Below are 72,089 nucleotides of genomic sequence, written 5' to 3'. Positions count from 1 at the left end.
TTACAATTTGCAGAATTTTGACAGATGGAATGGAAAATGATGGGAGGACTACTTTAGTGTGGAACTCAGGAAAGGCCTCTCTGATGAGAAAATATTTAAGCTGAAACCAAAATAATAGTTGGTTTATGTATTAAACAGACACTTTGACCTTATGTTAGATCCTGTTTAATATGATTTACAAATATTAACAGTTAGTTTGCACTGGCTTTCTTTCACCAGCAATGGGAAGAGTTCAGATTAATACATATGTCAATTGTTCTCAAATACATTTCCAATCAAATTTCCAGTTTTGTCAAATTTAATTTCCAAAGTCTATAAAATATGTAATTACAATAAAAATTCCAAAGGAATTATTTATTTCACTTTATTTTTATTTTTTAAAAATTTGGGGTAACGTGAAATATAAAACCAGCCAAAAATATGGAAAATAACAAGTAATGGGGGGAAACTTGCCATGTAAAATATTAAAATACACTAGAAATATTATAATTAAAAATTATTGCATGGGGATGCCGTAAGAATAGATAAACTGATCAACATTAAAGTATAAATAACCTGGAAACGGGATCTTGGCATATATATATATATACAAACATATATAATATGATGAAGGTGGCATAACAGTCTAACTGGCAATGGGAGGAATTATGAAATCAATTAAGCTTGATAATTAGCTAAAAGTGATAAGCAGAACTCTAACATGACCCCCAAGATTTGTGGCCTCTGGTACAAACGCATACTCTCCTAGTTATTCAGTCAAGTACTAATGTAGGTACTTCTGTGAAGGGGTTTTGCAGATGTAATTAAGTTCCCAAATCATTTAGCCTTAAAAATAGGGAGAGGATCCTGATGGGCCTGACCTTATCAGATGAGGCCTTAAAAGGGATAAGCTCCTTCTGGAAGGAGATTTGAAGTGTGAGAAGGATTCCATGTGAGAAAGAGTCTCCCTTGCTGACTTTGAATATGTGGGAAGCCTCCAGGAGTTAAGCCCCCCTGACAGACAATATGGACCTCAGTCCTACAACCACAAGGGCTGCAATTCAGCCAATAATCTGAATGAGCTTGGAAGCAGATTCTTCACCATACTATCCAAAAAGAAAGACAGCTCAGCCAAAACCTTGATTTCAGCTCTGTGAGACCCTGAGCAGAGAACTCAGTCACATCGTGATTGGACTTCTGGCCTACAAGACTATGAGCTAATAGATTGATGTGGTTTTAGGCTGCTCAGTTTGTGGTAATGTGTTATACATCAATACAAAACTAATATATTAACTTTGGGGTGGGGGGAGTAAACATAGAGAATCACCCCTTTGTAATACATCACAATAAACCCCATAAGTATTAATGCTTTCAATGAAAGGAATGAAACCATAATACAAACCTATCTCGTCAAAAATGTGACATATTCCTTAATTTTTTATTATGTAATATTAGGTGCAAAAAAAGGATACATGCACTATATATGTAAGATTTGATGCATAATCCCAGAATGAACATCTTTGAGCTACCATTCAATTTAAAAATAGAATATTACCAATGTTGTTGAAGCTATCTGTATTCTTTTAGGATTCTTCCCTTCTTTTTCTGGGCCTCCCCTTCTCTATTCCAACCAGATAAACTCTATCTTGAAATTTATGTTTACCTTCCCTTTGCTTGTATTTGTATTAGCAATAAATTTAATATATGTATGTATCCTTAGATAGCATATTGTTCAGTTTCGCTTGTTTATGAGCTTTATAAAAAATTGTACTCAACATAGCCCTTTATGGTCTGCCTTTTTTCCACTCAAGGTTATGTTTTTAACATTTTATACCTTGTTGTATATAGTATTGGTTCATTTAATTTTACTGCTATATAATAACCCAATGTATCAACATATTATAATTTATCCAACCTCCTGTTATTGGACATTTTTGTTATATTCATTATTTTTGCTATTAGAAGCAACACTTCCATGACTATTCTTTAACATGCTTCCTGGTTTCTCTAAGATGTATACTTACAAGTTAAATTGTTGGATTTCAGGTATGGGCATTCTCAACTTTACAGGTTAATGCCAAATTCCTTTCTAAAGTAATTGTATCAAACTGTAATCTCACTAGCAGCAGTCTTGTCAATATTTATTATTGTTATATTTCCAAATTTCTGCCAATCTAGTGGCTATATCATGTGCTTCATTGTGTCTTAGTTTACAAATCTATGTTATTAATGGAATTGAGGGCATTTTTATGTTTATTGGGCTGTTAGCTTTCTTTTGTAATGCAATTATTGTCCACATCTTTTGGGCATTTTCCTACTGAGCTATCTGACTTCTTCTTATTGATTCACAGAAGTTTTTAGTGTATTCTGGAAACTAATTATCAGTTTTTTGTGTTGCAGTTTCTCTCAATAGTTTCTGGTTTGTCTTTTCATTTTCTTTGTGGTATCTTTTGATGAAAAGAAGTTCTTAATCTTATTATAATAGAATTTATAAGTCTTTTCCTTAATAGTTTGTATCTCATTTAAGAAATAATTTGCTATCCCAAGACAATAGTATACTCTCCTGGATTTTGTTCTGAAAATTTTAAAGTTACCATCACATTTTATTTATAATGCATTAGAATTTGATTTTTATATATGACATAAGGTATGGTTTCAATTTATTTTTTATTTTTTCCATGTGGATAATTAGTTGTTTCAGCATCATTAAAAAAACGTTGTTTTTCTTCTAATTACCTCTAGAGTTGTCTCTGCCAGATATCAAGATGCCATAAATACATAATTCTCTTTTTTGGCACTGCAATTCATCAATTTCTTTATCTCTGTGCTTATAAGACACTATCTTAATTAAAATAAATTCATAATAAATCTTTGATATTTGATAGGGCAATTTCCCATGTTTTATTTTATTTTCCAGGTTGTTTAGGTCTTTGTTTAGCCATATAAACTTTAGAATCAGCTTGTTAACTTCCTAGAAGAAATCTGTTGGGATTTAGAAAAAACTTTTTTCACAAAAAATTACAAGTGTACATAAAAATAAGGAGACTGGTATAATGATTACTTATTTTTGTAAGGGAGTATGGAAGTTTAATCCAGAAAGATGGTGTATTAGTTTGCTAGAGTTGCCAAAATAAAGTACCACAAACTTGAGTGGCTTAAACAATAGAAATATATTGCCTCAAAGTTCTGGAGGCTAGGTGTCTGAGATCAGGTGTTTGCAGGGTTGGTTCCTTCTGAAGGAAGTTGGTTCCATGCCTTTCTCCTAGCTTCTGTTTGCTGGCAATCTTTGGCATTCGTTGTAGATGGCATTGTCCCTGTGTCTACATATGGTTTGCCCTCTGTACATGTCTCTCTTCACATGAGGTTCTTTTTATAAGGACAATATTAGGTTAGGGGACTACCTTACTCCAGTATAACCTCATCTTAACTAGTTACATCACAATGACCCTATTTCCAAATAAGGTCACATTCTGAGGTACTGGGAGGTGGTTAGGACTTCAACATATAAATTTTCGGGAGGACACAATTCAACCCATAATGGATAGTTTGAGGTCACAATGTGGAAGGTCTTGGAGAGCATTTGAAAGGGTTTCATATTTGTCCTGTGGGAAACTTTTGAAAGTTTTTGAACAGAGTAGTGCTTTGATTAAAAGATATTTCTGAAAAAACTGATTTGACAGCAGTGTTTTATCAGAGTTATTGTTGAAACATAACATAAGCTCAAAAATCATTTTTGGCGGGGAGCAATATATGGGAATTCACAGATGGGAAACAGAGAATCAGACTTGGAAAAACATAGGACCAAGTACACACTAAGGGTCAAGTTAGAATGGTCAGATGGTTAGATCTGACCATTTTCAGTCTTTGTATTACATGTGGTCAATATTGCTATTCTAAGAGGCAGTATGTGATGATTTACCTTGGGTCATAGACCTGCTATTAGGATTTGTAGGTCAAGTCACCTTGATTAACAGTCCAGATGCAATGGAGGAGAGGTAGTTATCCAAAAGAAAATTGGAGCACTGTAAAGAGCAAATGTCCACAACAAATGTGTAAGGGAAGAACCTAGAGGCAGGGAGCCAGTGAAAAGATCATTTCAAAAGCACAATATAAGGTGATGAGATAATGGGCCAGGGTGAAGGAGGTACTATAAGGGAAATTTGATGGTACCCCAAAACTGATTGATAATGAGGTGGGGTTTGCACAGAGTGATTTGAGGGTGATGACAAAAGCAGTGTGGTCAGGAGGGCAAGCTGGTTTTACCGGAAGGTGTAGAAGCACTTCTACTTTTTGGTTGCGTAGCATCTAAACATTCTTCATATTTTGGAAAGATTCCAAAATAAGAAGGTAGAGTCCTACCTTCTACCATGGGAGACAAAAGTATGTGTGCAGGAGCAGATAATCTCCCTCCAATCTTCATACAGTAGCTGAAGTGTAGATGATGTCACCTAGGCTGGACACAACAGATACACCCATGTGGAGCTTTAGTTCTTGTGGGAGTGATGGAAGAGGGCAGTGGATGGTCAGAGGTTTTGTTTTTTTGTTTTTTTTTTGTGGCAGAGTTGTGAATCCAGTAGCATAAGAGTACTCGTTTAGTGGTGATGACATCCTCAGCAGCCTGTGACTGTGGTGGGGTGTGGCTCTGTCTTGGTTTCTGCTTATTTTTGCGGCTGGTTTTCCAGCCCTCCTATCAATCCTGTGAGCTAGCCTCTATAGACTTCCAAACAATTCATTTCTACTTAAGTGGAGAGTTTGTTCCTTTTGTTTGGAAAGATGGATGATGCTGTACAGAGGCCACTGCAGGGTCGACAGTGACTGGCATTTTAGTCATGATGAGTGAAAGCAAACGGCGTGACGGTCACACAGAAATGTTCCGAGTCAGCTGGATAAGGGCAAGGAGTGCATTCAAGGAGTCAGTAGTGGATGTAGTTTGTTGGTATCTACCTAAATGTGGTTAAGACAGTTATGACAGTGGATGAATTTGCTGGGGAGAGAGAGTATGAAGAGAGAGAAGAATGCCTAGGGCTAATCTTCGGACTATATCACAGTGAGAGAACAGAAGAAAAAAATAAACAACAGCAATCACAGAGGTGGGCAGAAAGACAATACAGTTCAATCACATACGTCAAGGAAGCAGAGAAGTTCAAGGAGAAGCTGAAGAGTCAAATGGACCATGAAGTGTTCAAAGAGAAGGGGCAATAAGTGTTCAAAGAGAATGAGAACTAAGTATAATTTATTCAGTTTGTCACGAGTAGCATTTAAAAAATTATGGATATCAAAGCAAAATATAACCTATGTAGTGCTAACACTCATTTGAACGTGGCAGGTCCTGTGATAAGCACTGTGTATTATTGTACGGGAAATAGATAATATTATTTTCTGCCTTATGTATGTAAAGAAACTGAAACTTAGTGAAATGAAGTAATATACCTGTGCTCACGGGGCCAATAAGTTGCAGATCTGGGATAGAAACAGGTTTGTAGGATTCCAGCGGCCATGCTCTTAACCACTCCACTGTAGTTAGTTCACAAGCATGGCCATACAAATGTATTTTAATATACAACTTAAAGCTAAGTTTGCCAGTCCTGTTAAACTTCTTGCTACAACCCAGCAATCTCTCATCCCCTTTCCTGTTGATTCATTTGCACCTTGCACCATTTTATAGTTTCATTCTATTGGATCTTTGCCACTTATATATGCAATCACCTATGGCCCAATTTTTTAAATGAACTGTGGTTATGTGTGTAATCTTTGGATTTGAATGATTCTTAGTACCAGAAAGTATACTGAATTTTTGTAAAACATGGAAGCCTCTCCTCTCATAATTTGGTTGTTTTGACTTAAGAAAAACAAATGTACATTATCTTCAATAGTTTCCTTAAAATTCACCAGAACATTGATAAAAATCATGTATGCAATGATTTACATGAATGTATATATATGTAAATATATCTAAAGTATATCTTTATCTTTAATACAACATTTTAATTTTAGCCTACAAAGAGGAAAACATTCCGAAGTCATCATTTCCCTTGCTTTTTTCCTCTCTCTCCCTTTCGTTTTCACATCATAATTTGTTATGGACCTAATAGGGCTTATCTCTTGGCTGTGTCACTTATTAAGTATTTGACCCTAGGCCAGATATTCAACCACTCCAAGTCTCCATTTTCTCACCTGGAAGTGAAGACTATAATGGTACCTACTTTTTTGGGTTCCTGTGAGGACTCAGATACATTGTATAGAGCTAAGAATAGTGCCAGACACAGGTTCTCTCAATCTCAATGCAGTGGGCAGGAAAACTTGCTTGCCGGTCTTAGCATGTAGTTGGTTTAGAGCATTCAAATGTCTGTTCGCATCTCTTCTTCCCACCAATTGCCTTCTCTGCTTCATCTTTCTATGTTTTCCATTTTTCATGAAAATATGATTTAAAAGTATTCTTATGTGGCCCTTCTGACTAACCTTACAAATATGATCATTTCATTCACTCAAGTGTTTCCTTAACTTGTAAGTCATTTGTTTCTCACCGTTGCATCAATTTACAGTTCCTTTGTATATCAAGTTATATGTATTTTCAAATTATTTTTCCCACTCCTGTTTTTTTGTGTGTGTTGTTGTTATGATGTTGTAGAGGATGTGTTGGGAGAATTAAGTTACAATTCATGCCCTGATACTAACTATCTGTGTTGCTTTGAACAAATCCTTTATGTTGTCTGGGTCTCATTTTTAACTTCTGGAAAATAGGGGATTGGGCTAAGAATCAAAGCTAACATTGAGTGTTTTCTGTGTGCTAGACACTTTTCCATAAGTTTTATAATAACCTATGAAGTAAGCTCTGTGGTTATGTCCATTTTACATGAGACAACTGGGGCTTACACTGCTAACTAATTTGTTTCACCTGAGCCAGGTCTGTTTAACATTTGAGTGCACTTTAATATCTATAATGATTCTAGAAGGTAATGAACTTCTTGGAATCTAGACTGACATTCTGTTCAGTTTTTTGTTTGTGTAATTTTTTTATATATAATTTTTGCACAAAGCAGGGCCAATAGTCTTGATTACCTATCCACTTGAAAACGAAAAGTGTTTAGGACTGCTTTGAGGAACTGTAGCTAACCAAACTTTGGGTAAGTTAAAAAAAAAAACCCTGATACATGCATTATCAACATTTTAGAAAGAATAAAACTCATTTAAAAAATATTTTGTTTCAGAAAGCATTTAAAAATATAAAACTCAGACTTTTGAATTCAAAATTCTTAGGGGATTCTTATTTCTTTCTATGGTTGTAGAACTAGGTCCCAGAGTAATGTATAAGATTTTTGTTGTTGTTGTTCTTAACCTTTAAGAATTTATGTTGACTGCAGAATAAATAGTTGTATTTTCATCTCAAAAATCTGATAAAGATGGTAAATTGGTGCTTACACAGTTTGAGGAAAATAGACCATTAGAGAATCCAGAGCTAGACCATCTCCTGAGCTGGTTAATTCTCCCATAATGTTAGGAAACTGAACAAATTTTAAAAGATTCTAAGTTCTCTACTTCCTGCTTGAATTCCTCTCTCTAATGGGAATTATTCAGACCTCTGGAAAAGAGTATGAGTCTTTTTAGGGCTAGTCAATATTCTAGAGAATTAAAACAAAATATTATCTAACCTTCAGAGCAAAACAGGTTTTCTTTTGTTTGATTTACCATACCCAACAACATTTCCTAGAATGTGATCCATAAAACATGATTTCTTTGAAAAAAGGATTCTGAGTTCAGATATATTTGGGTAACTCTGGGTGAAACAAAACTGAAAAAAAATGTTTTAAATTGTAGTTCTTCTTAGGGTATTTAGTATTGGAAATGCATTTAATTTTTTGACTGACAAATACTCGTTAAACATCTTCCAGGGCCAGACACTGTAGTAGCATTTGGGACATAGTAGACGCATTATTCCTGCCTTTAGTGAAGTAAGGGCTGGTGAGAATCTCTTGTCATTCTGCAAGCAAATGTAAGGTATGCAGTTTCTCTTACTTTTTAGACCACAGGAATCTTTTCATCCTTCCTTCTTTATAGTGGAGCACTTCTGGAGACTATCTTTCGGAGGAACATGCTGTGAGAAAGTGTAGGACTACATTTACTAATAGATTCCCTTTATATGACTTTTCTTAGTGTTTTCCCTGACAAGTCCAGATGCTAGAGAACAAGGCCAGGATGGAAGCAATGAAGTAGACCCAACTGATGACTTTACACACCTAGGTTACCTAAGTGCACCCAGCCACGATGAGGTCAGCACTGGGAACATAGGGACAAGATGGGACACAAGTACTTTGAAGTAGTGAAGTTTTTCAATGATTTATTATCAATAGAGATGCTGATGGACAGCATTTATATTTGGAACTTTTCAAAATATCAATTATCAGCTTGAATTCTAACCAGAGGGTGCATTATCTTTTTTTCTTCCTGGTGGTGGGGAGATGACACCAGGAGATTTCTTTGTGCTCAGAGGATTAAAGAACTCTGGGTATCTTTTCTTTGTGGAGAAGAACCAAGGAGGCAAAGGTTTGAGACGGTGAGAGCAAAGGTGGTGGGTGAGAGAAGAACATGAATCAGGAACACAAGTTGCGGACCTGAAGTTATTTTCAACCAGTACTATAAACTAGTCACTTTGCAGAAGTGTTGAGGGTTCTGTGGACAGCAGGTCTTACACTTACATGTACGATTTTACATATAAATATGTAAGACCTGCTGTCCATGGAATGCTCAACACTGTCTTACAAAATGACTAGTTTATAGTACTGAGATGGTATCAGGAAAGGACAAGGCTTTTGATGTTAGATAGATCTGGATTTGAAACTGAGCTTCTTCATTTCTTATTGGGTGCCTGTGACATAATTATTATGCTCTCAACTATGTGCAAAAGTTCTGTGAAGGTTACAAAGATGGAACAAACAGGAACTTTGTCCTCAAAGAGCTAATGATTTGAATAGGAGATAAGGCATGTACTTTTACCTAGGATATAAGGTAGAAAATGAATAAGGATCATAGAGATTATGCAGCGCTATTCAACCTTATATTTTCAGTTTACAATTTCATTCCTTTGAAATAATAAGGGCCTTTCATTTGCATCTGAAGACTGTATCATAGTGAATCTAATTTCTTAAGAAAGAATACTTTGTTGCCAAACACATCAAAATCACACATATTTTTATTATGCCTGTTTCTAGCAAGTTTTGCTTTTATTTGTTAAAATTAGGCATTAAACAGATAATGCTATTTCTACTCATAAAAAATTTGAATAATTTGTATAGTACTTTCTAAGTTTCAACCTGCTTTCACATCTATTTTCTTATTTGTTCCTTGTAATAATTAGATGTGGTAGGAAAGGTACTAGCACTTCTTTTCAACAGATGAAGAAACTGAGGCTCACGATCATTCAGTGATTTACCCATTTGTTGATGGACACTTAGGTTGCTTCCATGTCCTGGCTATTGTAAATAGAACTGCAATGAACATTTTGGTACATGTCTCTTTTTGAATTATGGTTTTCTCAGGGTATATGCCCAGTAGTGGGATTGCTGGGTCGTATGGTAGTTCTATTTTTAGTTTCTTGAGGAACCTCCATACTGTTCTCTATAGTGGCTCTATCAATTTACATTCCCACCAACAGTGCAAGAGGGTTCCCTGTTCTCCACACCCTCTCCAGCATTTACTGTTTGTGGATTTTTTGATGATGTCCATTCTGACCGGAGTGAGATGATATCTCATTGTAGTTTTGATTTGCATTTCTCTAATGATTAATGATGTTGAGCATTCTTTAAGGTGTTTGTTGGCAATCTGTATATCTTCTTTGGGGAAATGTCTATTTAGGTCTTCTGCCCGTTTTTGGATTGGGTTGTTTGTTTTCTTGATATTGAGCTGCATGAGCTGCTTGTAAATTTTGGAGATTAATCCTTTGTCAGTTGCTTCATTTGCAAATATTTTCTCCCATTCTGAGGGTTGTCTTTTCATCTTGTTTACGGTTTCCTTTGCTGTGCAAAAGCTTTTAAGTTTCATTAGGTCCCATTTGTTTATTTTTGTTTTTATTTCCATTTCTCTAGGAGGTGGGTCAAAAAGGATCTTGCTATGATTTATGTCATAGAGTGTTCTGCCTATGTTTTCCACTAAGAGTTTGATAGTGTCTGGCCTTACATTTAGGTCTTTAATCCATTTTGAGTTTATGTTGTGTATGATGTTAGGGAGTGTTCTAATTTCATACTTTTACCATTAACTGTCCAGTTTTCCCAGCATCACTTATTGAAGAGGCTGTCTTTTCTCCACTGTATATTCTTGCCTCCTTTATCAAAGATAAGGTGACCATATGTGTGTGGGCTTATCTCTGGGCTTTGTATCCTGTTCCATTGATCTACATTTCAGTTTTTGTGCCAGTACCATACTGTCTTGATAACTGTAGCTTTGTAATATAGTCTGAAGTCAGGGAGCCTGATTCCTCCAGCTTCATTTTTCTTTCTCAAGACTGCTTTGGTTATTCAGGGTCTTTTGTGTTTCCATACAAATTGTGAAATTTTTTGTTCTAGTTCTGTGAAAAATGCCAGTGGTAGTTTGATAGGGATTGCATGGAATCTGTAGATTGCTTTGGGTAGTAGAGTCATTTTCACAATGTTGATTCTTCCAATCCAAGAACATGGTATATCTCTCCAACTGTTTGTATCACCTTTAATTTCTTTCATCAGTGTCTTATAATTTTCTGCATACAGGTCTTTTGTCTCCTTAGGTAGGTTTATTCCTAGATATTTTATTCTTTTTGTTGCAATGGTAAATGGGAGTGTTTTCTTAATTTCACTTTCAGATTTTTCATCATTAGTGTATAGGAATGCAAGAGATTTCTGTGCATTAATTTTGTATCCTGCTACTTTACCCAATTCATTGATTCGCTCTAGGAGTTTTCTGGTAGCATCTTTAGGATTCTCTATGTATAGTATCATGTCATCTGCAAACAGTTACAGCTTTACTTCTTCTTTTCCGATTTGGATTCCTTTATTTCTTTTTCTTCTCTGATTGCTGTGGCTAAAACTTCCAAAACTATGTTGAATAATAGTGGTGAGAGTGGGCAACCTTGTCTTGTTCCTGATCTTAGTGGAAATGGTTTCAGTTTTTCACCATTGAGGACGATGTTGGCTGTGGGTTTGTCATATATGGCCTTTATTATGTTGAAGAAAGTTCCCTCTATGCCTACTTTATGGAGGGTTTTTATCATAAATGTGTGTTGAATTTTGTCGAAAGCTTTTTCTGCAACTATTGAGATGATCATATGGTTTTTCTCCTTCAATTTGTTAATATGGTGTATCACATTAACTGATTTGCATATATTGAAGAATCCTTGCATTCCTGGGATAAACCCCACTTGATCATGGTATATGATCCTTTTAATGTGCTGTTGGATTCTGTTTGCTAGTATTTTGTTGAGGATTTTTGCATCTATGTTCATCAGTGATATTGGCCTGTAATTTTCTTTTTTTAAGGTGATATCTTTGTCTGGTTTTGGTAGTAGGGTGATGGTTGCCTTGTAGAATGAGCTTGGGAGTGTTCCTTCTGCAAATTTTTGGAAGAGTTTCAGAAGGCTAGGTGTTAACTCTTCTCTCAATGTTTGATAGAATTCAACTGTGAAGCCATCTGGCCCTCAGCTTTTGTTTGTTGGAAGATTTTTAATCACAGTTTCAATTTCAGTGCTTGTGATTAGTCTGTTCATATTTTCTATTTCTTCCTGGTTCAGTCTTGGAAGGTTGTGCATTTCTAAGAATTTGTCTGTTTCTTCCAGGTTGTACATTTTATTGGCATAGAGTTTCTTGTAGTAATCTCTCATGATCCTTTGCATTTCTGCAGTGTCAGTTGTTACTTCTCCTTTTTCATTTCTAATTCTGTTGATTTGGGTCTTCTCCCTTTTTTTCTTGATGAGTCGGGCTAATGGTTTACCAATTTTGTTTATCTTCTCAAAGAACCAGCTTTTAGTTTTATTGATCTTTGCTATTGTTTCCTTCATTTATTTTTCATTTATTTCTGATCTGATCTTTATGATTTCTTTCCTTCTGCTAACTTTGGGTTTTTTTTGTTCTACTTTCTCTAATTGCTTTAGGTGTAAGGTTAGGTTGTTTATTTGAGATGTTTCTTGTTTCTTAAGGTAGGATTGTATTGGTGGAATCTTCCCTCTTAGAACTGCTTTTGCTGCAGCCCATAGGTTTTGGGTCATCATGTTTTCATTGTCATTTGTTTCTAGGTATTTTTTGATTTCCTCTTTGATATCTTCAGTGATATCTTGGTTATTAAGTAGTGTATTGTTTAGCCTGCATGCGTTTGTATGTTTTACAGATTTTTCCTGTAATTGATATCTAGTCTCATAGCGTTGTGGTCGGAAAAGATACTTGATATGATTTCAATTTTCTTGAATTTACCAAGGCTTGATTTGTGACCCAAGATATGATCTATCCTGGAGAATGTTCCATGAGCACTTGAGAAGAATGTGTATTCTGTCGTTTTTCGATGGAATGTCCTATAAATATCAATTAAGTCCACCTTGTTCAATGTATCATTTAAAGCTTGTGTTTCCTTATTTATTTTCATTTTGGATGATCTGTCCATTGGTGAAAGTGGAGTGTTAAAGTCCCCTACTATGATTGTGTTACTGTCAATTTCCCCTTTTATGGCTGTTAGTATTTGCCTTATGTATTGAGGTGCTCCTATGTTGGGTGCATAAATATTTACAATTGTTATATCTTCTTCTTGGATTGATCCCTTGATCATTATATAGTGTCCTTCTTTGTCTCTTGTAATAGTCTTTCTTTTAAAGTCTGTTTTGTCTGATATGAGAATTGCTACTCCAGCTTTCTTTTGATTTCCATTTGCATGGAATATATTTTTCCATCCCCTCACTTTCAGTCCATAAGTGTCTCTAGGTCTGAAGTGGGTCTCTTGTAGACAGCATATATACGGGTCTTGTTTTTGTGTCCATTCAGCCAGTCTATGTCTTTTGGCTGGAGCATTTAATCCATTTACATTTAAGGTAATTATCAATATGTATTTTCCTATTACCATTTTCTTAATTGTTTTGGGTTTGTTATTGTAGGTCTTTTCCTTCTCTTGTGTTTCCTGCCTAGAGAAGTTCCTTTAGCATTTGTTGTAAAGCTGGTTTGGTGGTGCTGAATTCTCTTAGCTTTTGCTTGTCTGTAAAGGTTTTAATTTCTCCATCAAATCTGAATGAGATCCTTGCTGGGTAGAGTAATCTTGGTTGTAGGTTTTTCTCCTTCATCACTTTAAATATGTCCTGCCACTCCCTTCTGGCTTGCAGAGTTTCTGCTGAAAGATCCACTGTTAACCTTATGGGGATTCCCTTGTGTGTTATTTGTTGTTTTTCCCTTGCTGCTTTTAATATTTTTTCTTTGTATTTAATTTTTGAACGTTTCATCAATATGTGTCTTGGCATGTTTCTCCTTGGATTTATCCTGTATGGGACTCTGTGCTTCCTGGACTTGATTAACTATTTCCTTTCCCATATTAGGGAAGTTTTCAACTATAATCTCTTCAAATATTTTCTCAGTCCTTTTCTTTTTCTCTTCTTCTGGGACCCCTATAATTTGAATGTTGGTGTGTTTAATGTTGTCCCAGATTTCTCTGAGACTGTCCTCAATTCTTTTCATTGTTTTTTCTTTATTCTTCTCTGCAGTAGTTATTTCCACTATTTTATCTTCCAGGTCACTTATCTGTTCTTCTGCCTCAGTTATTCTGCTATTGATCCCTTCTAGAGAAGTTTTAATTTCATTTATTGTGTTGTTCATCATTGTTTGTTTGCTCTTTAGTTCTTCTAGGTCCTTGTTAAATGTTTCTTGTATTTTCTCTCTTCTATTTCCAAGATTTTGGAACATCTTTACTATCATTATTCTGAATTCTTTTTCAGGTAACCTGCCTATTTCCCCTTCATTTGTTAGGTCTGGTGGGTTTTTGCCTTGCTCCTTCATCTGCTGTGTGTTTTTCTGTATTCTCATTTTGCTTAACTTACTGTGTTTGGGGTCTCCTTTTCGCAGGCTGCAGGTTTGTAGTTCTCATTGTTTTTGGTGTCTGTCCCCAGTGGCTAAGGTTGGTTCAGTGGGTTGTGTAGGCTTCCGGGTGGAGGGGACTAGTGCCTGTGTTCTGGTGGATGAGGCTGGATCTTGTCTTTCTGGTGGGCAGGTCCACGGCTGGTGGTGTGTTTTGGGGTGTCTTTGGCCTTATTATGATTTTAGGCAGTCTCTGTGCTAATGGATGGGATTGTGTTCCTGTGTTGCTAGTTGTTTGCCATAGGGTGTCCTGCACTGTAGCTTGCTGGTCGTTGAGTGAAGCTGTGTCTTGGCATTGAGATGGAGATCTCTGGGAGATTTTTGCCGTTTGATATTACGTGGAGCTGGGAGGTCTCTTGTGGACCTGTGTCCTGAAGTTGGCTCTCCCACCTCAGAGGCACAGCCCTGATGCCTGGCTGGAGCACCAAGAGCCTTTCATCCACACGGCTCAGAATAAAAGGGAGAAAAAATAGAAAGAAAGAAAGAAAGAAAGAAGATAAAATAAAATAAAATAAAGTTATTAAAATAAAAAATAATTATTAAGAAAAAACTTTTTAAAAGTTAAAAAAAAAAAAAAAATGGACAGACAGAACCCTAGGACAAATGGTAAAAGCAAAGCTATAAGGACAAAGTAATACACAGAAGCATACACATACACACTCACAAAAAGAGAAAAAGGGGAAAAAGTATATATATATATTTGCTCCTGAATTCCACCTCCTCAATTTGGGATGATTCGTTGTCTATTCAGGTATTCCACAGATGCAGGGTACATCAAGTTGATTGTGGAGATTTAATCTGCTGCTCCTGAGGCTGCTGGGAGAACTTTCCCTCTCTCTTCTTTGTTCACACAGCTCTCGGGGTTCAGCTTTGGATTTGGACCCGCCTCTGCGTGTAGGTCGCCTGAGGGCGTCTGTTCTCAGACAGGATGGGGTTAAAGGAGCAGCTGCTTTGGGGGCTCTGGCTCACTCAGCCTGGGGGGAGGGAGGGGTACGGATGACGGGTGAGCCTGCGGAGGCCGGCGGCTTGACGTTGCACCAGCCTGAGGCGCGCGGTGTGTTCTCCGGGGGAAGTTGTCCCTGGATCACGGGACCCTGGCAGTGGCAGGCTGCACAGGCTCCCAGGAGGGGAGGTGTGGATAGTGACCTGTGCTCGCACACAGGCTTCTTGGTGGCAGCAGCAGCAGCCTTAGCGTCTCATGCCCGTCTCTGGTGTCCACGCTGATAGCCGCGGCTCGCGCCCATCTCTGGAGCTCCTTTAAGCGGCGCTCTGAATCCCCTCTCCTCGCGCACCAGGAAACAAAGAGGCAAGAAAAAGTCTCTTGTCTCTTCAGCAGCTGCAGACTTTTCCCCGGACTCCCTCCCGGCCAGCTGTGGCGCACTAGCCCCTTCAGGCTGTGTTCACGCCGCCAACCCCAGTCCTCTCCCTGCGATCCGACCAAAGCCCGAACCTCAGCTCCCAGCCCCGCCCGCCCCGGCGGGTGAGCAGACAAGCCTCTCGGGCTGGTGAGTGCTGGTCGGCACCGCTCCTCCATGCGGGAATCTCTCCGCTTTGCCCTCCACACCCCTGTTGCTGTGCCCTCCTCCATGGCTCCGAAGCTCCCCACCTCCGCCGCCCTCAGTCTCCGCCCGCGCAGGGGCTTCCTAGTATGTGGAAACCTTTCCTCCTTCACAGCTCCCTCCCACTGGTGCAGGTCCCATCCCTATTCTTTTGTCTCTGTTTTTTCTTTTTCTTTTTTGCCCTACCCAGGTACGTGGGGAGTTTCTTGCCTTTTGGGAGGTCTGAGGTCTTCTGCAAGCGTTCAGTAGGTGTTCTGTAGGAGCTGTTCCACATGTAGATGTATTTCTGATGTATTTGTGGAGAGGAAGGTGATCTCCGCGTCTTACTCTTCCGCCATCTTGAAGCTCCTCCTCAGGTCACAACATTTTAATCAACTGATCAATATATAACCTTGTTTTTATAGGTGTTTCATTTAAAAAAATTTTTTATTGGAGTACAGTTGCTTTACAATGGTGTGTTAGTTTCTGCTGTACAGCAAAGTGAATCAGCTATACATATACATATATTCCCTCTTTTTTGGATTTCCTTCCCATTTAGGTCACCACTGAGCAATGAGTAGAGCTCCCTGTGCTCTACAGTAGGTTCTCGTTAGTTATCTATTTTATACATAGTAGTGCATATATGTCAATCCCAATCTCCCAATTCATCCCACCATCTCCTTCCCCCTTGGGATCCATATGCTTCTTCTCTACGTCTGTGTCTCTATTTCTGTGTTGCAAATAAGTTCATCTGTATCATTTTTCTAGATTCCAAATACAAGCAATATTATATGATGTTTGTTTTTCTCTTTCTGACTTACTTCACTCTGTATGACAGTCTCTAGGTCCATTCAAATTTCTGCAAATGGCACAATTTCATTCCTTTGTATGGCTGAGTAATATTCCATTGTACATATGTACCACATCTACTTTATCCATTCCCCTGCTGATGGACATTTAGGTGGCTTCCATGTCCTGGCTATTGTAAATAGTGCTTCAATGAACATCAGGGTGCAAGTATCTTTTTTTTTTTTTTTCTTTTTTAACGTTTTTATTGGAGTATAATTGCTTTACAATGGTGTGTTAGTTTCTGCTTTATAACAAAGTGAATCAGTTATACATATACATATATCCCCATATCTCTTGCCTCTTGCCTCTCGCTCCCTCCCACCCTCCCTACCCCACCCTTCTAGCTGGTCACAAAGCACCGAGCTGATCTCCCTGTGCTATGCAACTGCTTCCCACTAGCTATCTATTTTACATTTGGACATATATACACTACCACTCTCTCACTTTGTCCCAGCTTACTCTTCCCCCTCCCCATGTCCTCAAGTCCATTCTCCAGTAGGTCTGCGTCTTTATTCCCGTCTTGCCCCTAGGTTCTTCATGACCTTTTTTTTTTTTTTTTTTAGATTCCATATATATGTGTTAACATACGGTATTTGTTTTTCTCTTCCTGACTTACTTCTCTCTGTATGACAGACTCTAGGTCCATCCACCTCACTACAAATAACTCAATTTCGTTTCTTTTTATGGCTGAGTAATATTCCATTGTATATATGTGCCACATCTTCTTTATCCATTCATCTGCTGATGGACACTTAGGTTGCTTCCATGTCCTGGCTATTGTAAGTAGAGCTGCAATGAACATTGTGGTACATGACTCTTTTTGAATTATGGTTTTCTCAGGGTATATGCCCAGCAGTGGGATTGCTAGGTCACACTGTAGTTCTATTTTTAGTTTTTTGAGGAACCTCCATACTGTTTTCCATAGTGGCTGTATCAATTTACGTTCCCACCAACAGTGTAAGTGGGTTCTCTTTTCTCCACACACTATCCAGCATTTATTGTTTGTAGATTTTTTTTGATGATGGCCATTCTGACCGATGTGAGGTATACCTCATTGTAGTTTTGATTTGCATTTCTCTAATAATTAGTGATGTAGAGCATCTTTTCATGTGCCTCTTGGCCGTCTATATGTCTTCTTTGGAGAAATGTCTATTTAGGTCTTCTGTCCATTTTTTGATTGAGTTGTTTGATATTTTGATATTGAGCTGCACGAACTATTTGTATATTTTGGAGATTAATTCCTTGTCAGTTGCTTCATTTGTAAATATTTTCTCCCATTGTGAGGGTTGTCTTTTCATCTTGTTTATGGTTTCCTTAGTGCTTCTGTTTAAATACACGTTATTTAATATATGTTGTTGATTCATTAACACTGAACTCATGCCCAGTGGCACTATAACTCATGTCTGAACCAAGCTTATCTAACACACATATTTTCTCCACAAGGTATGTCATAGCCTTCTTGTGCTTAGGAACACTGGAAAGCACTACACCATTATGCCTGGGGACCACTTTAAACAGCAAAATTTCCTTCCTACTCCCAAAAAACGGCACAAATATGAGAAAAAAATGTGATACTAATTAGATCATGAAACACTGACAGTTGTTTACAATATGAAAGCTGATATAAAAAGGCAGAGTGTCTCCTTGTTTGACCTCAGTGGGAACGTGCACATAGGGAGACTCAATTTTTTCCAATCTCTGCAAGCTTACAAAAGTGCTATGAGTATGGGTTAGTGAGGAGACAAATGCAGGACACACAAATGATGAGAATGGACTGTATGCTGCTCACCTTTTTTTTTTTTTTTTTAAATTATTTTATTTATTTATTTATGGCTGTGTTGGGTCTTCGTTTCTGTGCGAGGGCTTTCTCTAGTTGTGGCAAGCAGGGGCCACTCTTCATCGCGGTGCGCGGGCCTGTCACTATCGCGGCCTCTCTTGTTGCGGAGCACAGGCTCCAGACGCGCAGGCTCAGTAGTTGTGGCTCACAGGCCCAGTTGCTCCGCAGCATGTGGGATCTTCCCAGACCAGGGCTCGAACCCGTGTCCCCTGCATTGGCAGGCAGATTCTCAACCACTGCACCACCAGGGAAGCCCGCTGCTCACCTTTGTGTCACGGGTAACTACAGTGTTGCCTGGCATGTAGTAGGGGCTCAGTACATACATTGAATAAGTGGAAATAGTGTCCCTTCATTTTTCCTTTTTTTTTTTTTTAATTTTTGAATTTTATTTTATTTATTTTTTTATACAGCAGGTTCTTATTAGTCATCCATTTTATAAAAATCAGTGTATACATGTCAATCCCGAGCTCCCAATTTGTCACACCACCACCCCCACCCCCCACTTTCCCCCCTTGGTGTCCATACGTTTGTTCTCTACATCTGTGTCTCTATTTCTGCCCTGCAAACTGGTTCACCTGTACCATTTTTCTAGGTTCCACATATATGCGTTAATATATGATATTTCTTTTTCTATTTCTGACTTATTTCACTTTGTATGACAGTCTCTAGGTCCATCTGCATCTCTACAAATGATCCAATTTCCTTCCTTTTTATGGCTGAGTAATATTCCATTGTATATATGTACCACAACTTCTTTATACATTCGTCGGTCAATGGGTATTTAGGTTGCTTCCATGACCTGGCTATTGTAAATAATGCTGCAATGAACGTTGGGGTACATGTGTCTTTTTGAACTATGGTTTTCTCTGGGTATATGCCCAATAGTGGGATTGCTGGATCATATGGTAATTCTATTTTTAGTTTTTTAAGGAACCTCCATACTGTTCTCCATAGTGACTGTATCAACTTACATTCCCACCAACAGTCCAAGAGGGTACCCTTTTCCCCACACTCTCTCCAGCATTTGTTGTTTGTAGATTTTCTGAGGATGCCCATTCTAACTAGTGTGAGGTGATACCTCATTGTAGTTTTGATTTGCATTTCTCTAATAATTAGTGATGCTGAGCAGCTTTTCACGTGCTTCTTGGCCATCTGTATGTCTTCTTTGGAGAAATGTCTGTTTAGGTCTTCTGCCCATTTTTGGATTGGGTTGTTTGTTGTTTTAATATTGAGCTGCATGAGCTGTTTATATACTTTGGAGATTAATCCTTTGTCCGTTGATTCATTTGCAAATATTTTCTCCCATTCTGAGGGTTGTCTTTTCATCTTGTTTATGGTTTCCTTTGCTGTGCAAAAACTTTTAAGTTTCATTAGGTCCCATTTGTTTATTTTTGTTTTTATTTCCATTACTCTAGGAGGTGGATCAAAAAAGATCTTGCTGTGATTTATGTCAAAGAGTGTTCTTCCTATGTTTTCCTCTAAGAGTTTTATAGTGTCTGGTCTTACATTTAGGTCTCTAATCTATTTTGAGTTTACTTGTGTGTATGGTGTTAGGGAGTGTTCTAATTTCATTCTTTCACATGTAGCTGTCCAGTTTTCCCACCACCACTTATGGAAGAGACTGTCTTTTCTCCATTGTATATCTTTGCCTCCTTTGTCATAGATAAGTTGACCATAGGTGTGTGGGTTTATCTCTAGGCTTTCTATCTTGTTCCATTGATCTATATTTCTGTTTTTGTGCCAGTACCATACTGTCTTGATTATTGTAGCTTTGTAGTATAGTCTGAAGTCAGAGAGTCTGATTCCTCCAGCTCTGCTTTTTTCCCTCAAGACTGCTTTGGCTATTCAGGGTCTTTTGTGTCTCCATACAAATTTTAAGATTTTTTGTTCTAGTTCTGTAAAAAAAGGCCATTGGTAATTTGATAGGGATTGCATTGAATCTATAGATTGCTTTGGGTAGTATAGTCATTTTCACAATATTGATTCTTCCAATCCAAGGACATGGTATATCTCTCCATCTGTTGGTATCATCTTTAATTTTTTCATCAGTGTCTTAGAGGTTTCTGCATACAGGTCTTTTGTCTCCCTAGGTAGGTTTATTCCGAGGTATCTTATTCTTTTCGTTGCAATGGTAAATGGGAGTGTTTCCTTAATTTCTCTGTCAGATTTTTCATCATTAGTGTATAGGAATGCAAGAGATTTCTGTGCATTAATTTTGTATCCTGCAACTTTACCAAATTCATTGGTTAGCTCCAGTAGTTTTCTGGTGGCATCTTTAGGATTCTCTATGTATAGTACCATGTCATCTGCAAACAGTGACAGTTTTACTTCTTCTTTTCCAATTTGGATTCCTTTTATTTCTTTTTCTTCTCTGATTGCCATGCTATGACTTCCAAAACTATGTTGAATAATAGTGGTTCAACACTATTGACAAGAGTGGATATCCTTGTCTTCTTCCTGATCTTAGAGGAAATGCTTTCAGTTTTTCACCATTGAGAATGATGTTTGCTGTGGGTTTGTCATATATGGCCTTTATTATGTTGAGGTAGGTTCCCTCTATGCCCACTTTCTGGAGAGTTTTTATCATAAATGGGTGTTGAGTTTTGTCAAAAGCTTTTTCTGCATCTATTGAGATGATCATATGGTTTTTATTCTTCAATTTGTTAATATGGTGTATCACATTGATTGATTTGCGTATATTGAAGAATCCTTGCATCCCTGGGATAAATCCCACTTGATCATAGTGTATGATCCTTTTAATGTGTTGTTGGATTCTGTTTGCTAGTATTTTGTTGAGGATTTTTGCATCTATATTCAACAGTGATATTGGTCTGTAATTTTCTTTTTTTGTAGTATCTTTGTCTGGTTTTGGTATCAGGGTGATGGTGGCCTCATAGAATGAGTTTGTGAGTGTTCCTTCCTCCGCAATTTTTTGGAAGAGTTTGACAAGGATGGGTGTTAGGTCTTCTCTAAATGTTTGATAGATTTCATCTGTGAAGCCATCTGGTCCTGGACTTTTGTTTGTTGGAAGATTTTCAGTCACAGTTTCAATTTCATTACTTGTGATTGGTCTGTTCATATTTTATATTTCTTCCTGGTTCAGTCTTGGAAGTTTATACCTTTCTAAGAATTTGTCCATTTCTTCCAGATTGTCCATTTTATTAGCATAGAGTTGCTTGTAGTAGTGTGTTAGGATGCTTTGTATTTCTGCAGTGTCTGTTGTAACTTCTCCTTTTTCATTTCTAATTTTATTGATTTGAGTCCTCTCCCTCTTTTTCTTGATGAGTCTGGCTAAAGGTTTATCAATTTTGTTTATCTTCTCAAAGAATCAGCTTTTAGTTTTATTGATCTTTGTTATTGTTTTCTTTGTTTCTATTTCAGTTATTTCTGCTCTGATCTTTATGATTTCTTTCCTTCTGCTAACTTTGGGTTTTGTTTGTTCTTCTTTCTCTAGTTCCTTTAGGTGTAAGGTTAGATTGTTTATTTGAGATTTTTCTTGTTTCTTGAGGTGGGCTTTTATAGCTATAAACTTCCCTCTTAAAAGTGCTTTTGCTGCAACCTATAGGTTTTGGATTGTTGTGTTTTCATTGTCATTTGTCTCTAGGTATTTTTTGATTTCCTCTTTGATTTCTTCAGTGACCTCTTGGTTATTTAGTAACGTATTGTTTAGTCTCCATGTGTTTGTGTTTTTTACGTTATTTTCCCCCGTATTTGATTTCTAATCTCATAACGTTGTGGTCAGAAAAGATGCTTGATATGATTTCAATTTTCTTAAATTTACTGAGGCTTGATTTGTGACCATGATGTGATCTATCCTGCAGAAGGTTCTGTGCACACCTGAGAAGAAAGTGTAATCTGTTGTTTTTGGATGGAATGTCCTGTAAATATCAATTAAATCTATCCGGTCTATTGTGTCATTTAAAGCTTGTGTTTCCTCATTAATTTTCTATTTGGATGATCTGTCCATTTGTGTAAGTGAGATGTTAAAGTCCCCCAGTATTACTGTGTTACTGTCGATTTCCTCTTTTATAGCTGTTAGCAGTTGCCTTATGTATTGAGGTGCTCCTATGTTGGGTGCATATATATTTATAATTGTTATATCTTCTTCTTGGATTGATCCCGTGATCATTATGTAGTGTCCTTCCTTGTCTCTTGTAACATTCTTTATTTTAAAGTCTATTTTATCTGATATGAGTATTGCTACTCCAGCTTTCTTTTGATTTCCATTTGCATGGAATATCTTTTTCCTTCCCCTCACTTTCAGTCTGTATGTGTCCCTAGGTTTGAAGTGGGTCTCTTGTAGGCAACGTATATATGGGTCTTGTTTTTGTATCCATTCAGCAAGCCTGTATCTTTTGGTTGGAGCATTTAATCCATTCACGTTTAAGGTAATTATCGATATGTATGTTCCTATTACCATTTTCTTAATTGTTTTAGGGGTTTTTTTTGGTGGGTCTTTTTCTTCTCCTGTGTTTCCCACTTAAAGAAGTTCCTTTAGCATTTGTTTTAGAGCTGGTTTGGGGGTCGTTAATTCTCTTAGCTTTTGCTTGTCTCTAAAGCTTTTGACTTCTCCATGAAATCTGCATGAGATCCTTGCCGGGTAGAGTAATCTTGGTTGTAGGTTCTTCCCTTTCATCACTTTAAGTATATCATGCCACTCCCTTCTGGCTTGCAGAATTTCTGCTGAGAAATCAGCTGTTAACCTTATGTTATTTGTCATTTTTCCCTTGCTGCTTTCAATAATTTTTCTTTGTCTTTAATTTTTGCCAAGTTGATTATTATGTGTCTTGGCGTGTTTTTCCTTGTGTTTTTCCTGTATGGGAGTCTCTGCACTTCCTGGACTTGGGTGGCTATTTCCTTTCCCATGTTAGGGAAGTTTTTCACTATAATCTCTTCAAATATTTTCTCCGGTCCTTTCTCTCTCTCTCCTCCTTCTGGGACCCCTATAATGTGAATGTTGTTGCATTTAATATTGTCCCAGAGGTCTCTTAGGCTGTCTTCATTTCTTTTTGTTCTTTTTTCTTTATTCTGTTTCACAGCAGTGAATTCCACCATTCTGTCTTCCAGGTCACTTATCTGTTCTTCTGCTTCAGTTATTCTGCTATTGATTCCTTTTATTGTATTTTTCATTTCAGTTATTCTATTATTCATCCCTGTTTGTTTGTTCTTTAATTCTTCTAGATATTTTTTAAACATTTCTTGCATCTTCTCGATCTTTGCCTCCATTCTTTTTCCGAGGTCCTGGATCATCTTCACTATCATTATTCTGAGTTCTTTTTCTGGAAGGTTGCCTATCTCCACTTCATTTAGTTGTTTTTCTGTGGTTTTGTCTTGTTCCTTCATCTGGTACATAGTCCTCTGCCTTTTCATCTTGTCTATCTTTCTGTGAATGTGGTTTTTGTTCCACAGGCTGCAGGACTGTAGTTCTTCTTCCTTCTGCTGTCTGCCCTCTTGTGGATGAGGCTATCTAAGAGGCTTGTGCAAGTTTCCTGATGTGAGGGGCTGGTGGTGGGTAGAGCTGACTGTTGCTCTGGTGGGCAGAGCTCAGTAAAACTTTAATCTGCTTGTCTGCTGATGGGTGGGTGGGGCTGGGGTCCCTCCCTGTTGGTTGTTTGGCCTGAGGCGACTCAACACTGGACCCTACCCAGGCTCTTTGGTTGGGCTAATGGCGGACTCACGCCAAAGAGTACTTCCCAGAACTTCTGCTGCCAGTGTCCTTTTCCCCACGGTGAGACAGAGCCAACCCCCGCCTCTGCAGGAGACCCTCCAGCAGTAGCAGGTAGTTCTGGTTCAGTCTCCTATGGGGTCACTGCTCCTTCCCCTGGCTTCCGATACACACATTACTTTGTGTGTGCCCTCCAAGAGTTCAGTCTCTGTTTCCCCCAGTCCTGTCGAAGTTCTGCAATCAAATCCCACTAACCTTCAAAGTCTGATTCTCTAGGAATTCTTCCTCCCATTGCTGGACCCTAGATTTGGAAGCCTGATGTGGGGCTCAGAACCTTCACTCCAGTGGGTGGACTTCTGTGGTATAAGTGTTCTCCAGTTTGTGAGTCACCCACCCAGCAGTTATGGGATTTGATTTTATCGTGATTGTGCCCCTCCTACCATCTCATTGTGGCTTCTCCTTTGTATTTGGATGTGGGTTATCTTTTTTGGTAAGTTCCAGTGTCTTCCTGTCAATGACTGTTCAGCAGTTAGTTGTGATTCTGGTGTTCTTGCAAGAGGGAGTGAAGGCACATCCCTCTACTCCACCATCTTGAACCAATCCTAGTGTCCCTTAATTTTTAAATGTATCCCAGTTATATTGTCTTACTCTGTTTTATGCTCTTAAGAAGTTTGTGGTATGCTAATTTTGTAAATGTGAACATTTTAGAATAATGTGAATACTTGTTTGTATAGGCTATGTTTCCTCTTTGAACTTGGAAAATCTCTGGCATCTAAAATTGATAAAAATTCTGATGCCAGTCTAAATCTCAGTTCTTTGTAGTGTACCTGTTAATTCCTCCTTTCTGTGCCCCCTCTGGAAGATTTTAGGATTTTTTTCTTTTCCTTGAAAAAATGAAAATTCATGTTTATTTGGACTTTTTGAATTGGAACATTTATATCTTTCTGTAGTTCTGGGAAATTTTCTACTTTTATTTCATTTGTTATATCTTTTCCTCCATTCTCTCTATGATGACAGAAATCCTATTAAATGAATTATAAACGTCTGAATCTAGATGACATATTTCTTTACATTTCTTTTATATATTTAACACATTGTCCTTTCATACTGTGTTCTGGAAGCATAAGTTGCCTTAAATTTCTAACTCAAATATTTATCTTCAGTCATGTCCATTATGCTCTTCAGTCCATGTGTTGAGTTTTAGCAAAAAACTTACGTGTATATTCATATTGAGTTAATTTTTATATATGGTGTAAGGGGTAGGGTACAAACTCATTCTTTTGCAGGTGGATATCAAGTTGTTCAAGCATCATTTGTTAAAAGGATTATTCTTTCCCCATTGAATTGTCTTGGCACCCTTGTTGAAAATTAGTTTACCATAAATGCATGGGTTTCCTTCTGGACTGTCAATTTTATTCCATTGATCTATATGTCTAGTCTTACATCATATCACACTATCTCAATTATTGTAGCTTTTTATTGAGTTTTAGAATCAGCAACGTCTCCCGCTTTGTTCCTTTTCAAGATTGATTTGACTTTTCTGGGTCCCTTCCGTTTCCCTATGAATTTAGAATCAACTTATCAATTTCTGCAAAAATGGCAGCAGTGATTTTGATAGGAATTGTATTTGAATCTGTAGATCAATGTAGCATGTATTGAAATGTTAGCAATACTAAGCCTTCCAAATCCATGAATGTGGGATGTCTTTCCATTTGTTTAGATCTTCTTTAATTGCTTTCAGTGATATTTTATAGCTTTTAGTATATAAGTTTTACACTCCATTTGTTAAATTTATTTTAAGTATTTTACTTGTTTGAATGCTATTATAAATGGGATTATTTTCTTAGTTTCATTTTTGGATTGTTCATTGCTAGTACACAGAAATGTAAGTGACTTTTATATACTAATCTTTTATCTTGGCAATCTTGCTGAACTTGTTTATTAGTTCTAATAGCTTGTGTTTGTGCATGTGTATTCCTTAGGACTTTCTACACACAAGACCATATCGTCCATGAATAGAGAAAATTTCACTTGTTTTTTTCCAACCTGGGTACCCTTTTTTATTTTTCTTGCTCAATGTCATTGGCTAGACCCTCCAGTACAATGTTGACTGTAAGTGGGGAGAGTGGAATCTTTGTCTTAATCCTCATCTCAGGGAGAAAGACATTCCATCTTTCACCATTAAATATGATGTTAACTCTAGTTTTTTATTTTGTAGAATTTCTTTGTCAGGTTGAGGAAGTTTGTCTCTATTCCTAGTCTGTTGAGTGTTTTATCATGACTGAGCATCAGATTTTGGGAAATGCTTTTTCCACATCTATTGAGATGATGTGACTGACTCCCATTAAAAACCTCGGACTTCAAGGCTTGGGTGAGCTTCCCTGATTGACAGTACTCAGTACACGTTATCACAGTCATTGTGGGGAGAGTCCACACGACTCCAATGGGAAGACGGCTAGAAGCTTCTGCCTTGTCTCTCTTGGAACCTGCCCTTTGTACCTTTTTCCATTCCGGATTTTAATTGGTATCCTTTCTCTGTAATAAACTGTAATCATGAGTATAACATTCCTGAGTTCTGTGAGTCTCTCTAGTGAATCATGAACCTCAAGGTAGTTTTAGAGACTCTTAACACAAGCTGATTTGAAATCTTTGTCTAGTAAGTCCAATGTTCAGACCTTCTCAGGGACAGTTTCTACTAACTGTCCCCCCCACCCCCATCCTGTGTGGCCATACTTTCCCATTTCTTTTCATGTCTCATAATATTTGTAGAAAATTGAACATTTTAAATAATATTATATGGTTATTATGGAAACCAGATTTCCCCCGCTTCCTCATGGCTTGTTGTTATTGTTTATGTTTGTTATCCTGACAGTTTGTTTGCCTAGTGATTTTCCTCAACTAATTTTGTGAAGTCAGTATTTTTTGTCATGTGTGGCCACTGAAGTCTCTGGTCAGTTGGCTTAGTGGTCAGCTAATAATTAGACAGGGATTTTCTTGCATGCTTTGAAGCAATAATTCTCCCAGCCTCTGCCAAAGGGTTCTAGGTGCATGTTTGGCACTTTTCACATTCTGCTAGTTATAGCTCTGCCTTACCCTTCACTTCCTGCCTGTGCAGAGCCTTAAGTTCGGTCAGAGGTCAGAGACAAGAGCTTTCCCAGGTCTTTCCTGAGCATGCACTTTGCCACCTAGATTCCCAGAAATATGTTGGTGCTTTCTCAAAGCCTTCTGTGGACATCTAATTACTCAAAAAAAAAAAAAAAATTTAGTCAGCCCTTTGTTCGCCCCAGCTGTTAATCTTAACTCAGGCAGCTGTGATGTTAAATCATAGCCACTGGTATTTTTCAATAAATGCCCCATGGAAAAGGCTGTTCACAATGATTGAGTTCTAAGTCAGGTCAAATAAAGACAAGTCCTATGAGTGGGAATTTCCAGGTGTTTAAAAATTATACCTGAGATTTAACTCATAGAGATGTGACTGAGTGATGACATGGAGAGGCCAAGGTCATTAAAAATGGACATACCACACCATTCAGGACCACAGGATAAATACCAGGTTTGATTAGGCAGAAGCACAAATGAGGGGAAGGCCTAGTTAAGAACATTTCTTGGGGTTTCTGTGGGAAAGGCAAAGCAGAGCAAAATAAACAGTTTAGGATTGGCCAGTTTGAATAATTCTGATGGGCTCTGGGTTCTAGTTGCCTGAATACTGGCCATACAGTGATTTATGGAAGGGGAATTACTGGCTTGGTGTGTGAGAGTCAGATAAGAAGGTGGGTGGGGGCACAACCTTGGATCTGCTCATGAAAGGTGAGTTTCAGGCAGGCTGACTTGTAGGACAGGTAAACATGTGGCTGATAGTTTGGCCCTGTGATTAATGGATGCCAAATAGACATACAGAATCTAAGAACATAGAACACCAGGGTGCTGCCAGACAGGCCAAATAATGATGGTTCTCTTGTAATGGAGATTTTGGTGGGTATTCTAGGCATGTTCTGTACCTTCCATTGACTGTAGACTGCTGTTTTTTATAAATATAGTTCCATGGCTGTTGGTTTTTACAGCTACTATGGAGCTGGGGAAAGGGGATGGATATAGGGCAAATTAAAACACCACGAAACTCACTGTTCTTACTGAGAATCAGCCTTTTTTCTTTACTAAACACTATTTACTGTTTCCTATGCATGGAACATTATCTCCCCAGGTATTCCCAGGCTTAATCCGTTATTTCATTCAGGCTTCTGATCTAATTTTATCTTATCAGACTATCCTATAAAAAATAGCATGCTTCTCTGTTCCTTTATACTGCTTTTTCTTTATAAATCATTACTATCTTAATGTATTCATTCATTTCTTTCTGAACTACAATATGAATGCCATAAAAGCAAAAACTTTGTCTTGTTCACTGCTCTATCTTCAGAGCCTAGAACAGTGTTTGGCACATAGTAGGTACTTAATAAATGTTTGTTAAATAAATAATTTTGTGAATGCATATCTGACATAAAACAGGCAATCTGTTATTTTAGTCTATCATCTTACTTGACAAAATATATCTGGACCCTAACTTCCTATTGAAGTTTGAGGAGTTAATATGGAGTATGAAAATAATAATGCTTCAAAATGTAGATGTTTAAACTTGGTTTTTACAAATCATATTTTGTCTAAGAACTGCTGGCAGTGGATGAAGCTCTCATTCTATCACAGGGTTGACTTTTTGATCTGCCAGAAACATTAAATAAGATAAATGAGTGTATAATCAGTTTTTGAGTACCCATTGTATTGTGTTTTATAATCCTAGTTAATCATTGCTACATGTTAAACAGAGATTACTAACCCCAATTTTCAAAGGAGGAAGCTGAGGCCAAAGAAGATGAATCATTTCACCAATGGTGCAATGAAATAAGTCACAGTCTGAATTCAAACCCAGGTCTTCAAACTCTAAGTGCAGTGCTTTCTCCATAGGTTGATTCATTAATTTTAAAAATGTTTATTGAGTAGCTACTATGCTCCAGGCTCTGTTTTTTTGCTGTAGGGTACACAGTGGTGAATAAAACAGAAGAAAACATCTTCATGCTTTATTATATTCTAATGGTGGTGGCAAGAGAGAAAAACGACAACAAATTGACAAGTAAAAACTATATGAGATGCCTGATTAGTTGGTGACAAGTGCTAAGGAGAAAATGAAGCAGAAAAGGAGATATGGCGTTCTGGACAGGGTGTTGACAGTGGTGGACTTAATTTTTTAAATAAGGTGCTTAGGGAAGACTTCACTGAGAAGGTGACATCCAATCTGCAATCATCTGGGGGAAGAGCATCCTTAGCAGGGGGAAGAAGTGTAAAGGCTCCGAGGCTCCTGTGTGCTTGTGTACGTGAAGAAAAGCAAGAACCTGGTGTGTCTGGCGTGGAATGACCATGGTGGAGGGTGGTAGGAGATCAGTGTCAAGCAGGTAAAGGGGAGGGAATTCAACAGCTGGGATTTTGTAGGACTGGTTTTTACTGTGAAGGAGATAGGATGCTGTTGGACAGTTTTGATCAAGGAAGTGAGGTGATAATTTGTGTTTTAAAAGGATCTTGGGATTTATGTTTATTGAACAGATTTGGCTTGGAAGACCAAAAGTTTAGTGTTATCCATCTTCAGTTTGAGATGCCTGACATATCGAGTGGAAATATTGAGCAGGCAATCGGATACAGAGTTTGGAATGCAAGGGAGAGGTCTGAGTGGTGATATAAATTTGGAAATTGTCAGCAGATTGATGGTATTACATTTACAAATGTATTACAAAGTAATACATTTGTATGAAAGCACCTAGGGAATGAGGGAAGATGGGGAAGAGGTCCAAAGATTGAAATCTGGGGCTCCAACGTTAGGAACCAGCAAAGGAGACTGAGAAGGAGCATCCTGTGAGGTAGAAAGACAACCAGGAGAACGAGGTTGTCCAAGAAGCCAAGAGAAGCAGATGCTGAAAGGAGGAGGGAATAGTCAATTATGTAAAATGGTTCAGAACTGGAGTGTGCAGAAGGGAGAGAAGAGAGGAAAGTACTTTGTGGATATGTCCTTCTGTTTCAACTAAGAAAGTTTTCTTCCTTCCCACATCCTCTGTAAATCCGGCCATGTGGTGATGTAAGGTGATGGACTGGGTTGGGCGCCATGGTTGACTTGTTTTTGGTATGTGTAATCCCCCTGTCCCTCCTCTGCCCAGATTACTGATGATCCTGGCGAGGAACATTTCCATGGGGATGTGTGCATTTGCTATGTCTGGCTTGTAGACAAGTAAATACAAATGCTGCTTTATCAATTTACAGTACAATTGCTTAGTGGCCAAAAGCAGAGTTGGAAGCCTGCCTCCAACTGTCTTAAGGATAGAGGCCAATCTCCTTAGCATGCCATATCAGCCTTCATCAGATGTCTTTATCCCACTTCTTCACCTCCTCCGCCTTACCCCACCCCTCCTTCCTACACCATACAATGCCTATGCTCCATTCACGCGGGACTTCTGCTCACCTCTGGATGCACTGTGCTCTTCTATGCCTCTGCCTTTGCACATGCTATTCCTTATGCTTGCAATGCCCTTCCCTGCTTTTGTGCTCAGGAAGGCACTGCTGGTCCTTGGAAGCCCAGTTCATGTGAAATTTCCACTGTGAAGTCTTCCTGATCCTTAGGCTGGAGTACTCATTGCTTTCTCTGCTCCCCCGTCTCCTGTTGGATTTACATATTGCATTGAAATTGTTTATATGTCTGACATTTCTCAAAGGATTTTCAAGGTTCTTACTTATCTCAGTTGCCCCTACTTTGCCTGGCACAGAGCAGTTACTTAATGATAATAATAGTGACTTTAAAAAACTCTATAGGATGCTTGTCTTTGCGCTAAGTGCTTTTGCATGTATTTTCTCTTTTATCCTCATAACAACTTTCTGAGGTAAGGTTTATTATTTTCCCATGCCATAGCTGAAGAAACAGGTTCACAATGGTTATGAAATTGCCACTAGATTTCAAATAGGTTATATAAACTAGATTTCAAATCCAGTTGATTGCAGGGTCTGAGTACTTAATTTCTGTTCTGTACACTTAAAAGAGAAAGGAATAGAAGTTGTTTTTTTCCCCCCTAGGGTCCAAAACTCCCATATTTTTGTCTTTCATTAATTTCTAAGTGAATGTGCCTTGCATTTACCATCTTTCTAAGCGGTTATGTGGTATCCTTTCCCCTTTCGCATATATTACAATAGCCCTGTTTGTTTATCCAGGAAATGTTCAATAGTGATCTGTACCCTGGGCACACCCAGACAGGCAGCTAGAGCCCTGCCCGAGTCCAGGCAAAGGCTCCGAGTAGTTAGGTGTGTTGGGGTGGGAGGGGGGGTAATCAGTGAGTAAGCGGGGCTATTATATTGCACAAGTCCTAGAGGAATTCCTCTCATTGTGATCTCATGTGTGTGTTTCTGTTTGTTTGTTTGGCTGCACTGCACAGTATGCGGGATCTTATTTCCCTGACCAGGGATCGAACCTGTGCCCCTTGCAGTGGAAGCGGGGAGTCTTAACAATTGGACCGCCAGGGAAGTCTGTGATCTCACGTGAGTGGTGCACTGAAGGCAGATGGTAGAAAGAGATGGGTGAGTTTGATGGTCAGTCGTATGTGTCAACTTGGCTAGGCTGTAATTCCCAGTTAATCAATCAAACACTCATGTGGGTGTTGCTGTGAATGTATTTTGTAGATCTGTTTAACATCTACAATCAGTTGACTCTAAGTAAGAGGAGATTATCCTGAAAAATCTGGATGGGCCAGATCCAATCAGTTGAAAGGCTTTTCGAACAGAGCTGAGGTTTCCCTGAGGAAGAAGAAATTCCACCTGCCGACTGCAGTGCCAAGCTCCTGCAAGAGTTTCCAGCCTGTCCTCCCTTCCAGCCTGCCCTAAGGATTTCAGACTTGCCTGGCCAGCCTCTACAATTGTGTAAGCCAATTCCTTGCAATAAATCCCTCCCTCTCTCTCTCTCTTTCTCTCTTTCCTTTTATCTCTATCTCTATCTATCTCCCATTTCTTTACATATATATTCTACTGGTTCTGTTTTCGCTGGTGGAACCCTGACTGATTACAGTGAGCAAATCAAAAGGTGTCTCTAAGGGAAGTTAGAGAGAAAAAGCAAGAGAAGAATATAATATTATATTAAATAATATGAAGAATGGTCAACGAGTGGAATTGGAGGATTAATTGTCATCCTTTAAGACTGCTTGGGTGTTTCCTCATCCATTCCACCATCCTTTGCCTCATAACCTGGGCAGTTATTCTTCTTCTGTCTTGCCTATTGCCTCCTATCATGATATTGAAGTTGCATACTGACATGTTTGTGATTCCCCCACCCTCCTTCTCCATCCCCTGGTGTGTGAGTTTTGAGACTCAGGGTATAATTCATCTCTTTATCCCTGGCACATAGCTTAGCTCTTGACTCATATTAGGGGTGAGTAAATATTTGTTGATAAGTGAGTGAGAGTTCACAGCTTTAGGTGCTCAAAGATGCCCCACCCAGGCCATTCCATGGGCCAGGGAGGGCTTTCTGGAGGAAGCAGCCTCTGAGAACCATCAGAAGGGAAACCCCAGGCAGTTTTTATGGCTCTTGTTTCCCTCTATCCATTTGTTGGTGCCTTCAGGAGCACACAATTTGCTGGGCCCCCTTCTCTGTAATGTGGTCCTATTTACATATTTACAGCACCCCTAGTTGATGGCAGTCAGTGCCTCTCACTTGATACTGCTTCATTGAAACACCCACTGGCCACTTTACACACATTGGCACTCTCACAAGGGTATCTTGATATCTTGAGGGGCTTGTGGATATTTTCATCTTCACTAGAGACATTCCTTGGGCTCCTTTTATCCTTCTCCTTGTTGGCACCAGAGTTTGAACCATTTCCAGAGGACACAGATATGCTGGATGGTGTCCTCTCTTTGCAAGATGAGATGCAAGGACCTTTCCCTGTAGGAAAAAGAGAGCAGAGGTTCTTTTGGAGGGAGAGCACCCACCCTAGGGATGCTCTGAGGGGGTCCAGGTGCTGACTTTCTCCTGCAGATGGACTTTCCCCTCTGACAGTCTAGAAGTGTGACTTACCTCCTGGTAACTATAGGGAATAGAAGATGTGAAACCCTTTCTTCCTTCCTTCTCTCAAGAATCTGCTTCTTTTGAACTTATATTTTGTGTGTGTGTGCTTCTAATCTCTTCTTTGTTGAAAGCAAAAGGAAACAGGAACTTCATGCTTATTTATTGAATAAAGAATTGTTGAAAAAACTAAAATTGATAATAAAGATGAAAATATAATTGGAGAAATGGCTAATTCTAGGACTGGAGCAGGAAATAATACAAGATGAACCTGGTGAATCTTGTAGAGCCCCCAAATAAGGAAGGTCTGAACAAATGAACAAACAAAAAATGAACTAAAAAACAAACCTATATTGATTTGTATTATGTCAAAGGGGCACAGGAATCAATTGAAAGAGATGCCAATGCCAAAGCTGGAAATTTTTGGACAACAAAATAAACAAAGTAGTACTGGATTATAACCAAAGTATAAAATAAATATCTGTAAGTCCACACTGATATAGGTAAATGATTGAATAAATAGGTAAATGGGGGAGAAGAGACAAATCTCCCATGCAGAAGACGTCCAAATAAGTTGTGCAGATACTCCACCCTCAGGGAGGGGGGCATAACTCCTCACTTCTTAAGTGTGGACTGTATACATCGGTTTCCTTGAAAAATGCATACAGTACAGAAAGGGGAAAAAAGAGTAACTTTATGGTGGATAAACCTGGCAAACACTACTTTAGCCAGGTGACCAAGGTCAAATTCAAAATAATTAGTTCTGTTGATTGTATGTACCCCTGATATGACTGTGGTAAAAATGACCCTTTACCTCTGTGATCTTCCTCCCCCAAACACATAATCTCAAACTGGACAAGAGAAAAACATCAAATTCCAGTAGAGAGCATCCAACAACACACCTGACCAGCACTCCTTAAAACTGTCAAGGTTATTAAAAACAAGGAAAATAGATAACTAATAAGGACCTACTGTATAGCACAGGGAACTCTACTCAATACTCTGTAATGACCTATATGGGAAAAGAATCTAAAAAAGAGTGGATATATGTATATGTATAACTGACTCACTTTGCTGTACAGCAGAGATTAACACAGCATCGTAAATCAATTATACTCCAATAAAAACAAACAAACAACAACAACAACAAGGAAAGTGAGAAACCGTCATAGTCAAGATGAGCCTAAAGGGACACGATGACTAAATGTAATGAATGTGGTAGCCTTGTGGGATCCTCTAACAGAAAAAGGACATTAGGTAAAAACTAAAAAAAATATGTTAATAAATTCTGGACTTTATGTAATAATAATGTATCAATATTGGTTCATTAATTGTAACAAATGTACCATACTCGTAAGATATTAATAATAGGGTATACTGGGTGAGGGGAAGGTATATGGGAACACTCTGTACTATTTGCTCAGTTTCTCTGTAAATCTAAAGCCTTTCTAAAAGAAATCTATTAAAAAAAAAAATCTTAGGAGAAAAAGAGGGAAAAAGGCATAAGGGCCTCCTCTGGTGGTATAGGTGTGTAGAATTAAGTGCATGCACACACACATACACAGATCAACACTTTATGACAATCTGCTAAAATGAAGGCTAAGATATTGCATAGTAATTATGATATGTCACCTACCTCTTACCTGACACATTGTCCTATTAAGTCATTGGCTACTGGAGCTTGGTTATTGATTCTCATGGCCATGATCTCTTGGAGAGAGAGGAGAGAGGTGCTGTGCCTACTTGGAATGCTTTCCTATCTTCTTGAAATCTTCCTATTGTTTAAAGTTCTATTTATTCTGGTTAAGATAGTATGAAGAAAGAGTATAGAGAGAGTAAGTAGCTCAAAGGCTGAATGCTTAGGATCTCCTAAACCTTACTCTTCAAATTCACAATCTCCTTGGATGAACAGGAGAGGAGGTACTCTGTTGGAGGAGAATATCTCTTCATATGAAGTTTAATAATCCCTCTTGACATGTTCTATTCAGTTTGATCCAGCAATGGTTCCAAACCCTAAGAATGTTAAATCAAACTACCGGAAACAACAGAAGTTTGACAAAATGGTCCAAAAAAATGAAAAAACAAACAAAATGAAAGGGGACATTTTGGGACTTTAGTTTTAGGGTCAGCTGGGCCTAAATTGGGAATTAAGAGGAACTGAAGGGCTGTTGAAGAATTTACCAGAAAACAGATAAATAGTTTATATGGACACATATTTTTCATACCAAAGTCAGGACACAGGGCTGGCAAATATGAGAGAGTTTATGGGACAAAGAGATGAACACTTTCAGCTGAGGGTGCCTTGGGAAATCCGGGTCACAGAGTCAATGAAAAGTGAAGAGGTTAGGAAATGGCAAAGTCAGACAACTAAGTAAAGGGGAAATAAGCTGTTGATCCTACAAGCCCTGATTATCTTTTGTGATTGATGTGCATAATTTCCAAACCAATATCCTTTCTTTTTTCAAATTAACTGAACTCTTATGTTACTGTGTGGAAATATGCCTAGCTACAAAAGGCATTTCCCAGCCTCCCTTTCCGCTATGAGTAGCCATGTGACGCAGTTCTGGACAATGAGATGTAAGCAGAATTTCCTGGGAGGGGCTTCTGAGAAATTCTTTGAAAGGAGCAGAATTAGCCGGTCTTTGTCCTCTTTTCAACTGAAACACTGACTCAAAATTTGATATGAAGGAACAGTCTTGGCACAAGGCGGCAGCATGAGAAGGGAAGGCACCTGCAAAGGAAGAGCGAAGACGAGGGAAAAATTAGAAAGAACCTAGATCCTTGAGAGCATCAGAGTGTTACCATTCATTCTTCGACTGCCAAACTCTGGACCCATTTTATGTGACAAAAATGAAGCCCCTGAATGGTTTAGGTTGCTATTTTTATGGTTTTCTTTCCAGCTGACCCCAACTTTAACATAGAACTCTTAATGAGAGCTGTTTTTTTGCATATTACCAAATTCTTCTATGCAATGTCTGAGAGCAGGAATTGTCAGCGCTAATAGGATCTTTGCTCTACCCCATTCAGAATATAAATCTTCCTGAGTAGACATCAAATGAAGTTGGTGCTGTCATTTTGGTTTCTTTCCTACTGAAAATGACAGCCCGGTGGCTAAGAGACCATACTGTGGACTTAATGTGTAACAACCACTTAGTGACCATCAGCTTGTGTAATCTCTGGCAGCCCTCTTAAACTTTTTGTACCTCTGTTTCCTCATAAACTAAATGGGGTTAACAATACCTATCTCATAGGACCGTTCTGAAAATTGAATGAGATACGTTGTGTATAAAATTTAGCATGGTTCCTGGCTCATAAATCCTTAGCAGTAAATGGTGCTTATCATTTCAATTTGGTTTTTTCTAAAGCTTTGCAAATTGTAAAGAGTTACACAAGTATATTATTCTTCTGATTATAATTGGGACAGTTATTAAGCTATTGCCTTTCAGCTCCAAAGCATCTTTCTAGATTCAGCTCAGCAACGTTGGGGCTAGGACTCCGCAAACCACATCCAGCTTTGCCGCCAGTTCCCTTTTCCTCTTCCATCAGGGGGCACTAGAGGGAGATGGCCAGTCTGGAGGAGGAAGCCACGCTCCTTCCCGTCTGCTTCCTGTTGGCTTCTGAGCTCTTCCTGTTCCTATGAGCTGCGCTCCAGCAGTGCTTTCCCATCCCGCGGCGGCAGTTCCTTCCTGAAGTCAGAATTGAATCCAGTTTGCAGTTCCTCTGACACTTTCAAATATTGTGCTTCATCTCAGTCACTGGCACCAATCACACCTCCTTTTTGTTTATATATTTATGTATGCATGCATTTATTTATTTTTCACACTTCTCCATCAGATTTATGTATTTATTTTTTGAAAGGAATGGATTTTGAGAAGAAAAAACATGGGGAATAGATAAAAATTACAAATGTAAGCTGCTTTGCTAATTGTTTTATAACCACAAGAAATTAGAATGCCCTGTTCAAAACAAGACAATGAAATCTCAAAGGTCGAGGTGTTTCTTTAGGCGAGGATGAAGATTTCAGTCTCTGGTATTTGGAATTTAGGCTGCAGTCCTTGTTTTTGGATAGATCACCGGGTGTGTGGTACAGTCCATGTTTCTAACCAGATCTGAACGGAAGAATGGCCACTTGGCTCAGGTGGAAGTAGATCAAGTGTTTAGTTACAGGGGTCGCGTAAGTACCGAAGTTCCTTCTGCGGTGCTGTGCCAGGTTGGCTTGTACTTGTCAAATGTCCTCCTCAGTGTTACATTTCTCCAACACCTGGGTAGCGCACTCCACCAAGCCCGTTGCATCTCCTCCGACATATCTGCATTTTTGATCACGGCCTTTCGGGTACACGTGGTTACCATGGAGCAGAGGCTGCCTCACCCTGCGGGGCCCCTCCTCCAGGCTACTAAGTTTCAGTAATTCCAGCTTCTTTGTTCCTCAGCCCTAGGCATGTTAGCAGTTTCCTGCAGTTGCTACCTCTGTGCCAGAGCCAGCCCATATTGGCTCGCAGAGTCTATTGTTAAATTTTCAGGAATTTTGCAAGTGAGATAGTAAACTGCTGGTAGCTGGAAATCTGCCATGCTGGGAGTATTTACACCATGAAAATTGGCAAATGCTGCAAATCAGATTTCCCCGACCAGAGATCTGGTTGTAACACTTAGCAGCCCACCACTAATTAGAGTTCTCCTTTTACTCCTTCAGTTACCTAGTTAATTACTTTGTATCTAGTTAAGAATACTTTATATTCATTTCTCTCTATTCAGTTAACTGGTGTGGTTTCTGTATCCTGGATTGACCCTGAATGATACATTACCTTGTAGAGCTGTACCTCTATCAATCCCAGTTGTACTCCAGGAAAACTGGTGTGTGTAGTTTTGTTCTAAAAAGTGCCTAACACCTAGAATTTTATAAGTAATCAATTAACATGAGTTGTGTTACTAACATTAGTTAACATCAATAACCTGAGTTGCTGCTGGTTCAGAGACTCCAATAGTCACGTGGAAAGCTATCTTGCCTGTTTTAGGATACAGTTTGTAATTCTTTTTTCTGTATAGAAGGGAAGGAGATATAGCCAATAACCACATTTTGCTGAGCAAGGAGGATGGCATGTTTCTTGAAAAAACCAAGTAAATAAAATCCTGTTCTCAACATGTTAGGCTAAAAGGAAAAACATTTCCTATTCTGGCACTTGTATAGATTGGGTCAGATTTCTGAAAAGCAAGGTATATTCGATATCTCTGATTCCTTAAGATATACGCTCTGGCTCTTGATAACTATATACTGCCTGTTAAGGTTTTCAAGCTCAATTTTAACTGCATAATTTTGCTTATTCGACTTGGAGCAACCTTCCGCTGGCTCTCCAAAGCTTTGATCTTGTTCAACATGTGTATGAGACTCCACAAAGTTATATTCTGAAAAAAGATGCCAACATTCCAACATAATTTCAAAATAACTTGTAAGAAAAAGGAAACTTTTCACACAAATCCTATATTTAAAGATGCCTTCCTTCTAATAACATTCATTAAGCGACCATCTGTTTGCCTTTGATTATCATCTGGACCACTAATAAGCGAGTTTAATCTGAGCAGTGTTATTTGCACGCTACTTCTAAATTTAGTGCCTTTCAAAGAAGTCAGCAAGGCTGGTCTCCAGGAAATATTGCCTTTGATGTAACATCTGGTTTTCAGGGAATTTCTATGTAGTGCCCAAGGCGGGGGGGGGGGGGGGGGGGTGGACCAAAGGGCAAAGAGAAATCAAGTGACTTGCCCAGAGTCACGTAATGAGTTAATGACTTAACCTGGGTTACCTGCAGTTTTTATCTGTGGCTAAAAGTTCTAGCCTGCTTTTTTCTATTCTGTATGTTATATAGATACTGAACATGTAGACATAGATATTCCCTTCCCTGCATTCACGAATGGATAAATGTGTGGATCTGTAAGACTGGTTATAGATTTATTGATATTTATTTGCATCTTTCTATTTGGTGTTTCCTCTCTATATTTTGAGAAGAAAGGAAAATTTCCTGCATTATCCTCCCCTTTAGTAAAAAAAAATGATTGGAAGTAACAGTGAATTGTTACTGACTGCAAAATCTTCTCTAGAAGTGAACTGACCTTTTTCCTTGCAAGGGAAATGGAAGGTTAAACTGTATGGACAACTCACTTGATTTGAGGGAAACTGAAAGGCATCATTACAGGCATCATCAACATTCAACCTTTCTCCCTTCTCTTTTGTCTTCTCTATTTTTCCCTCCTTTCTCCTTCCCTGGGCTGGAGATCACAGAGCTCTCAACACCTTAAATGCATGATTATAAAGAAAGTTCAAGGTTATGATGCTTTATTATAAAAGCAATTCTTTTTGTTTACTTTACTGGGTCAATACGTTTTATAATCGATATGTGATTTTAATATCCTTGTACTAATTATAGCATAATGTATTCAATCTAATTAGTGCTTATAGCTTTAAAGGTATTTTCACATTTATGGTTTATTTCAATCTTCTCAGGTTTATATTATAAAACAGTTTGTATTTTATGTATGCTTAGAATTGTTTTTCCATAACCTAAAGGACCACTCCAATTTTTGTACAGTGAAGCATAACTTAATATCTTATAAATTAAAAAAATTAAAATTTTAGTCTGACAAATTGGGGTTGAAGTCTCAGCTCTACTGGCTATGTGACCATGGGCAACTCACTAGATCTTTCTAACCTTCAATGTCCTCATCTGAAATACCTATCTCATAACACTGAGAGAATGAAATGAGATTATATGTAAAGCTGTTAGCACCGTGCTCTGATATACATTAAAAGTTCAGGAAATAGTCGTCAATTTTCTTTCTTGTTCTTTTTTTTTTTTTTTTTTCTATAAAGTACATTACTCTCCTGTGCTTGTTCTTGCCTGACTCTTAGAGATTTTATGAAAATCACAGTCACATAGTGGAGTGAGAGAGGATCTTGGGAAACTGAGAAATCTGGATTAGAAGATTAAATGAAATGGTGTGTTAGTGACTTTTGCGTTTGGCTGGACAAGATCCATTCCCTTTGCTTTGGATAACGCCACCCTGATTCCCTTTAAGGGAGTTCCTTTTGCTCTTTTTTTTGTGGAGTCTTAGGAGTACAGTCAGAGAAGTGACAGGCCTTCCCTTAGCCAAGGGCTGAGCATGAGACCTAAGCCATTGCAATTGTGCCATCTCTTTTTTTTAGGACTTTGATCCTGGTGAAATAATGCAAGGGCAGGAAAATTGTTAAAATCACTTGGGGCCTTGAAGCGACTACCCATCAGAGAGGTCATAGTATGCTGAGTGGCTAAGAGCAAGACTCAGGAGCCAGATAGCCTGGGTTCAAATCCCTCACTAGCTAAATGACCATAGCTAGGGTGAGTTACTTAACCTCTTTCTTAAAAAAAACTTATGAATTGTTTATTTCTGGAATTTTTCTTTTAATGTTTTTGTTTTTCTAAAATTTTATATTGGCGTATAGTTGATTAACAGTAATGTGTTAATTTTAGGTCTATAGCAAAGCAATTCAGTTATACATATACTTGTATCTATTCTTTTTCGAATTCTTTTCCCATTTAGGTTATTACAGAATATTGAGCAGAGTTCCCTGTGCTATACAATAGGTCCTTGTTGTACTTAACCTCTTTATGCCAAGTTTCTTTATCTCTACAATGGAGTCATTAATGGTACCTAACTCATAGGGTTGTTATGAGAATTAAATAAGTTAGACTATCTAAAGGGTTTAGGATATGCTTAGTACCGATTAAATACAGTATACATTATAACTGCAGCTGCTAACACTGGAAATATTATTACTCTGTTCTTGCCTTGAGACATCCAGACCTACCTTCCTTCCTGTTCTTCCCTGATCCTGGTTCTCCAGCCTTCCCTTTGATTCTGAGGGAGCTACCCCAAATCCCTTTTATAAACTTCTTTACTGCCTAAAGTAGCCAGAGTTGGTCTCTGTTCCTTGCAACCATATGATCTTAAGTAATAAGAATGGTCCTGAGAAACCATGACATCCCATCTCCTCTTTTTATAGATTTTTAATATAGATTAGAAAACTAAGTGAAATCCCTTGGGTGAGCTCACTTAGCATGTAAATAGCAGTATTTGGATTAGTGTCTGGCTATACTGACAACTACTTGTGGACTTTGTCTAGTGGACCAAGATTATGCTTAATTTGTCCTTATTCTTTTCTTTCTTTGTAACAACCCCACCCCAAATCCTTATTTGTTACTGAAACTTGGCTAATTTCTTTTACACATTATTTTTAAATACAGTCATCACCTCTGTCATTTAATTGTTTTTTACACTTGACTTGACAGACCAAGGCATATATAACTTGGGTTTCACTGCTAATATTTAGGGACTCAATTAGGACTCAAAAGACACTTGGTCCTTTCCCCATACTCCTTTCCACTAGTCATACTCCTGTCTTTTTATTTTGAAAAATCTTATTGGTTGATTCATTCATTTCTTGCTTCATTCACTCATATATTCATTTAATCAGTTGACATTTACTGAGCATCTATAATGTGCTAGGAACTGTTCTAGATCCTGGAGATATGGCAATGAACAAAGCATAGTCTTTTACTGCAAGGAGCTTATATCCCCAGTTGATTTAGGAATACATAAATATAATTATAATAGTATGTTATACAGTGATAAAAACTATCAAGGGTAAGGGGATGGAGACGGGAGGTTCTTATTTCATATAGGGTATTGAGGAAGCAACATTTGAACACAGAATTGAATGAAGTGAAGATGGGAACCCTGTGAATATCTGTGGGAGGAACATTCACTGAGATGGGCATATACTTGGGATGTTTGAGGAATAACAAAGAGGTCAGTATGGCTAGAGGACAGCAAATAAGAAGAATGGTAAGATCTGAGGGGTAGCAGGGGCAGGGCATGTAGGGCTTTGAATTCATAGCAAGAACTCTGGATTTTTTTTCCAAGTGTGCGGATACTGGTGATGTCTTGGAGCCCATTTACACTACTCATGAGATCAGACTGTTAGCATTTCTTCCCAACCTTGTATTTGGTGATTTCACACAGGTTATTAAATGTTGTCAAGCATAATACTGGATGGGACGCTCTTGGATTGTTAAGAGGAGGAGAGTGGCACAATCCCATTTATCTTTTAGAAGGATCACTCTGGCTGCTCTACGGAGAACAATTTGTAGGAGGCCAAGAGTGGCTGCAAGGAGACCAGTTAGGAGTCTACTGCTATAGTCCTGGGAGTGTTGTTGGTGGCTCAGAGTTCGGGAGTAGTGGTAGGTTATGCAGGAAATGGCGGAATGTAGGATATATTTTAGAGATAGAGTGACAGTAGAAGCTGAAGAATTAAATGAAGGTGTGAGTGAAAGAGAGGAGTCAATAGTGACTCCAAATTTGGGTTCTGAGCAAATGACTTAATAGAGGTACTGATTCCTGAGATGGGGAAGACTGGGGAAGTGACAGATTGGGGTAGGAACTTATATCCAAAAGTTGTAGTTTGGGTCTGTTTCCAGAGTAGAAAAAACCTGAGGAAGAGTAAGCATTGTTAAAAGGCTGTACAAAGAGGAGGTTGAAACTAGGAAGCCATCAGTTGTCCAGCTTATTGTTGGGAATGAAGAATTGTAACCGAAATCCTTGAGGGCAGGTATTAGCCTATTAGACAAAGAGTCGGTCACTTCATTCTTAGGTATAAATAGGTTTCTACCTAACATTAAAAGTATACCTCTTGCATAAGACCTCGAACAAACATATATACAGAAAAACATTTAACTAATTGTTACCTTTCTAAGCCTCAGCCAGATTCTCTCAATGCCTAAAGAAATTATTAATTATAAAGTTTTACTGAACAATTCACCCTGACTCGTTTGGACCACACTACTACAGTGGTGAAAGAATGGAATAGTGGTTAAGAGAACAGGTGCTGGAGCTCAAATGCCTGGGTTCATATCGCAACTCTGTCCATTCCCAGCTGTGTGACTTTGGGTGAATTGATGGAGCAGTCTCTATCTGCAACTTTTGGGTCTCTCGGCAGAGGGGAAATACACATGACTAACCATGTGTTAATTCTTAAAACTTCTTTTCAAAGGTGACAAACGTGACTTTTGCTTACATTCCATTGGCCAAAGGCAGTTATATGGCCAAGCCTGACCTCAATAGGCTAGGGATATTTAATCTTCTAAAAGAGAGGGCAACACAAATCACAAGACCAGGCCTGATTTCAGCCTCCTTCAGAGATTAACAGCAAATACTTTGAGCAATAATACAGACTACTTGAGGGTAGTATAGGTACAGGGTAATATAATACATGAACCTCGTCTTTAGCATCAAATGACTTATGATCTTAAAGCTCTGGTTCCATGTTTATTATTACTGATGGCATCAAGATTCTTTTCAAAAATGAAAAATTCTCATTAACACCTAGAAGGAACAGACCAGGGAATCATTCCTGGCAGCTAATTAGAAGAGAATGGCTTTCCAATCTTGGGACTTTAGATTGTGCTATAATAGTAAATTTCTTTGGAGGGCCTGTGTTTCTGTGGGTTTGGGGCCTGGATTTTAGAATGGGTAGCTGCTGCTTGGATGTCCACCCTGGCGGCCCCACAGGCATGGTATAGCAATTATGCCACTCATCCCATCCCCTGGGTCTCATCATTTTTCTGTGAAACAAGGTAGACCGCTTGTCATCCCCTCGACTGACTCACAGTCATGTTGTGAGGATTAATGAGTTAAAGTTTGTAAAATGTCTTCAGCTACTGAAAGGTGATAAATAGAAGGCGTAATTATTGGTATTTTCCCATCTTTATTTAGACTTGAAAGGCCTTTCTAGTCACCTTTGAGATTCTGACATAATCCAGCTACTGTGGTGAATTTGTTTTACCTCTCTTCTGTTTGACATTTTCCTACCCTCGTCCCATCACAGTGACTTTAAAGAAAGAATGTCAACCTTAACCTTTTACATCTCCATCTGTTGAGATTTTTGGCTTGTCTTATTGTTATTTTGTGTATTTTATTCTACCATTTACAAGACGGTGCTCTCAGACTTATGGTATTAGCTAAGTAACACAGAGGTATAAAGGGTAAACTGTAGTCACATGTTTATTCTATATAGTGCCTGTTAAGTTCATAGGGTGGCTCAGTGATTAACCAACATCATTCACAACCACAGGCTTCCAGTGAGTGAGCTCTCAATTGGGAAGTCTCATTACTAATTTAAAACAGAGTTCAAAACAAATGTTTATTATTAATACAGTCAACGCATTACCACATATGTACTCTCCATCCCTGGCTTTGAGCAGACATCATAGAGAGAGAAGAGAGTTGAGAGAAGAATATTCTGTGTAGAGGTTGTCATTACAGGGGTGTCATTTAAGTTTGCACTATTGTGTCCACTGTGATTTTGCCTGTGAGATACAGAAATTAACTGTAATGCTTCCCTAGTCAGGCAAATTGGGTTTTTCTCTCAAGAACATGCATATAGATGGCTTCCATTTTCACATTTTTTTGCTTATTGCTTCTGTAAGGGCAGACCTCTCTGCAGATTCGTGTTTCACCTTTAAAACTTGTTTCTGCAAAACTGACTTGCATTAGACTAACTTCAATCATGAGTTATTTGGCTTTCCTTTAGCACTAATGGAGGCAGGATGGTATGGTAGATAATGCCATTAAAATCCTAGTTTATGTAAAACCCTATTATTATAGTAAAGTCCAAGAGTTACATGTAAAATATGAATCAGAAAATCAAGGGTTCAAGTTTTGGCTTATTCCTATATCCAGTCAACAGACATTTATAAATTGCTTTTCAGAAGTCAAACATTATGTTTGGTGCTGGGTGCATTCTGCCCCTTGACCAGGGTGTTCCTTTGGGCAAATCACTGGGGCTTTTAAGCCTCAGTTTCCTATCTGTAAAATGGGAATAATACACTTTATCTTGTTAAGAGGACCTGTTTTAATTTTCTTTTGGTTGCAAGTTCCAGAGTCCCATTATCCCTGTGCCTTTAACCCAGCAATTCAGTAACTCAGTACTAATAGGATGAGGCCTCAAAATTAAATCCTTGAAATCTTTTGCTTCTTACCCACTTTGGTCCTTGACTTAAATTGTTTTCCTACATTTACTGTGCTCCTGATATTTCTGTGTCATCTAACATTGTTGGTTGTAAGTAAAATCCTTGGCATAGGTTTAAGATTTGGCCTCTTGAGTTGACACTTGGTTTTTGCTCTCCATCACTTGTGATAACCTTGGTGTACTACGGAGGCTGGCCAAACCTTGTCTGATCCTGACATCCAATCTTGCAGTTGACCTGCTGGATTTTTGACTTGGTTGAGCCTGCTCTGGTCTGCTTTAAGGGGATATTTCATAGATATGGTCTCAGCCTCATCGAGAAGAGACCAGAGAGTGTTAGTGTGGTCATCAGAGCTCTGTTTGGACGGGATTCAGGCAGGACCCCTGGTCTAGTGAAAGAACTGGAGTCTTATTCAGAACCTGCAGCAGAACCAGTTGTATGGTTATTCCCCAAAGTGTTAAGATGATGCCATGGCTTGGTGAGCTTATGAGAGTCCAGGGGTTATTTTAGTACACCGGATACAAAACCCACAGGACAAATCTACTGTCTCTGTTTGTTGTTGCATCTTAGAGGGAATGGATCAGAAAATAAGTGGCTGTTAGACCACAGGTTGGAGTGTTCAAGTTCACTGCAGAGAGGGACCAGGAAAGGCAGGTATTAACATTTTGTAAACTATACAAATGTGGGTGTCATCATTACCAACACTATGTGGCAAAAAGCAGGTACTGAACAGGTATTTGCTCAATAATATCCATTACTTTTACTGCTTAGTTTTTTTTTTATTGATTTATTGGTTAGTGGCTCATATGATTATTAGGAAATGTTCTTGTGTCTACTATACATTCTTATTTCAAAGCCTTATTTTTTCTCTCCAGAGAGATCTGGCAAAGTTGTCTAGTGCTGGTGGTATGGTAGCTAGTACCATGAAAGAGCTAGTTCATGTAAAGCCCTAGGAACAGGGAGGCTCAAGAAGTTCCATGTAAATTTTTTTTTAATTTGGATGTAAGTTACCTTTAAAATTTGAATCAGAAAGTTGGGGGTTCAAGTTTTGGCTTATTTCTATATCCAATCAACAAACATTTATAAAGGGCTTATTAGGTGTGGTACTATCTACCATACCACCCGGTACTATCTAGACTCCTGATTCACAGCAGTTTATTCAGTATATGGTGATTCGGTATAGGAGTGGGAGAAGCCGTGGATTCCTTTTATCAGCCATCTTTATATAATACAAATAATATTAATATAGTACAAATAATAGACTGGCCATGGTTTAGGCCTTCCTGGGAGAAAGTAATTTAATATATGTTAATTTCTACCTCACAAGCATTTTTTGAGAGTTAGAGATTAAATGTGTAGTTGTAACTCTGTCTCCTAAGACTGACTAACTGCTTTTGTTCCTTGGCTGGGAGACTTGTATAAAAGCTGAGCAATATTAATGGCAATGTATATCATTAATCATTGCTCTAGCTTTGATTAAGCAAGTATTCTAAGTTGTTCAATGCATTATTCTATTTATGCTTCTAAAATCCTCTGTGATTGATCTTGGGCAAACTAACTACATTCTCTGAATCATAATTTCTTTACCTATGCTGTGAAAATGGTCATGGTTACCCTTCAGGATTATTATGAGGACTAAATGAAGCCATGCAGTCCTTGGACAGGTATTTACTGAGTGCCTCCTATGTGTCAGGCACTGAGATATCTCCTAAGTATACAATAATGAAGCAAATTTTGACATTGTCCCTGCCCTCGTGAAGATTACAGTCTAGGGAGGGAAACAGACATTAAATAATACAGATTGTTATTTAATTACAGTTGTGATCAGTGCTACCAAGGACCAGGGTACTATGAGAGAGAATTTCATTGAAACTGACCGAGAATGTGGAGTCAGGGAAGGAAGTTTCTCTTGGGAAGAAGTGTAAGACCTGAGGATGAGTAAAGAGAGGTGGGGAGACCCATGGAAGAACATTTTAGGAAGAGGAAATAACCTGCTGTGAGAGGAGTTTGGCACCTTAATGCTGTGGTGGGATTTCAGTGGGCAAGAGTGAAAGGGATGCCTGTGAGAGTGGAGAATTGTTACGGATCCGATGGTGTAGGGCTATGTAGGCTGTGGTGAAAAATTCTGAATCTATCATAAGGATTATAGAAACCATTGAAACACTTTAAGTAGATTTGAATTACATTTACTTTTTATTTGACTCTGATAGCACTGTGGAGAAAAGAGTAGAAGGAATCCAGAGTGGATGCAGGGAAACCATTTGGAGGCTACAGTAGCTGTCCAGGTAAGAAATGCTGGTGCTTTGGGCCTAGGGAGGTGTCCATGGAGACGGGGAGAAGGGATGCCCTGGTTATGGATAGGATAGGGAGAGAGGGGTTAAGGATAGTGCCCAGGTTTTCTGGTATGAGTCACTGAGTGAAAGGTGTTAGTGGTGTCTTTATTGAGAGAAGAGACACTGAAGGAGGAAAAGGTTTGGAGTAGACAGAGAATGCTAAGTTCATTTTCAGACATGTTAAGTTGAAGGTGACTGTGAGACATCCAGGTGAAGACACCAGGTACACAGACAGTATATTGATATATAGGTTTAGAGCCCAGAAAAGACGTCCGGATGGAGAACAGATTTTCTGAAATCGAAGTATAGTTGATATACAATGTTGTGTGAGTTTCACATATAAGGAGAACACATTTGGGTCTTCGTTGCTGTGCGCGGGCTTTCTATAGTTGTGGCGAGCAGGGGCTACTCTTTGTTGCGGTGCACGGGCTTCTCATTGCGGTGGCTTCTCTTGTTGCGGAGCACAGGCTCTAGGTGCGTGGGCTTCAGTAGTTGTGGCACGCGGGCTCAGTAGTTGTGGTGCACAGGCTTAGTTGCTCCGCGGCATGTGGGATCTTCCTGGACCAGGGCTCAAACACGTGTCCCCTGCATTGGCAGGTGGATTCTTAACCACTGAGCCACCAGGGAAGCCCCAGGAGAACAGATTTTGATGTAGGAAGGATGGCAATTAAAGTCATGGAAAGGAGGAAGTGGCTTAGGGAAAAGGCGTAGAGTAGGAAGAGAAGCCCTAGACCTAGGCTGTAAGGACCTAGGGCTAGGCTGTAAGGAATATCAGTATTTAAAGGTTACATAGAGTAGGAGGGACAGGCCAAAGAGTCTGGGCTAGAATGGGAAAAAAGACAGGGAAATTAAGAGTGTGCTGTCACAGCACCAAAGCAAAGGCAGTTTCTAAGAAAAAAGGCATAAATGGGCCCATGCATGTTTTTGGAATGATGGAAAATTTTTTTTAGAATTGGACTGTTATGGTGATTCCACAATTCCATAAATTTACTAAAAAGAATTGAGTTTTACATTTAAAATGGATGCATTTTATGGTAAGTAAATTATACCTCAATATGTTGTGAAGAAAAAAAAAAAAGAAAGAAAGCATGGTAACCATGCTGACAGTCAAAGAGGGATTGAGACAGATAAAGACTAAGAAATATATATATTTTTTCCATCGAAAGGAGGCCTTCATTAGAAAGATGGAAGAAAGGTCGAAGGGTGTTTGGAAGGAGTCGAGAACTAAATGGATGGTGAGGAGTGGAGTCAGTGAGTGCTGACAACTTTGTAGACACTAAAGTGCTTTGAAAACTATAAATCACATTATGTTGTACTGAGATTTTTTTTTCTAAAATATAACAAGCTCTTTCCCTGGAACAGTGATTTCTAAAGTGGAGTACAATAGGAAATATTAGAACTTGCAGATATTAATTTCATCTAAATAAGAGAAATCAGCTTTACTAATTTTTTTTTTTTTTTTTTGGCCGCACCACGTGGCATGCGGGATCTTAGTTCCCCGACCAGGGATCAAACCCATGCCCCCTGCATTGGGAACATGGAGTCTTAACCACTGGACCGCCAGGGAATTCCCAGCTTTACTAATTTTTAACATGCTGATTGACAGTGGTATTCTCCCTTGGTCCACACCGGCTTTTTCATAAACGGTATTTATGGTGCTGGGGGAAAATGTGAGGGTTTCACCAAGTAGAGAGTGGACAGTGGTACTGACCAGGGTGCTAGCTTGTTTACTTCTAGTGAAATGTGGTATATTCCAGTTTGTGTCTGGGTAAGAAGTTTCACATTATCAGGCTGTAATGAAGCAAACTTTCAAAAACTGGACAAGTTTCTTAAAAGTGTTCCTGTAATTAAAGTATATTATCAAAGAGAATTTTAATAATTTAACTACAAAGAACAAGAAAATGCTCCCTCCCCTTCTAGTACAAGTTGTCTGTCACTTTGCAATAACAGAATAATGATTTAATCTGACCAGAAGTTGGCCAAAGCACTTGAAACAGTTACAATGAATTGATATATGAATCTCATCTACTGTTGTTAATAAACTTTGTCCTGTTTGTTTTCTATTGTGTATATTGTGCCTTTGCAAGCTATATTTTCCAGCTGTAAAGCAGCTATAAATCCATTAAAGCCAAATATTGAAATAAACTGGATTTAGGAGCAACCTTTAAATTGCTGTGTCGCAGAGTGTGAAGCCAAGGATTTTAGAAAAACCAAGCATAACCAATGCAGCTCTTGCATCAGAATTAATACTAATTATTTTTCTGATGTAGTAAAAAATACTTAGAATTTGTTTATGCTGTCCCTGCGATACTACTGTTTACCATCTTGGTCAGTCCAGGGCAGAGATTGTAAAGAAGGTAAAGTCTGTTTTTAATATTCACCTCCTCAGGTCTTGACTTTTCCTCTAATCTAACCTTCTTCCTTAGCTCTTCCTAATCCATCCCTGAGGTTGGTTCTGCTTATTTCACTGGGCAGCTATGGTAGCTGTAGGTGACACCGGCAATTCTCAGGCACCCTTAAAGCAAGCATTCTCCTACCCTACCTGGGAGGGTGTAAATTGACAGTACATACGAAAATCTTTAAAACTCTGCATATCCACTGACTTAAAAATTCCACTTTTAGGGATTTATCATAAGGGCATTTTCATAGCAGCCTACAGGGTTAGCTTTAAAGGTGCCACATTGCTGGTAATATAGAAAAGTCAGAAACTATTTAAATGCCCAAGATATAGGGTTAAATTATGGTAGTTCCACACAATGGATATTAACCAGCCATTGGGGATGTTGTTGCAGAAGAACATTTTGTGACCAAGCTATTTGTGATATAAAACATTTAGTGAAAAATGTAGGATATAGAAATATATATTTGATTCCATTATTAGAAAAATATTAATATGAATAGAAAAAAGACTAGAAGGATATGCATGAAAACATTAAGAATCATTACCTTTTGGTTAGGGTATTACAGATGATTTTTAATTTCTCCTTTGTGCTTATAGATCCCCTATATTTTCTAGAAGGAACATAACGTGTATTATAAGGTCCAATAAGTTACTGAAAAAAATAATTGTCCGATCCCTCTTTTTCCCCATCTCTCCCAAAGAAAAGTCAAGATTAGGAAGATCAGAGTTTCCAATGAGACCATTATTGACTACAAATGGCCAGGATCGCTGATGTTCAAATGTAACCCAGAACTACTTTCCAGTGCAGAGGGAAGGGCAATGAGCACAGAAGCATCAGCCAGAGTTACTGAGCATCAATCTGTGCTGATCATCCATCTAGGCTCTTGGAGCACAGCAACAAATGATATGATGTCCTTGGCCTTAGGAATTTTATGTTCTAGTGCGCTAAGGCAGTCAGTTAACGAAAAACAAATACATGATGTGTCAGGTGTAACAAAGTCTACGGAAAAAATTTAGCAGGTTAAGAAGATTAAGAATGTTGTGTGTGTGTGTGTGTGTGTGTGTGTGTGTGTGTATACCTGTGGGCTACATTAGACAGGGAAATAAAGAAGGCAGCTCTGGTAAGGTTATATCTGAGCAGAGACCTCAAAGAAATGGGGGATGGACCCATGTGGTTACCTGGTTATCTAGGCTGAGGAAACGGTCAGTGGAGAGGTCCTGAGGCAGAAATGTGCTCGTCAGGTTTGAGGAATTGAAGGGAGGTAGGTCAGCGGTACTGGAGGGTGAGCGAGGGTGAAGAGAATCAGGGCGCTAGATCAGAGGGGCAGGCAGAGGTCAGAGAGTCTTGTGGGTCATAGGAAGGGCTTTGGATTTTATTCAGACATGAGACACCATTGGAGCACTTTGAGCAGGGGAATGATGTGATGTGATTTAAGTTGTAAAAGGATCACCCTGACTGCTGTGGGGATAACGGACTGTGAGGTTGCAAGGGTGGATACGAAGAATCTAGTTAGAACACTAGTGTAATTGTTCAATCAAAAGATGATTGTGGATTACCACGTGATCCAGGGATTCCACTTTTAGACATATACCCAAAAGAATAGAAAGGAGGTCTCAAACAGATACTTGTAAACCAAGGTTCATAGAAGCATTATTCACAATAGCCAAAAGGCTGAAGCAACTCAAATGTCCATCAACAGATGAATGGATAAGCAAAATGTGGTATAGACGTACAATGGAATATTATTCAGCCTTAAAAAGGAAAAGGAAAATTTGATACATGTTACGACATGGATAAACCTTTAAAAAATGCTAAGTGAAATGAGCCAGACATAAAAGGACAAATATTGTATGATTTCACTTATATGAAATACCTAGGAGAATCAGATTCAGAGAGTGAAAGTGGAACAGAGGTTATCAGGGGCTGGTGGGGGGAAATGGGAAATGGGGAGTTACTGTTTAATGGGTTTGGGATGATGTAAACGTTTTGGAAATAGATAGTGGTGATGGTTGTACAACATTATGAATGTACTTAATTCCACAGAATCATATGCTTAAAAATAGTTGACATGGCAAATTTTATGTCTATTTTACCAAATTTAAAAAGGTGATAGTGGCTTGAACTAAGAGGCTGAGGAGGAGGTGGTAGGAGGCGTTGGATTTTGGATATATTTTGAATTGTAGCCAGTAGGATTCTCTGATGGTTTGGATTTTTATGTGGGAGAGCAAGAAAAGAATTAGTGATAATACCAAGTTTGTGGGCCTGAGCAGCTCGAAGCATGGAGTTGCCATTTCCTGAGATGCGGGAGACTGTGGGAGGAGAAGGTAAGGGAATCAAGGAGAAGGTTTCAGATGTGCTAAGTCTGAGGTGCAAGACAGCCAAGCGAAGATGGTGTGTTATCTGGTGCTAATCACTGGTCCATCCAGCTAGGTCTTCCCTTTGGAAATCCATGAGGACCTTGTCACAAGGAGTCTGTTATTTAAAATATATCAATTATCTAACAATGGAGTACTACTCAACCATAAAAAATAGTGAAATTCTGCCATTTGCAGCAACATGGATGGACGTGGAGGACATTACACGCAGTGAAATAAGTCAGACAGAAAGACAAATATTGTATGATATCACTTACATGTGGAATCTAAAAAATACAACAAACTAGTGAACATAACAATAAAGAAGCAGACTCACAGATATAGAGAACAAACTAGAGGTTATGGGCAGGTGGGGAGAGGCAATGTAGGGGTGGGAGAGTGAGAGGTACAAACTATTGGGAGTGAGATAGGCTCAAGGGTGCATTGTACAACATGGGAAAGTAGCCAGTATTCTGTAATAACTGTAAATTTACTAAATGTAAATTTTGTAATAAACTTTAAAAATTCTATAATAATTTAAAACATTTAAAAATCAGTTATCTGTCAGATTTTATTTGAATATATCATATGAAACAAATAAATAAACAGATTGATGGATAGATAAATAAATACATGACTAAAATACAGCAAGCCAGCTTTTCAGGACAACTGAAAAAGAGATGTGGGATTCTGGTGCTTATCCTTAATACAGAATTTGAGGCTGTGTAATCTGGGGCTAATTGCACTGTTGAAATCAGTACATTGTGTTCATTATCTTTTATCACGAGGTGGCCTTAATTCACTTGGTGCTTCAGATAAACTTTAATGGAAGGATCTCAGAGTCACCTTGATCCTCCTTACCTGACAAATTAGGGTAATATAGAACTCAAATCTAACCTGAGCTCAAAGTTGTTAAATACTTTAAATTTCATCTGTGTTTTGTGTTGGAAAATAATTTTAATATTAAAGGACAGCTGTAGACTGCTAATGACTTGAATACAGTTTGACTGTTTTCATGAAGTGCTCTGTGGGATGTCAGAATATTTAATTCAGGATGTTAAAAACATCCCAAAATGTCACAATAATTATATCACAGCAGGCAATTAAAACACTGGAAAATGCCAACTGACTAAGAGTGTTCCTTGTTATTTAGGAAACTATTAAGAACCTGACATATAAAGTAAAAAACCCTGGTTATAATTTTCTATTTCAATAGACAATTTCATCATCATATATGAAATTGACACTTGATACAGTAAGGGTCACGTTAAAAATGCAGCCCAAGGCAGAGCTAAGGAAGCGATCTCTACTTGATCTTTAACTTTATAATATCTATATTCACGCATTATAAAAAAAGGTTGTTTGGTTTTATGTATCATACCATATGTGCTGCAATACCCTCCATACAATGGTTGTGTTAATTAAATCATATGTTGGCAGGCTTAATTGATCTGATTTTGCCACCCTAAATTACAGGCAATAGAATTACTTCCTCGTTTTTCAAATTGTAATTTTGTAAATCCTAATGGATTAACAATGTAATGCTGAAGACCAGGGCCAATGTTTGCTTAATCCCTGAGGATTAGAGTGTCATTCTCAGTGGGGATCTTAAGCACTGACTACCATGAGCTGGAAGGGAATATACTCAGACAGGGTGAGGTACAGAAAACAGAGTGTATTAAAGTCCCAAGAGTTTAAATGCATTTACAGGCAGGTTATCTTGAGTGTAAGTGAACAGTTTGCCTGTGCAACTGTAACATTTGGAAGGACAGTGTTTATGAACAAAGAACCTACAGTTAATCCTGAAGCTGCATTTTGGGGAGCTATGTACACGTTTAAAATGGGTCACCTGAGGGGTTAAACATTATCTTTAACCACTACACTTATGAAGGACTTGTTAAGATATGCAGTTGGCACGGTAGCATTCATAGAGAGCAGGATTTATTACAAACAACATTTATTTTTGATTTGGGGAAATATTATGGAAAACAATTGCCCTGCCTTCAAGAAATGTATATAATTAAATGAGGTAATGTCATAAAGCAGCTGATATGATGTCCAGCAAGAAGAGTTGCTTAAAACAGTTTAGTTCTTTCTTTCCTTTGTGAAAACAGTCATCAACACAAAGTAATATGGTGTAGAGGTGGCATTTGGGCAGAGCATTAAAGGATAAATAGACTGGGTAGAAGAGGAAGACAATGTCTTGGAATAATGTCCAAACTCGGGGGCAGATTGCAGTGTTTACACAATTTGGGGGCCCTCCTTAGGGAAAATAACGCAAGATTATCAACGCAAAACTTAGGAACAAAGTGAATAAGAATGAGGAAAGAAAACACAACCAAGTGTACGTTTTAAAAATCTGACAAATACCACAAATATTCTAAAATTGAGAAAAACAATATTTTATTTTCATTAATTACCCAACTACTGTACCACTGGAATACTTTCTTTTCTTCATTTTTTAGATGCATGTGTTTTGATCATGTTTTTATATGACAGCAGTTTTGTAAAATCTTCTATAGAGTGTAGGTTGATAATTCAATCTTTTCTTTAAAATGGTAAAAATTTGATGTTTTACATTATTGATTTTTTAGAAAAGTTTTCTTTTTAGAATAGCTTCACAACTCATTATTAATATGCCATGTAACTGTTTAAGACGATTGTGAAATTTGGGGAAACCCCTATTAAATTTCTTCCAAATATGAGTTGTAAGATTTTAGGGCATTTCAAATTTTCTAATGATTAATCTTCAGTGACTAATCTTCAGGACCAGTAGAGTTGATAACACACATTAAGCAATTAGTTGTTGATGCCCGCTCTGCAGTGGAGTATTAAGAGTTAACGGTCATTTTTGTTGACTTAAGTATTTTATTTCAAATTAGCAAGAATTTTAAGTCTCTTGCCAATGTGTTCATATGATTCATTCCTCTGCACTAATTGGATTATCAAAATATCCAGGTGCTTATTTGTTACTTCTATTCAGAATTTATTTCCTCCTCTTAATTAATCATTTCGTTTGGTATGATCGGAAAGCTTATTGTTACAATTTGCTTTTCAATGTTAGAGTAATTTTTATTGATTTCATTTCTAATCTCTATTGCATCTATGCTATATTTCATTATTTTAATCTGTAACTTATCAGCAATTTAAAAAATAATTTAAAAGTGATAAAAGAAGGTACCTGTCACAGGCACTCATGTTAGGAGTCTTTAATTCCTAACTTGTTTTATGGATATGTCTTCCAAATGGCAATAAAAACTATATATTTGAACTTTATCAAATATGCCATTCTCATTAAAAGAAGGAAAAAGCCTTTCTTATGCTGAGATGGCTTGCAATAATTTCACCATATCTGGAAATGGTTGTGAACAGTAAACCCAAACTAATTTATAGTCAACCCTACCTTCCATAGCTAGATGCCCCCCAAGTGCCATAGCCACTTCAGTGCCAACTGACACCACAGGAAGTTTAATGGAGGGGAAGTCAGAATGGAATAGACAGCTCTCTTTACCAATTTCAGTGAAAAGTATTTTTCCTATGCAAAATTTTCCAAAATTGTGACTATATGAACCCCTTGCTAGGGCCCCTCCCAGGGCCTTGGAATTGTTCCATGGGAGTAGAGGGCTTCATTAGCTTTAAGGTAATTCTGCCTTTGTCCAAATGTCTTAATATATAGCTATTTATGATTTAGCTTCTGCTAACTTCTCCAACTCAGTCTCTCACCACTTTTCCCCCTTGCTTTCTCTGTCTGAGCCTTATTCAGTTTGTTTCAGCTCCTTAACTCTGCCATGCTCTCCTTTACTCCAGGGCGTTCAGTAGTACTATTCTTTGTCTGGCTAAACATTCATCCTCCACATGTCACTTTAGAAGTCACTTAGCTTTCCCTGACTACCCAAATCTGTGATAAATGTCTCCTGTGTTTGCTCTCATGGACAGTATATCAATAATTGTAATAACAACCAGTAATTAATAATTCCATGCTACAATGTAGTAAGAACAATAATTAAAAATCTGTATCATGTCCAATTATTTAGTGTGTACTTGCATTCTTACCTGTATCCGCCATTAGAGGTAAGTTCTGTGAGGGAAAAGACCATGTCTTCTTCTGCATTGTAACTCCATTTTCAGACACAGTTCTTAGAACATTCAATAAATATTTATTGAAAAGAGGGAGGCAGAGTATTCTGGGCTGAGGGAAAAGTATCAACAGAAACAGAAGCTTAAAAGATAGTATAAAAAGATGGTTGGGAGTATAAACTCTGGACCAAGATGGCTGGTGTTTAAATCCCAGGCCCATTAGCTGCTTGACTGTGGGCATGCTTCTTAATATTTCTGTGCCTCAGTTTCCTTACCTGTGAAATGAGGATAAAAGTAGGACATACCTCATATGGTTTCTGAAAATTAAATAGTTCAAAACATGTGAAGTGCTTAGAACAGTGTCTGATACATATTAAGCCCCCAATAAATGTTAGTTATTATTAAAATTCATAGCTTAATCCCAGTAAAAAAAGTTTACTTATTTTAGACTAATCATCCTTCAGCTTTCTCATCAACCTGACATTTACAAGACACGAGATCAGTTTTGAGCAAACTCCTCATTTTACAGAGGACATTAGTGCACAAAAGCCAGCGGGGCAGTGCCAGGATTAGAACCCAGTATCTGCCAGATCAAGCTGATGACAGTGGTGAGTTTAGAACCAGAGACTTGGTGATGCGTGGCTTGAAGATATATGGATATATGGAGGTAAAGGTAGTTAAGCTGCTTTCTGAAGATGGTGGTTGTGTTTTACTGCTGCAGGAGCTGTGCCCACTTCAAGGATTCCATGCTACTTCTTACACGTACCCAGTCTGGGTATTAAGACTCTGGAAGAGCCACAGAAAAGGTCACAGTAGACTTCTGACTTGTAATCCAGTCCATACTAGCTTTATTTGGATGTCAGAGAGGCTGGTGCAAGGGATGGAAAGTCAGCAAGAAGACTGGATTCTGGCCCTCAGTCTTCAAGTCAAAAAGCTGCATTAATATACCCTCCTTAAGTGTATCTTCACTTTACTGCTACGAACCGAGACCCTCCAAACAGGACGAGGCAGTGTCTCTGTGGAATTCAGCACAGAGGCATGTGGAATTCTAGGAGACTGAGTATCTCAGATTCTAGAGCTTGTGTGCTTAGAGGGACACTACACATACAGAGTTAGAAAGAAGCAATTTTTTCTAAGTGTCTGGGTTAGGTGGCTAGCTTTAAAATGCATCCTAATGTACTGTGGCTATTTCTTATGTCTTGTAAGATGTTGCTCAGCCAAATAGCAGAACTATTTGTAAGTAATTCTGCTAGGATGACTGCTTATCACTTCTGCTGAAAGTAAGTAATAGGAACTTAACTATAAACATAGATTTGGTCCACTGTATTCTGCTATTTCTCTTTAACAATAACTTGTTATTGTTAAAGGGCCTGAGTTAAAGGGCCACCTTTAACTCAGGTCTTTGAAAGACGAAAGATTGGTTGAGAAACAGACAGAAAGGAATAAACTATGCTTATTTTACTAAGCTCATATACTCAGAACACTGCAAATAGTACAAAGATAAGATAGATATAGATAGATGACAGATAGATAGATAGATAGATAGATAGTTAGATAGATAGATAGACAGATAGATCAGTCAGACCAGGATGGGTCTGGGTCTGTTTATAACTTATCTTCAGAGTACTTGTTGGCATGCTGTGCCTTTGTTAGAAGGGGTAACGCGGTGTCTTTTATTTCATTCCAGATCTGCTCATTGAAGTCAAGTATATTTAAAAAAATAATTAATATACACTCACTATGTGATGGAAGCTGTGCTATGCTAATTATTGTGTAGGTAAGGATAACTAAGGTGTGGTTCTTGTCTTCAAGCATCTTTGTTTTGAAAGGGGTTTGTGGAGATACTGTGACCTCACCCAGGTAGGAATTATTTCTTGGAGTTGTTTTCTGTGTGTGTGTGGATTTTTGTTTTGGAATTGTCCTTTTATTTCTATGTTGGTTTCTCCACTAGATTAATTGTTTCTTGGTATCAGAATGTTTTTCCTCACTCTAGAGCAATGCCGGTTGGTTAGAGTTCAATTTTTCATCATCGATTAGAATTAACTAATAATACTATGACTACATATTTATTGCATTAGTTATTTCTGTTCTGACTTGCTATTGTACAAATCTAAGCAATGCCGGAAATGACAAAGTGAATAGATGCTCTAAATAATGCCTTTTGCCTGTGACTGCTGAGGTGGGAAGAAGATTATAGTCCACTCTGGTTTGGAGCAGGAAAAAAAAAATATACTCAAGGCTGGGTGTTGCCTAGAAGACTACTCCCTGCCAATCTAAAGTCCTTTTCTTTGGGAATGTTTCCTGATTCCTACAAGCCATTACATTCCCTCCGAAATAGACAACATTTAGAATTAAGATCTGCACCTTATGAAAAAGTGCAGTGCTCTTCAGCTTTTCCTGTTTAAAGTCTCACGTATTCTCTATACAAGTTACACCTAAGTAAAGGTGTGTGAAGGCCGATTCATGACTATAAAGACTAGGTCATTAATTTGGTTTGCTTACTATCTAAAGTATCTTTGCAAAATTCCCACATTCATACCATAAGGCTGTGTGTGTACATATATGCATATTTAAATCTTATGTTTTTCTTTTATGTTAATAGTTTTTATCATATATGGAGAGAGCTTTTATATCTTTCTCTTCTAATCTTCAAATCTGCCCAGTGATATAGCTGAGCTGTGTGAGATGACTTCCCAATTACAGATTAGGAAACTAAAACTCAAATAATTAACTTTCCTAGTTAGCATGAAGTAAGGAGCAGAAATCGGACTAATTAGGTGTTTGTCTCTCTAGAATCCCTTCCCCTGTCTTTTGGCAATAATTTTCAAGTTTCACTGGGGAGCCATACCTTCCCCATCTTCTGTCTGTGTGGACTAGGTGGGACTCCACCTATAGTTTCAGGGCTGTGTCTTATCCTGAAGGCCTAAGACAATAGCATTTCTGTGGTCTGGCCCCAGTAATGAGATGAATTCAGAGTAAGCAAGTGACTGACCTGGGTTCATTGGGAGGAATCCTAGACTTTGGGGAGAGATGTGGGAAATGGATCTTCTCTTCCTCTCAGCTTGGTGTTGGGAGAGGGTGGAGCTAGAGTTGCTTGCCACATGGAGTCTTGGAAGAAAACCAAGAGCGCAGAAGGCAATGCCAGATAAGGAGGAAAAAGAATCTATGTGCTGGTAATATTGACGTAGGTAAGCACCTACATCAGGCCACACCTCAAAGTCTTCCGTACCTTTGGACTTTTAGTTCAGTGAATAACCTTTTTCTGCTCAAGCTTGTTTGGGTTGGGTGTTTAGTCCTAACTAGTGTAACTTTGTAGGTGAATAAGTCACAGTTCCAATTTTCAAGGACCACAATTTCCCAATGTAGAAAACGGAGGTGCTTTTCTAGCTTCTTAGGACTCAGGTCATGATTCCATCTTGATTCTCTGAGGGTCATCTCAACAGCATGCTGAGAGCACTGCATGTTCTTTGGTGTCTGACAATTTGAGTTTGCTCTTGGGAGTGGTGTTTCTTTCCCTCTGGCAAACAGTTGATTTTCCCAAGGCTAACAGAGTCTAGAAAAGATTTACTGGGGGAGACCTTCAAGATGGCAGAGGAATAAGACGTGGAGATCACCTTCCTCCCCACAAATAAATCAGAAATACATCTACATGTGGAACAACTCCTACAGAACACCTACTGAACACTGGCAGAAGACCTCAGACCTCCCAAAAGGCAAGAAACTCCCCCCGTACCTGGGTAGGGCAAAAGAAAAAAGAAATAACAGAGACAAAGGAATAGGGACGGGACCTGCACCAGTGGGAGGGAGCCGTGAAGGAGGAAAGGTTTCCACGCACTAGGAAGCCCCTTCGCGGGCGGAGACTGCGGGTGGTGGAGGTAGGGAGCTTCGGAGCCACGGAGGAGAGCGCAGCCACAGGGGTGAGGAGGGCAAAGCGGAGAGATTCCCACACGGAGGCTCGGCGCCGAGCAGCACTCACCAGCCCGAGAGCCTTGTCTGCTCACCCGCCGGGGCAGGCGGGGAGCTGGGAGCTGAGGCTCGGGCTTCGGAGGTCGGATCCCAGGGAGAGGACTGGGGTTGGCTGTGTGAACACAGCCTGAAGGGGGCTAGTGCGCCAGCCGGGAGGGAGTCCGGGAAAAAGTCTGGAACTGCCTAAGAGGCAAGAGACCATTGTTTCAGGGTACCGAGGAGAAGGGATTCCTTCCCTGTGGGCCCACAGAAGGCAGAGCACTGCCTAAGCGAGCTCCAGAGATGGGCGTGAGTCACGGCTATCAGCTCGGATCCCAGAGTTGGGCATGAAACGCTAACGCTGCTGCTGCTGCCACCAAGAACCCTGTGTGCAAGCACAGGTCACTACCCACACCCCATGGGAGTCTTGCAGCACACCACTGCCAGGGTCCTGAGATCCAGTGACAACTTCCCCGGGAGAACACACGGCGCGCCTCAGGCTGCTGCAACGTCACGCCGGCCTGTGCCACCGCAGGCTCGCCCCGCATTCCAATTATGACTACCATACCCCTCCCTTTCCTGGCCTGAGTGAGCAAGAGAGCCCTAATCAGTTGCTGCTTTTACCCCCTCCTGTCTGGGCAGGGAACAGACACCTGAGGGTGACCTACATGCAGAGGCAGGGCCGAAACCAAAGCTGAACCCCAGGAGCTGGGCGAACAAAGAAGAGAAAGGGAAGTTTCTCCGTGCAGCCTCAGGAGCAGTGGATTAAATCCCCACAATCAACTTGATGAACCCTGTGTCTGTGGAATACCTGAATAGACAACGAATGTTCCCAAAATTGAGGCAGTGGACTTTGGGAGCAACTGTAGACTTGGGGTTTACTTTCTGTGACTGATCTGTTTCTAAGGAGAAAAAAGACCTGTATGCTGAAAATTATAAGACACTGATGAAAGAAATTAAAGGTGATACAAACACATGGAGAGATATACCATGTTCTTGGACTGGAAGAATCAACATTGTGAAAATGACTCTACAACCCAAAGCAATCTACAGCTTAAGTGTAATCCCTATCAAACTACCTATGGCACTTTTCACAGAACTAGAACAAAAAATTTCACAATTTGTATGGAAACACAAAAGACCCCAAATAGCCAAAGCAATCTTGAGAAAGAAAAACGGAGCTGGAGGAATCAGGCTCCCTGACTTCAGACCTTACTACAAAGCTACAGTAATCAAGACAGTATGGTACTGGCACAAAAACAGAAATGTAGATCAATGGAACAGGGTAGAAAGCCCAGAGATAAACTCATGCACATATGGTCACCTTATCTTTGATAAAGGAGGCCAGAATATACAATGGAGAAAAGACAGCCTCTTCAATAAGTGGTACTGGGAAAACTGGACAGCTACATGTAAAAGAATGAAATTAGAACACTTCTTAACACCATACACAAAAATAAACTCAAAATGGATTAAAGACCTAAATATAAGGCCAGACACTATAAAACTTTTAGAGGAAAGCATAGGCAGAACACTCTGTGATATAAATCACAGCAAGATCTTTTTTGATCCACCTCCTAGAGTAATGGAAATAAAAATAAAAATAAACAAATGGGACCTAATGACACTTAAAAGCTTTTTGCACAGCAAAGGAAACCATAAACAGGACGAAAAGACAACCCTCAGAATGGGAGAAAATATTTGCAAATGAAACAACTGACAAAGGATTAATCTCCAAAATATGCAAGCAGCTCATGCACCTCAATATCCAAAAAAAAAAACCCAACCCAATCCAAAAATGGGCGGAAGACCTAAATAGATATTTCTCCAAAGAAGATATACAGATTGCCAGCAAACACATGAAAGGATGCTCAACATCACTAGTCATTAGAGAAATTTAAATCAAAACCACAATGAGGTATCACCTTACACCAGTCAGAATGGCCATCATCAAAAATCTACAAACAATAAATGCTGGAGTGGATGTGGAGAAAAGGGAGCGCTCTTGCACTTTCGGTGGGAATGTAAATTGATAAAGCCACTATGGAAAACAATATGGAGGTTCCTTAAAAAACTAAAAATAGAACTACCATATGACCCAACAATCCACTACTGGGCATATACCCTGAGAAAACCATAATTCAAAAAGAGACATGTACCACAATATTCATTGCAACACTATTTACAATAACCAAGACATGGAATCAACCTAAGTGTCCATCAACAGATGAATGGATAAGGAAGATGTGGCACATATATACAATGGAATATTACTCAGACATAAAAAGGAATGAAACTGAGTTATTTGTAGTGAGGTGGATGGACCTAGAGACTGTCATACAGAGTGAAGTAAGTCAGAAAGAGAAAAACAAATACCATATGCTAACACATATATACGGAATCTAAAAAAAAAAAAATGGTTCTGATGAACGTAGGGGCAGGACAGGAATAAAGACGCAGACGTAGAGAATGGACTTGAGGACATGGGGAGGGGGAAGGGTAAGCTGGGTTGAACTGAGAGAGTAACATTGACATACATACACTACCAAATGTAAAATAGATAGCTAGTGGGAAGCAGCTGCCTAGCACAGGGAGATCAGCTTGGTGCTTTGGACCACCTAGAGGGGTGGAGAGGGAGGCTGGGAGGGAGGCGCAAGAGTTAGGGGATATGGGGATATATGTATACATATAGCTGATTCACTTTGTTATACAGCAGAAACTAACACACCATTGTAAAGCAATTATACTCCAATAAAGATGTTAAAAACAAAGATTTATTGTAACTCAAGATTTTGATTCAGAAATGGCTAGGGTGTTATCCTTTAAAATATCAATAAAAACACTGAAGAACTTAGTCAAAAGTTGATACTAGCTAAACAATATCCAGTCTGACAGAAATCTATGTGCTAAACCCAGGTGTTATTTTGGCATTAAATAATTGGCATTAAATAATTGGTGTTAGTATATAAACAGGGTAAATTCCTTCCACGATGTTAAATGTGGTCCCCAAAATTTAGTCATCAAAATTGTGGTGTTTTGTTGTTGCAATGTTAAACAAAGATCATATACATTGAAAAAATATTATTCCAGTTGTGCAGAGGAAGAAAGAAAAACATGTTTTTCATTTATTAGATGTATAAGAAATAGACCAATTATTACAATCAAAATGTGCATCATACACTAAACTGAAAAATGCCTGAATGCTGCGGGAAGAGTCACTTTTAACACCACCCCTCTACTCACAGAAGTGAACTAACCCTTCAAAGTTGCCACAATTTCCTGGTGAGGATGCTAAATGGAAGATAGGAGCAAATTGCCAATTGCTTTATGGCCATATTTGTTGCATGGTGAAGTTTTACTGTATTTGATAAAATGGCGTGAATATCCCATTTAAATCCTCATGACAAGTTAAATGTTTGGGGGTTTCTAGAAAGTGATTAGTTATGGTTCCCTGAACATACTAGGGGTTTTTGTATTTCCATGCTTTTGCATATGCAGTTCCCCCAAACTGAAATGCCATTCCTTGCTTTCTCCACCAAAGGAGTCCCTGCATGCCTTTCAAGACAGTTCAAGCATTTTGTTTTTCCTGGGCTCCTCCTCTAGGCATTTGATTGCTCTGAACTTTGGTCCGTGATTCCACCACTGTACCTTATTTCTGTTTTTTAAATTGTAGAATCAGTCAAAATCTATTGCACTAATTTCTCTGCTCCCTGTCTCTGCCACTGGACTTTGAGGACCTTGGATTCAAAGACTTGCCTTACCTTGTAAGCGCCCAATACATATTTGCTGAATGAACAGAAAACATTAGTGGTCCTCATTTGAGTAAACCTTCTAACCATAATTGTAATGGCTATTCATTTTGAATACCTAATAAGGGCCAGGCAATTTATATACATTGTAATTTATTGTAGTTTAATGTTTAACCCTGCAAAGTGTGTATTATCCCTCTCCCCACTTTGTAGATGAGAAAACTGAGGCACTGAGAGGTTGAGAGGGTTTCCCAAGATGTCACTAGTAAGTAGCAGTGTAGGGATTCACAGTCTGTGCTCTTTACTCCACATAATATCTCCAACTTTGTTTGAAATAGTTATTTTAAAAAATTTCTAAAATGCTTCCTTTTAAACATTCTTTGAATACTCCCATGAGGGCTCTGTTTCCTGCTAGATTCGTGCTACCTGCTTCCGTCTGCAAAATCAAATAAGCCACTTTATGCAGCTCCTTCCTCAGGAAATCTGGAAAACGGAGCTGTTCTTTCTAGGAACACTGACAATCCATCTCCATTTACTGGCCTGGCTTATGATTCTCAATTTAACCCGTTGTGAGTCCTGTTCCCTGGGTTGGGATTGTTCGCATAAGTCTAAAAAAGTTGTTATTCCCAGCAAACAGAATCAGGAAGTGGAAGCAGATTTTAGGAAAGAAGTTATTTCAGGAACTGAAGGCAAACAAACATTTTGATTAAAATGATCTAATTTCAATTCTTTGCTTTGCTCTGCCAGTGTAGATCTGGTCCACACCTGTTATACTCTGCAGTGCACTTTACCCCAGTGATTGCCAAACGCTGGTTTGTGAATTCAACCTGCTTAAGGTTTTGATGAGGTTTTCATCAGTCTGAAGAGAAATCAGAAACAAAGAGGTGCTATTATATGTGCATCTGAATATATATATATGTACATATGCACAACATACACACAATCATTGGTTCCCTTTTGGGTAACGATTGTTTTTCATTCTGAGGTTATTTCTTTCTACCTACTTTTGGAATAAAATATTCCTTTTCTTGATATATTAGGGTATGAATAGAGGGTAGATAATTTTCTTAACGCTTCAACCTTCATGACAAAATAAAAATGTCTTAAAGAGTCCCATTTCCCTTGATTTTTTAAAATTTTATTTTTAATTTTTTAATTCAAATTTTATTTTATTTTTTTATATAGCAGGTTCTTATTAGTTATCTATTTTATACATATTAGTGTGTATATATCAATCCCAATCTCCCAATTCATCCCACTACCATCCCCCCTTGATTTTTTTTTTTTTTTTTAACAAATTTTACAGGACCACGAAATTCCAGAGTGCTGGAACCACGTCTCACTTCCTTTATCCTTTGTGTGTTTTTTTTTGGCGATAAATAACAAATCTGCTCCCAAAGATGGAAGGCTAATGTTTTCAAAATGGTCTCCTCCTCTGGACTCTGGTCTCACCTGTTGTCTTTACCCTTCACTGGCCGTTAAACTATGATGCCTTGCATAGTGAGGATAGATTTATGTCCTAACTAGTAAAATAGATTGTAACCACACCTATCCGAGGTAGGAAGCTTCACTTTCTTTCCATGTACTGCCAGAATCCACACATAACAGATGCCCAGATGTTTTAAAATACGTTTAATGTCAGGATGTTTGGGGAAGCTGCTGGAAATTAATAAGATAATAATGACAATAGATTTAAATGAATATTTATTAAGTGGTTTCTATACATTAGGCACTATTTTAAGTATTCCAATTATGTGCCTTGTTTAATCCTCCCAACAGCCAAAACAGATAGGCTTTATTATAATTGCCTTCATTTTACAGGAAACGGAGATAACAAAAGATTAAGTAACCTGTTTAGAGTCACATGGCTTTACTTGGCAGTGGTAGGATTTGAACCCAGATGTGTTTAGCTTGAGAGCTCAACATTCCTAACCACCACACCATGGCACCTCCTGCAAGAACAGTGCTGGCAGCTGCATTTAGAGAAGAATGATAGCAACAGCAGCAGAAATTGCAACAACTAGAACGACTAGATGATCCCAGGGCTTTGTGTATGCTAAGGGATTTATGTGTAGTATTTCATGCTCACAACAACCCTATGCAATCTAGGCTCCTGTTATCCCATTTTACAGATGAGGAAGCTGAGGCACAGAGGTCTTGAGTGACTTGCCCAAGACTGAGAAGTGGCTGAACCTGAACTCAAGCATAGGTTTGTCTGACTCTAAACCCCATGGGCTATGATGGTGTACTTGGATGAGCTCAGGATTTGGGGCAGGAAAATTCCATCTCCAGCCTCTCCAGTAGCTGAGCGGCCATGGTCATGACACTGGGCTCTCTGAGATTGTTCTGTCATCTATAAGGAGGAGGATATGTGTGTAAGGTGCTTAATAAAGAGTAATTGCTGCTTAAATGTAATTTATTTATATATGTGGCAGATGCTTGTTACATTTCCTGGTCCTCTGAGCATCTCTGGAGATTCAGAACGCTCACTGCCTTTCCTCTTTCCTTCACTTGCTAGCTTCCCATACCAGCAGACGCTTCAGAAAACTTTGGGTCCCTGTTGCTGGGTAGCTATAGGAAATGTATTTCGAGTTCCCAATCTCCTCCAGCCACACAAAGAAAATCAAGGCTGACAAGAACCATGCTCATTAGGCAGACGCTCAGTTTTATCCAGCCTCAAAGATATTAGGAAAAGATATTTATAGTTGACCTTTCAAGATTAATAATTCCTGTGAAAGAGAAACTGTAGTATTCAACACAACTAAAAAAAAATCCTGAGTATTGAGGGAAATAATTATTTTACTGTTTGTAGTACAGTTTGTTACATTTTTTAAAAATTTAATAAAATGCATATGGATAGCTATCACACTTAGACACTAATAATGTAAAGTCAGTTCAGTTTGCTTCTTTAAAATTGGGTTGTGACATTCTCAAGACTTTTAATTATTTTGATATTTTCTTAAAAATATATGCATTAATCTTATTTGAGAAAGTAAAATTCCATAACAATTAGTTAATAAGAAACTCAAGAATGGATCTTTTAGGCACATTAAAAATCAAATGCTAAAGCATTCATGATTTTAAATGTTGGGAAATAAAAATTAATAGGAGTTAACATGTTCCTTTTTCTTAACTTTTGATCTTCCTTTATTCTTTCTTCTGACTCCACATTAGACTGACAACTAATCTCATGTTTAGGCATCATATGTCTGGTGAAGATTTTCCTGTTTTATCTTATTGTTTGGAAAAGGCAAGAATTAGGAGAATCCATTTTGTCTCCAAATAAATGTATTCTCATTGAGGCAACTTCAGTTGAAACTCCTTATACCGTAAGTAATTAAATGCTCTGTGCTTTGAACATTAACTATGCTGTACCCTGGGTGGAAAAGGCCCCCCAGTTTTTCTAAATAGGAGCGACTTGAGTTTTTGAGATGGGGAGGGAGAGGGTGAAGGCACTGAGAACACAGTGTAAGTTAACATTGTGGGAATATTTACTTTAGTACTTGATGCTCGTGGTTTGTTGTTTTTAGTGCAAATAAAAAATTGTTATGAGTTAGTCTGAAAAACATTTAAAAATAATTTTGAAAACATAAAAGCATTTCCTGAATAGTAACACCTCAGCCTTTCTTTTTGAAATTGTAAACTAAAAAGGATTTTTAAAAGATTTTTATGAAATAATGACCATTAACACATCAAATAACAACCATTTTTATTAAGCATTTTCCTTTAAAGTCTTTGTTCACGTATTATAAGAATTTTCAATTTTAGGTTATTTAAAAAATTTGAAATGACATTACATTTACTTCATTATTATCATTATTAAAGTCTACATAGTACCTTGATTTGGTTAGTCACTACTTATTTAACCATTTCCTTGTTTTTTATAATTAGGTTTTTGTTCATTCACTTTACTTTCCTAGAAATGACAACTACACATTCTAGGTTTTCTAAATGTTTTGTTCCATTATCCCTATAATTTTCTTTGTATTTGTGTATCCTGCTTTTTGCTTTAAAAAATATGGTCTTGATAATCATCATTAATAATACAATAAGCCAAAATATGCCTACAGGATTTTTTCCTATGGTGAGTTATTTGTTTAGAGCAAATTTTCATTTCTCTGCTTGAGCAAATTTTTTTGCCATATTCTATGAAGTCTTATTAATTATTTATAACCCAGCTTAAATATCTTTTTGCTGAGGTTTTCATTGATATTCTCCAGCAGTGTCTGTCACTCTGTCCTTTATACATTACTTCTTTGTAGCAGAGAGTACCTTGTAGTACAATTATGTTTAATTAAAACAATTTACTGCTCCTATTCCACTGTGCATTTGTTGAAGACAGGCCCTGAGTGTATTTTGTACATCATCCCAAATTCATAGAACAGTTTTAGACAAATTCAATGTTGATTAAATAAATGATTGAATTAAATAAAAGAGCTTACCAGGGCCTAGATGAGTGGAAGAAGAAATAAAACGCTGCAGTGGAGGAGTTCAGGGATAAGAAAGACCACTGGGGACTGGAGGAGGAGATGGCAGGAAACCTACTTCTATTGAGCTTTGTTATGTACTAGGCACTGTGCCAGGTGCTTTACATACCTTATACCATTTAACCCTGAGAACAACTCTGAAGTCAGTTCTGTTGCTCTCATATTGCAGATACAAAAAATTAATGTTCATTGAGTAATTACTAACTTTCACTCTGGAGCTGGAGGAGAAACAAAAGGGACATTTCACTGAAGTTCAGAAGAAGGGATGGACGGGCAGATTCTGCAAAGGCACATGCACAAACACAGACAGGAGTTATCAGCTAGTGTTATAGGTGGTGGAGGAGGCCAACCTGGCTAACCTGGAGAGCTTGAACGGGGTTGGGAGACTGGTAATCCGTGTTCATGGTATCACATACTTTAAGAATCATTAAGCCGTTAAGGTCACTGACAGAGTAGAAGGGGTTAAGGTTCTGGTGAAGGGTGCGTCTGCATAAATAATGGTTACAACTAGACTAGGTAGCCTGGGCAACTCCTGATACCAAAGGCAGGTCATAGTCTCACTATGGCTCTGTTACCAGATGATTAAGGTTGAGCCCATAGGAATTAATTTACATTGCCGAGAGCCTTTGGGAATGCTCAGTTGAAAGTTTTAATGAAACAAAAGAGATAGTTGAACTAAGAAAAATAGTTCAAGATAGAAAGAAGGCTCTGATACTTGAAAGATTATATGAAAAATCAAAATGCATTATTTGAAAGGGAAAAAAGGATTAGCAAAAGTTGGTGTTTAATTTTCTTCTTTCTTTTCCATAGGACACTTGTAAAATGAAATACAACATTTAGGCATAGGTGGTGTCTTAGTCTGTTTAGCCTGCTATGACAAAAATATCATAGACTGTGTGGCTTATAAACAACAGAAGTTTATTTCTGTTGCATTGGCAGATCATTGCATTGGCAGATTTGGTGTCTAATGAGGCTCCTGGTTCAGAGACAGCTACCTTCTGGCTCTATCCTCATGTGGCAGAAGGGGCATGAAAACTCTCTGAGAACTCTCTTTTTTTTTTTAACAATTTCTTGAGTACTTCCTATTTTATTTATTTATTTATTATTTTATTTATTTTATTTTTGGTTGCATTGGGTCTTCGTTGCTGCACTGTGCACGGGCTTTCTCTAGTTGTAACGAGTGGAGGCTACTCTTTGTTGCAGTGCGCGGGCTTCTCATTGTGGTGGCTTCTCTTGTTGCGAAGCATGAGCTCTAGGTGCATGGGCTTCAGTAGTTGTGGCACGTGGGCTCAGTAGCTGTGGCTCGTGGGCTCTAGAGCGCAGGCTCAGTAGTTGTGGCATGGGGGCTTAGTTGCTCCGCGGCATGTGGGATCTTCCCGGACCAGGGCTCTAACCCGTGTCCCCTACATTGGCAGGCGGATTCTTAACCACTGTGCCACCAGGGAAGCCCTGGGGGCCTCTTTTATAAGGGCACTAATCCCATTCATGAGGTCTCTGTCCTCATGACCTATTCACCTCCCACAAGCCCCTCCTTCAAATACCATCACTTTGGGATATGAATTTTGAGGGAACACAAATATTCAGCCTATAGCAGGTGGTTATGGGCACCTTTTTTGTCAGTGCTTTATCTTTGTGTTTTGGGTCCTCACCACCACCACTGTCACCAAGTCATCATGTTGTACACCTCCTGACGTACAATGCTTGACACCTTTGGGTACACTAATAGACATAAGGCCCAGTTCCTGTTCTTGAAGAGGAAATGGGATGTGTAGGGAAGACAGTAAAGGAACTAACATTTATTTAGCACTTTCTATGTGCCATCCATTTATATCAAGTATATATCATGAGGAAAGACTGAAAAATACTGCTATCTTGACAGCTGGCATAGCCAAAGAGTTATTTTAGGAAGAGAAGAGTCATTGTTTAAAAAACTTTGTTAGACTACTTTGGTGGTGGAAAGTGAGGCTTGGTGACCTGGTATGAAGAAGACTGTGCTGTAAGGAGATGGCAAAAGTGGAAATTAAACATTTTGGGAGGAGGGAAACAGAGTCAGGCATGGTGCCCCACATTGCTCACTTCTGGAATGAAATATAGATGAGCTTGATTGGCTTAATCCAGGCTCCATGCTAATATTTGCTTATACTCAAACTTCCTAAGCAAGGAGGGCTAGGAAAGGGAGTTTTGAGTTCTAGCTTGGAGAGGTAAGAGTCATAATTTAGGGTATTCTTCAAACATGTGAAAACTGTTCAGAAGATGCTGGGAGAACCAAAATATTATGGGCCCACTATAAATAGAAATCCTCCTTTGAATCTATTTCCATCTCTCCTTTCTTGATTACAGAGACCCATGAAAAATAGTGCCTAGGGTCACTGTGTACAGAAGTACTAGCTGTGTACTGCATGACTCCTAAAGGTGTGCCATTCATGAAGACTCTGATGTGAATGGTTCCTTTAGAGTCATGCAACTTGGAAGCCCTAAAAGTGCTCCTTGCATTTACAATACTAATTAATATGAAAAAGCGTTATGGAATGGTTACTGTGATTCAGATACCATCCTGCTGCAGGGCAATGGAATTGTCCAGAGCATGGACTTTGAGGCCTTGGCTTTCAATTTCACTTCTGCCACTTATCAGTTATGTGGCCATGGACAAGTTATCTAAACTCTCAGAATCTTACTTTTTTCGTCTGTAAAATGGAGGTACCGATATTTACCTCATCGTGTTGTTATGTAAGCTTGGTCCAGGACGAGCATGTGGAAAATGGTAGCTATAATTATGATTTACAAGCATTATCTCATTTAATTCCCATTACAGTCTTATAATTTAGTTCTAATTCATGGGGAACTGAGGTTCAGAGGACATAAGACTTATGCAAGATAAGATATCTGTAGGGTGGCAGAGCATGAATTCACACTCATATTTGGGAACCTATGCTCATTCTATACTGACAACTTGGTTTTTACCTATTTCCAAGGATAAATCTTCAATCCAAAGTCCTTTTCCTCCGATCCTCTCTTGCCACGTCCAACATAAATATTAATGCAGTTACCATCTGCCATTATGTAAAAGCACTTGGTCAAATCCATTTTAGCAAATGAAATAAAATTGCCTTTTGTTTGGTTTAGTATATGTGTGTGTATTATGCTTTCTTGTGACTATCCAGTCTGTTTTTGAAGTGGAGTCTTGGTTACCTAGGAAACTGGAATACAGTACTGGTAAATGTTTTTATTTTTAATGAGATGCAAGTTCAAAGTGGCTAGAATTGTTGGCTGAATTTCAAATGGTAGCCTCTGTATTGACTGGAAAGTAACACAATTTTACTTTTTTTACATAAAAATAAAATTAAAGGTGGGAGAAAATTAAAGGAGTTGATGAGAGTTGGTGAAAAATAAGAATCTTTAAGTTGCAGACATTCTGCTTGCAGTTCAAAGTTAGCTAATTAATATCTTTATTTTAGACTGTGTAATTTGCACACTTTTTTTTCACTTTGGGAAAAGTTTTATATATTTTGAATGGGAATAAGTTTCACATGCCATGTTATAGGAGCTAGGTAGGCATTAATGGTTTTAAGTTCCTTTCTGGTATGGTATTATACAACATCTATGGGATCTTGCCTCTCGCTAGACTTTTGTTTCTTTTTAAAGAAGCCTGGGCTTAGTTCACAAAATAACTTAGTTCACA

At 38.5% G+C, this 72,089-nt stretch overlaps 1 pseudogene; it reads right to left on the bottom strand.

Annotated features, from left to right (window-relative positions):
• Positions 1-37,112: 37,112 nt before the first annotated feature.
• On the bottom strand, positions 37,113-37,363 carry LOC132366263 (dynein light chain 1, cytoplasmic-like; annotated as a pseudogene).
• Positions 37,364-72,089: the final 34,726 nt, after the last annotated feature.

Source organism: Balaenoptera ricei, chromosome 5 (genome assembly GCF_028023285.1).
Source record: "Balaenoptera ricei isolate mBalRic1 chromosome 5, mBalRic1.hap2, whole genome shotgun sequence".
NCBI lineage: Eukaryota > Metazoa > Chordata > Mammalia > Artiodactyla > Balaenopteridae > Balaenoptera > Balaenoptera ricei.
The sequence above is the reverse complement of the archived record's forward strand: the minus strand, read 5'-3'. Positions and strand labels throughout refer to the sequence as shown.